Here is a 72,089-nt window from a genome sequence, read left to right on the forward strand (position 1 = left end):
TATTTTACATAAATAGCACCATGGTTTCTTTTCCTTGTTCTGATTAAAGGAGGATTTGGACCCACCACCCCCACCAGAGTGTTTTTGTGGGCCCGATGAAGACTCATTTTTAGATTTGTCCCCACCCTTGTCAGAAGACTTACCATCCTTCTTTTTGTTGCCATCTTTGTCACCCCTTGTATGAACTTTTCTGTTCACTCTTGTTCTGACCCATTTGTCTGCCTTCTTTCCCAATTCTTGGGGAGAGGTCAGATCAGAGTCCACCAAGTACTGGTGCAACAAATCAGACACACAATTATTAAGAATATGCTCTCTCAGGATTAAGTTATACAGGCTGTCATAATCAGTAACTTTACTGCCATGTAACCACCCCTCCAAGGCCTTCACTGCCTGGTCAATGAAATCAACCCAGTCTTGTGAAGACTCCTTTTTGGTCTCTCTGAACTTTATCCTGTACTGTTCAGTGGTTAAGCCATAACCATCCAGGAGTGCATTCTTAAGAACTTGGAAATTATTAGCATCATTTTCTTTTACAGTAAGGAGCCTATCCCTACCTTTTCCACTAAATGATAGCCATAGGATAGCAGCCCACTGCTTTTGAGGGACATCCTGTACAGCACAGGCCCTCTCAAGTGCAGCAAACCACTTGTTAATGTCATCCCCCTCCTTATAAGGGGGAACTATCTTGTGCAGATTCCTGGAATCATGCTCTTTTGCAGGATGACTATGGGGAATACTGCTGCTGCCACCATGGGTATCTAAACCCAACTTCTGTCTTTCCTTCTCTAATTCTAAAGACTGTCTATCCAAATCCAGCTGTTGCTTCTTGAGCTTCAGTCTGGTTTGTTCCACTCTCAATCTATTGAGCTCCCTTTCTAACAATCTGTCATCAGGGTGGGTTGGAGGGACATTTCTAGATACAGAGGTATGATGGGAATGAACAGAAGGAGACCTGTCCCTTACAGAGGGCACCCTAACAGCTTGTCTACCAGTATAATGTGAGAGCACACCATCAGTATGGTGTGATTCAACCTCTGTACCAACTATGCTAGACTGTCTAGTAATGGGCAGGCTGAGAAGTTTCTTTCCTGAACCTTTTCCTGGGGGAGTCCCTGGATCAGATTGAGAACCATTAGCTACTTTTTCACCAGATTGGGCACTTATGGCCTTATCCTGTACTCTAAGCATGTTAATTAACAGTTCTAAGGAAGGATTCTTCCCTACACTCAAGCCTCTCTCTATGCAGAGACTCCTTGCTCCTTTCCAGCTAAGGTGATCATATGCAAGTTTGGACAGTTCAACATTTTTGCCTGTGCCAGACATTTTTTAGAGAGAGTTAAAGTGATAGAAAAAGAGAAAAAAGTTTTCAGAACTTTTTGGAAAGACAGAAAAAACTTTTTAAACTTTTAAGAACTTTTTGAAAGTTTTAGAAGTACTTTTCAGCACTTAGAAAAGAGTGCAAAGAGGAAATGCAAAACTTTTTAGCTATGTGTATATACACTGACCTTGTTTTGTATATTTTTCTCTTATGAAAAGTACAATGACAAGAGTGGTAAGTAGTCTCAAGCACTTATCCCACCACTGCACAACCAATGTAGGAGGCTGGAATGGCTTGTAGTGAGTACCAAGGGGTACTTGCACCTTGCACCAGGCCCAGTTATCCCTTATTAGTGTATAGGGTGTCTAGCAGCTTAGGCTGATAGATAATGGTAGCTTAGCAGAGCAGCTTAGGCTGAACTAGGAGACGTGTGAAGCTACTACAGTACCACTTAGTGTCATATGCACAATATCATAAGAAAACACAATACACAGTTATACTAAAAATAAAGGTACTTTATTTTTATGACAATATGCCAAAGTATCTTAGAGTGTACCCTCAGTGAGAGGATAGGAAATATACACAAGATATATATACACAATAGCAAAAATATGCAGTATAGTCTTAGAAAACAGTGCAAACAATGTATAGTTACAATAGGATGCAATGGGGAGACATAGGGATAGGGGCAACACAAACCATATACTCCAGAAGTGGAATGCGAACCACGAATGGACCCCAAACCTATGTGACCTTGTAGAGGGTCGCTGGGACTATTAGAAAATAGTGAGAGTTAGAAAAATAACCCTCCCCAAGACCCTGAAAAGTGAGTGCAAAGTGCACTAAAGTTCCCCTAAAGACAAAAGAGTCGTGTTAGAGGAATAATGCAGGAAAGACACAAACCAGCAATGCAACAACTGTGGATTTCCAATCTAGGGTACCTGTGGAACAAGGGGACCAAGTCCAAAAGTCACAAGCAAGTCGGAGATGGGCAGATGCCCAGGAAATGCCAGCTGCGGGTGCAAAGAAGCTTTGACTGGACAGAAGAAGCTGAGGTTTCTGCAGGAACATAAAGGGCTAGAGACTTCCCCTTTGGTGGGCGGATTCCTCTCGCCGTGGAGAGTCGTGCAGAAGTGTTTTCCCGCCGGAAGGACGCCAACAAGCCTTGCTACACGCAAATCGTGCGTTTGGCGTTTTTGGACGCTGCTGGGGCCCAGGAGGGACCAGGAGGTCGAAAATTGGACCTGCGGAGAGAGGGGACGTCGAGTAAGACAAAGAGCCCTCACTGAAGCAGGTAGCACCCGGAGAAGTGCCAGAAACAGGCACTACGAGGATGCGTGAAACGGTGCTCGCCGAAGTTGCACAAAGGAGTCCCACGTCGCCGGAGACCAACTTAGAAAGTCGTGCAATGCAGGTTAGAGTGCCGTGGACCCAGGCTTGGCTGTGCACGAAGGATTTCCGCCGGAAGTGCACAGGGGCCGGAGTAGCTTGCAAAGTCGCGGTTCCCAGCAATGCAGCCCAGCGAGGTGAGGCAAGGACTTACCTCCACCAAACTTGGGCTGAAGAGTCACTGGACTGTGGGGGTCACTTGGACAGTGTCGCTGGATTCGAGGGACCTCGCTCGTCATGCTGAGAGGAGACCCAAGGGACCGGTAATACAGCTTTTTGGTGCCTGCGGTTGCAGGGGGAAGATTCCGTCGACCCACGGGAGATTTCTTCGGAGCTTCTGGTGCAGAGAGGAGGCAGGCTACCCCCACAGCATGCACAAGCAGGAAAACAGTCGAGAAGGCGGCAGGATCAGCGTTACAGAGTTGCAGTAGTCGTCTTTGCTACTATGTTGCAGGTTTGCAGGCTTCCAGCGCGGTCAGCGGTCGATTCCTTATCAGAAGGTGAAGAGGGAGATGCAGAGGAACTCGGCTGAGCACATGCATTCGTTATCTAAAGTTTCCCCAGAGACAGAGACCCTAAATAGCCAGAAAAGAGGGTTTGGCTACCTAGGAGAGAGGAAAGGCTACTAACACCTGAAGGAGCCTATCAGCAGGAGTCTCTGACGTCACCTGGTGGCACTGGCCACTCAGAGCAGTCCAGTGTGCCAGCAGCACCTCTGTTTCCAAGATGGCAGAGGTCTGGAGCACACTGGAGGAGCTCTGGACACCTCCCAGGGGAGGTGCAGGTCAGGGGAGTGGTCACTCCCCTTTCCTTTGTCCAGTTTCGCGCCAGAGCAGGGGCTAAGGGGTCCCTGAACCGGTGTAGACTGGCTTATGCAGAATTGGGCACATCTGTGCCCAACAAAGCATTTCCAGAGGCTGGGGGAGGCTACTCCTCCCCTGCCTTCACACCATTTTCCAAAGGGAGAGGGTGTCACACCCTCTCTCAGAGGAAGTTCTTTGTTCTGCCATCCTGGGCCAGGCCTCTTTGAGGGGCTGGCAGCAGCAGCAGCTGCAGTGAAACCCCAGGAAGGGCAGTCTGCAGTACCAGGGTCTGTGCTACAGACCACTGGGATCATGGAATTGTACCAACAATGCCAGGATGGCATAGAGGGGGCAATTCCATGATCACAGACATGTTACATGGCCATATTCGGAGTTACCATGGTGAAGCTACATATAGGTAGTGACCTATATGTAGTGCACGCGTGTAATGGTGTCCCCGCACTCACAAAGTTCAGTGAATTGGCTCTGAACAATGTGGGGGCACCTTGGCTAGTGCCAGGGTGCCCTCACACTAAGTAACTTTGCACCTAACCTTTACCAGGTAAAGGTTAGACATATAGGTGACTTATAAGTTACTTAAGTGCAGTGAAAAATGGCTGTGAAATAACGTGGACGTTATTTCACTCAGGCTGCAGTGGCAGGCCTGTGTAAGAATTGTCAGAGCTCCCTATGGGTGGCAAAAGAAATGCTGCAGCCCATAGGGATCTCCTGGAACCCCAATACCCTGGGTACCTCAGTACCATATACTAGGGAATTATAAGGGTGTTCCAGTAAGCCAATGTAAATTGGAAAAAATGGTCACTAGCCTGTCAGTGACAATTTGGAAAGAAATGAGAGAGCATAACCACGGAGGTTTTGATTAGCAGAGCCTCAGTGAGACAGTTAGTCACTACACAGGTAACACATTCAGGCACACTTATGAGCACTGGGGCCCTGGGTTACCAGGGTCCCAGTGACACATACAACTAAAACAACATATATACAGTGAAAAATGGGGGTAACATGCCAGGCAAGATGGTACTTTCCTACAGGTAATGTCATATGAAGGAGGCAGGCATCATCTCCAAAGACCTAAAGGAAATGTGGGGGCTTCTTCATGCCACACAGGTCCATCTCCAATATGGCCATGTAATATCTGACTAAAAAGTGATGGGGCACCATAAATCACACACAAACATAATGGTCTACTAGCATTTGTTTTTGCAAAGAAAGAAGTTCAATGAGAAATAATTAAAAAGCTCTATGGTGGCACTGGTATACTCAGTCCGGGAAGTAGAGTTCGTCCTCAAACTCATGTGGTTCACCCAGAAGTTGGTTGGCAAACACAGTTGATTCTGACCATCCTCTTCCTCCTCCTGTGGTGTTTTGAGAATGGTGTAATCAGGTGGTGTAAAATGCTGGTTCATTTTGATCTGGTTAATCTCTCCACATTTTGAGGTGAGAGACTGGTCTTTCTCACTGTAATAACTGCACCAGCTGCACAGACCACATGTTCAGCAGACCTGCTAGCCACAGGACAAGCTAGATACTTTATTGCCAGCCTGCTGAGCTCTGGGCATGAGCCCTTCTTTCCATACCAATACACCAATCATTTACCTCTTTTGGGTCATCCATATACTCTTGGAACATCCTCTGAAGTGCCATTGGTGCTGCCACTTGCTCGATCTCTTTTGCTTTCGCCTCTACACTGGACTTAACACCACCCACTTGAAACCAAGCCAATGCAGAGGTTAATTCCAATTTTTCAGATGCTGTTGTTGCCGGTGTTCTTGCCCTCTCTGGAAGTTGAAAGCAGCACACCAGTTTAAGTCCCAGCCATTCACCTTCCAGTTTTCCAGCTTGCTCAACAATCCACCTCTTGTATTTTGAAGCAGCCCTGTCAGAAAAAGGAATTCAAGTGTGAAGATTTTTTGTATCATGGATCAAGTAGGGTGGCACAAATGTACACTTTGGATGAGATAATGTCATTTTGCAGCCTTGCATTAGAAGCCAAGCGTAGGATTAAGCTCTCTGCTAAGGCATGCGTTTCTCAGTTTTCATTCACTCCTCCAAGTGCTTTTAGACACCTTCTTTAGGTGCTCCTGTAGCAGATGCAACGAAGGGATAGCTTGGCCCATTGTACTGTCCTTCTCACTAACGTTCCACATGAAAACCTTGAAAGGGTGCAGCATCTGTGTCAGGCATTTGACTAGGCCCAATTTGTCTGTATCCATGGACACAGCTTTCCCAATTCCATACCCTCTTAGAATGACATAGTCATTGATCTGTTTAGCCTGCTCAAACAGAAATTGCAACATATAATAGGTTGAGTTCCAATATGTTGGCACCTCCTGTATCAGGGCTTTAACTGGTACTCTGTTGGCACGCTGAATAATCTACAACTGCTTTTGGTCTTTGACCCCAATCGTCCATCCTTAAAGCCATGAGTGTTTTTTCAGATGAATACCATAGGTGCAGGAAAGGTAACCAACTGGAATACCAGGCTGAAATGAATTAATGACCGACCAAGCATGTTTACGATTAGCTAGAAGAGCTCAATCTAAGTGATAAAACCAGAGCTGAATACTCTTCTTAATACCCAGTTTAAATGAAGATTGCGGAAGATTAGCAGCCCTAAGCTAGTCAGCTTTTAATAGCTGTCTGCAATCGTTCAGAAAGCAATAATGGGACCCTATGGCATCAATCACACTGATTTCAAGCCACAATACTGACTCCAGACTGCCCAACTTTTGCCAGCACAGTTTGTGCCAAAGTTTCAGAAAAGTGCCAGCACCTTCTGCTTGCTGTTCTAAAAGTCCAAACTCTAACCGCACCTGCACAGGAAATGCATATTGTGGTAAATGAAAAACCCTCTTATAAATCATAGTAACCAACCGGTTTAGCAAACATGAACCAAAGTCCAACATAACGTCTTGACCATAAGACAGTGAGGGAATGATCTAAGCTCTCATAACTTTCAATAAAAGTCCCCTCAAAGATCTAAATAACTTTAACCTCAATCTCCTTCCTATGAGTAACAAAGCTGCCTCTAGTGTAAAAATGCACTGCCAGATATTTATAAGACGAGTCAGAAGTCAGTTTCTTAGTATTATAAAACCAGCTGGTACCCACCTGCCTTTTCCAACCAAAAGAAATCACTTTGTTTTTAAGCAAATGACCTCCAAATGGTTTGCAGCTGTATACAGGGCCAACTGGTTAAGCAACCGTTGAAGGCCGACCCTAGTATAATTGAACATTGCCAGGTCATCGGCATAAAGCAGATGACTGCGCTGAAGGCCTGCATTCTAATGGGGAATGTGGGTTTACAGCATCAAGAACAGGTAACAGATCAGCAATTTACAGATGTTGGAAAATGGGTTATTGGTAGGGCAGGTAGGTACCTACACCTAGCAACAAGCCACTAACCTCCACCTAGGTACAGTTAGGTCTCAGTAAATTAATCCCAGCTCAACCCTTGGTAGCTTGGCAACGAGCGTCAAGGCTTAACTTAGGAGACAAAGTGTAAAGCATTCAAATATCACAAAACAGTAATTAAATAAAACACAGGAAACAGTTTAAAAATCCAAAACCAATTCATAAAAATAGTTTATATTTTTATCTTTAAAATGACACAAAAACGATTAAAATCGGTTCAGGGGAACCGGAGATATGAATTTTTAAAGAATTACTATTTTTCTAGCGCTTAGAAACAAAAAGCGCCAATCGGGCCATCTGGTTGCACCAGGACCGGGGCAAAGTCAAAGTTTCAGGCCGACCGCGATGGAGCCCTGCTCGGCTACAGGTCGCGGGAGGCCTCGGTTAAAAAGTTACCTTCTGACTTAGTCTTTATTTTGAAGTTTTTCTTCACCGGGACGAACCTGCCAGTTGTATCCGACCTCCTGGAGCCCTTGTCCGGATACGCGATGTGGTTTTCCTGGGTAGAGACTTTTACCTTCGGACTTAGTCGTTTTTTCGAGATGAAAATCCTTCGACCGGGGTAAACCTGGATCTTGATCCAACGTCCATGGAGCCCTTCTCGGATACGATGGCTGGGAGGTCCCGGTCAACTTTTTACCTTCGGACTTAGTCTCTTTTTTGGATGTTTTTCTTTACCGGGACGAACCACGAAGTCAGGCCGGGTCGCGGTTGAGGCAAGCCGGCTAGAATTTCCGCGGCGGGTCGGTCCCTCTCTGGAGCTTTTTTCCAAAAATTCTCAAATCTTTTCCAAACTTCTGGGGCTTCACCCAGATGTTCTTTTAAGGTTCTTTTGGGGTCCACAGCTCACCCCAAGGGTCCAGAAGTTCTGTGATGGTCCTTGGGGGGTGCCGACTTCAACTCCCAGGATGCACCTGGCGCAAACTCCTTTTTGGCCACTGGACAGTGGTCAGCTGGTCGCTTTTTTCAGGAGTTGGTGCAGGGGACTCTGGTTAGCAATTTTTCACCTGTAGCAAACAGGGAGTCCCTCCTTGAACCAGTTGAAGCCAGGCAAAGTCCTTCTTGTGGTGAAGCCCAAGTGTGCAGCTGGTGCAGTCCTTCTGAGTGCAGGTTCCAGGTGCAGGCCAGGGGTCCAGCAGGGCAGTCCTTCTTCTCCTTAAGTTCTTTCTTCTTGAAATTTGGTGGGGATCTGAGGTGTGGGGGCAGGTCTGCCAGTTTTATCCTTGTTCCTGGGTGAAAAGCAGGGGGGCCCTGGTTCTCCAATCAGGGACAGGGTCGTCCCCCTTGAGGTACTGGGTTTTTCAGAACCGGTACTGATCCGGTAACCCAGCGGTGCCAGGGTACACCCAAAGACCTCGGGTACTTTCCTGATTCAGACTACAGAAACTCAGAGTCTTCTAGGTGAAGTCAAAGATCGAATTTATTGGCTGCAACCAATTGACAAGTGTCCTAGAAGTACAACAGCACGATTTGTATGTTCTCAGGAGACTGTGTTTCAATGCAAAGTCAGGTTTCCTTATATACAGTTTTTTAAGCTTCAGGCAAACATTCTTGACATTTTGGTTGGTCATTCACATGTTTTCACTACAAAGGAAAAAACAGTGTCATGATGAAACCTCATATTTCATGTCATCCAACCCATAATAAATTACCCGGCAAGGCCTAGTATTTTACATCAGATAAGAGTGGACCCCCAATAAAAACGGGCACCTCCCCCTCGTAAAGTAAGAAGAAGAAAAGAGCAGGTGCAGGTGTGAGCAAGATTAGGCAGGGTGTGTGAGCGATAATAAGGGTTTTATGGCATGGTGTGCCTTGATGCTATCTGATTCGGCCACTGGGAGAGGGACTGACCAAACAGGTTTGGCCTGAGGCAATGGTTCCAGCTTGCCCAGGTCAGAGAAAAGTCAATCAAGGTGTACGTGTCCTTGGAATCAAATCTGACTGTATTATAAGCCTATGTGAGGGCAACTTTTAAAATGGCTGCCGTGTATAAAATGGGAGCCACGAGTGCAGGACGAAAATGGCGATTTCGAGGTGAAAACGCTGCTGGAATTGAGCGAAAATGCTCATGCTTAGTGTACTAGTCATTATCGGTCTTTTGATACTAAAATCGTACTGCTATGGCAAAGTAAATTACATGGGTCCAGAATTTTTAGAACCACAAACCCTCCTTTTGCCCTTACATAGGTAATAAACCTATTCTCATGCTAATCTGAGTCCAGGTCTATGTTTATAAGGCCATGGAGATGTTGCTGGAGCAAAATTCTAGTACTTGGTAACTCTCTCTGGACAGGTCTCCTCGAACATGAAGTAGCACAAAAGGCAGGACAAAATAAGGAATACCTCTATCTGCAGTAGGTGGCATAAGATCACACACCCAACAATTAGTGATGTTCACTACTAACTAGTGTTGATGCAGAAGCTGTACAAAAGAATTGCTTACAAATTCTGATCTTCTAACCTGCTCATGTTCAGGAAAAGGGTGAAAAGAGTGCAAAGAAACAATAGTAGGAAAAGACATAGGTTGGGAAGTGGGTGCAGAAGTCAATTGAGTAGAGAAAAACAATCCCACCCATAAATGACAACGTCATGTTTAAAAGACACTAGAAAACACGTTATTAAGAACATATAGACAACGGGAGAAAGTAGTGACCACTATTTACAAATGAAATAATAATTTTTCACAACCCTAACCAAAAAGCAAATCCTAAAATTATCTAGTAACATTTTTAGGGCTCCTCTGCATTTCAGTAATTTTTGTATGTTCAGGTGGAACAGTGGTGACTCTCATCAATGCTCTAAGGTGAAAAGGGGGTACTCTTTCCACAGAAAATTTACTTTATTCTGCTTTTACTAAACAGAATAGTACTTTAAAACAATGCCAGCAAAACAATCAGTCTCCTAACACCTAGTCTATACAATCACACGGAAACCTCTTGTGAAACCAACTATGCCCAGAGTCCGTTCAAAAAGCCTCTCTGGCAGGCTTCTATTGTCCATCAAATTTTCTTTTGTTGTTTTCTTTCGCATGGGCCTCTCAATTCAGGCCTCTTCGTGAGAAAAGTACTGCTTAGTTGGAGTGCCCTCCTGGCAAACACCCACAGCTCACTCGAAAGTCTCAATGTCTTAAAGCAATGCACCAGTGTCTCTCCTCTGTGGCAGATACTACAAACAATGTGCTCTTCATTGATCAAGGGCACAAATCATCTCGTGCAGACCCAAGCACCATTAATTGGGAAATAGCTCAAGCTCAGCAGCACTTTCAGACTCCAACACTCATTATTTAGTGTCAGAGGACGCTCAAGCTGCTCTTTCATGGGCACCAAAATATAGTGCCTTTTTCCAAACTTGAAATCTCCGGTGCACTGCCCTTCTTCCGTTGGAGCAAAGAAAAGGGGGTGTGTGGCCAAAACTCAGGCCAAGGGGCTCAAGGGATTGCACACTGTCAGAGATTACCAGCACATGACAGGTAGAGAAATGAAACCTCAAAACAGCTCTGCAATCAACAACAGGAATCCTTCTCTTTAGCTCTTTTACACTGAAACTTTGGTTTTGTGATGTCCAACGCCGCCTGATGGAGCAAGTACGATACCATGCGCTGGCGATCGCTGTCCAGCTTTGCTACTTCCTGGGTGCTGAGACTGTAGGGCCAAGACGTCCGTCTTTCATCTGTAGCTGTCACTGATGGGAATTAGGCTTAAATCAATGTCCTGCAGGTTATTATGACTTGATACCCGCAGAATCTAGTGACGTAGGAAGTGTGCCACAGCTGTTAGTTTCCTTCAATTTAGTACAAAAACAGTTCATGGTTTTTAACAAGGGGACTGCAAGCAGGTGGTCTGCAATCTTCAAAGGAGTAGCCATACACCATGGGCATAAAATACAAAGACAAAGGCAGAAGGGCAAAACAGGGTCTGTAGCATCTTTAATTCAGTTCTCTCTATTATTCTCTGCCATCTATAGCTACATGAGAATTCTATCTGAATGGATTTCCTCACACAGTGGCATTGTCTAATGGGGTAAACACATATTTGCCTCAATGATTAAGTCTAGGTGTTCCTCCTTACCTTAGAACATCTCAATAGAGAAATCACATGATACCGATTATCAGGGACATGTAGAAACCTTCCTTTAAAAACTGTGCATCAGGTGCACTATGCAATACACAGGCTAATAGTCAAATGTGCAAACAAAAAGACAAGAACTAGAGGGTCCTGATATTTGCATGATTAGGACACATCTGATCCCACAAAAAATTAAAGTAGCAGGAACAGAAGGGAACCGAAAACCAAATTAAAATAGACATTGAAAATTCGTCATGTTCAAAAAGGTAAACATAAGATATCTCCTATTGAGATGGAAAACTTGTCTTACTATAATATTGAGTCAGTTAACCAGTCTATCGCTACCCTGACAGTCAGGCTGGAAAACATTGAAGCAGGCAAATTCTTGAAAACCAGTCTGGTCATACCAAAGGGAATTATACATAACATGGGGGTCCCTGGTACATCACTGCAGTCTGGAAATGTGAACCTGAACAATACATCAATAATAATAAAAGGGCTGACTGGTGAAAGGAATTCGAAAAAGAGAAATGGGACTAGGACATAGCTAAAATCTCAATAACTAAGCATGGTGCGACATTGGTCAGGGGAAGTAACCAAAGAAAAAATCTATAGAAAGAACAAAAAAAATTATTTGGGTGATAGTCAGGCATGTGACACAACACCAAGAGTACGGGTGATACACAAAGGCCAAAGTTACACAAATTTTTACTCTACCGTTGGCGACTACACCATATACGGTACTCCTAGCTAATGTTTCAGTTCCTTCTTCAGGAAAAAATGAAAACCTGGTTTTCTTTTAAGGAACGAAAGCCATATGCTACTTAGGAAACAGAACATCATTAACTAATGTAATATAGAAATTAGGCCACCTTGAGTCACAGATCTATAATTTCATCCTTAGGTCCAATCAAGGATACATAAATGTAGGGCTGCCTGTTCCTTTAAGGTAAGGGGCAGTAACGTGACTAACTGCAGGTGACACACTTTGATCCTGTATATCTCTTTTTATTTTCCTTCAATACCATTATAGCCAAATAGACATTCACTGGTGAAGTGTTGTCTTTTATGTTCACAGCATGAAATATCATTATCTGTGGAATTTAGTAACCAGAACAAGTTCAACCAACTGTTGCGTAGCGATGGGCATCGTCATGACCATCCCCTCACAACACAGGGGAGCTTGTAATAGTATCAAAAGCAGCAACAAACATGCAAAAAACAAATAAAAAAAATAATAAAAACGCACAAAACGTCAAGCCATCAGATATACTTGCTATGTATCAAGCACAAAAAGCATAGACAAAACAATAGCATGTGTGAATAAGCGGTGACACACAACACCATGTCATGTACTTTATGCACTGTAAACCTGCAGCCCAAAACCCAATATTTGGGCCTGTTTAATTTGTCAGGTTTAAAATCCTTACCCTCCTTTTGACAGTAGATCACCAGGCAATGGAAATCTGCTGTCAAATATAACTTTACTGTTTCTCTTCTAACATACAGGACCAGCAAGAACAATTCATGATAGGACCAAATACATGAAAATAAATTTCCATTACTCAACTGTTACCCTCTTGTCAGTTACTTCGCAACATCAAGCCACCTTAGTTTTACCTTTCTAACAGTAAAAATTGTTACACTGACACTCCATATTAATTTGGCACCTACAATTTCCACTGTGAAAAATAAGTCTTAATTGGCAAATCGTTCTCATTAAGGCATGTAGCCTCCAAAATTTTAGAAAAGGGCTGCATCTTATTTTCTGTCTAAGACTTAATGCAACACTTCGTTTTCTGTCAAATAAAAGCAACTAGCAGGCATAATTTTATTTTTTTAGAGCGGAGACGCAAATGTATCAGTTCTGCAGAGCATTTAACATGATGTTGGGACTTTCGAAGAAACCCCTTTTTTTATATTTTCCCTTTGGAATTAAGTTCTTTAATTGTATTGATGTTCTTCTGGAGAAACCAGAAATCCCACTTTTAGAGGCCCGGTAGGGTCATTCTGCATTTCACAGAGACAAGGCCCTAATTTAAAAGGTCACAAGTGTCAACATGACAGCCTCCTCCATTGTTTATGGGAAAACTAAAGATAGCATCTCAGCAGCATGACTTGAGCCAGCCTCTGTAGCTCTCCTAGCTTCTGCCACTCTGAATCTGTCAAAGACAGTAGGCCTTTCTATTTTCCTTCTAACCTGCAATAATTCACTCTATTTAAAAAAAAAAAAAAATCCTTTTTAGGCGCTAAAAAAATGTATCTCTATTTCCAGATTATTAAACTACATTTACTGTGAATAATTCACAAACCTTAATAACACACATACCAGTTGTTAGAATAAATGCTTGTTGCAATCCCATGCAATGGTACATATTTCATCAACCTCGAATGAATGAACGTCTCAGTAGGCCCAGCTGAAGTTAGAACCTTCAACCTTGATATTAAAACAAGCCTTTGTACTGGCACATTGACTCATTGAATCATAAGAAGGCACAACCTGCAAATATATATCAAACCTAAATGTATGCATTTACTGAAGCCTGAGACACTTTAAAAAGTACTCTGAATGAAAGAAAATGCAGTTTAAACAGTGCTTTTGCCAAAAATCGACTTTGATATTTTAGGCATTAAAAAAACAATATCCTACAATTTTCTTGCATAATATGCATTACCAGAATGTCTATTACACAATCCATGAGTCAGCCATTGAAAATATTAACTTATACTTTATAGAAATGAGCTTGTTTGCTCCTGCGCCAAGGGAAAATTGCACATACAAATGTCATTTTAGCGGTGCAACATAACTTAAATTAAATTTTAATGTTAGGAGGTCATAGTATAGGTATTAAGCTTTATAAATATTAAAAAACGATTTTGAAAGGCACTTATTTTTTTAATAATTTTTCCATAATTAATAAATTTTTTTTATTTTTTTATTATTATTTTTAAAACAAATATTCTTTTTTTTGTGATAATTCCACATATAAAAGCAAGCTGCATCCCTTGCCTATTATTTGGGATACATTAACTCACAAGCCTAAGTGCATAAGCCTAACTTGAAATGCGTCACATTTTTGCGCCACTTTCATTTAAAAGGAAGGTTATGCAAAATTCCACCCATGTTTAACTGGGAAAGTGCTGGCTGAATTGAAAATAGATAATTTCGTTTTTTTTTGGGGGGGCCCTATTTATATCTATTGAATGTGTTTTCTAATTTATTAAGCATTTAACGGCAGTTTTGTATATGTGCACAATTGCTCATTCTATAAATTAAAGAGCAACATATAGCTATGTTAGCACATCACATGGTTCATTTCTGGATTTTTTCTAAGTTTCTACTTAATATTAATTAACCAACATTTTACTTAACAAACTGTAAACATCAAGAAGACCCACAAACACACATTGAGCTCATTTCAGATATAAACAGAAAACACTCAGTACACACAATACAGCGCGCTTTAGCCATTTTTCATAAATAGCGCCGTCGCAATTTACTTACAGAACCGTTTGCAGATCCTAGTTGTAAGTCATATTTACAAGAAAAAGAAAAAAAAAAACTTTTCTCAATTATTTCCAAGAATAGCGGACCCATACTTTATTAAACGTGTTGGGCCCACTCCGTGCTTCACATATAGTTCATAGGTTGGAGTTCCAATCGGAGGAACCGGACATGAGTCCTCCAACCGGGAGTCCCTTTTACAACCAAGACAAAACAAATTTCCAAGTCTGCTAAGACCAGGCATCTTCGCTCACTAGTCTAGCTTCAAACTTCAAAGGATTATCGTTTACGATAGTCTCGTGAATACACGAGTCCTTCGGCTTTGGTACTTGCAAGTTCCAAATCAAAGTGATCCCAAAGGGATACCAAACCAAATGTCCAATTAAGGACCAAACCAAGTGTCCAACTAAGGACCAAACCAAGTGTCCAACTAAGGACTGGGAGACGCTCCACTTATACTTAACTGAAAATATCAATGACGTCACCAGAAGACTCGTCTTATCGTTTCGCTCTACCAAAAATCAAGGGTCCAAATCAGGGCGATAGCCAGGGCAGCAGTCCTTCATAGCCGTCGGGAAGCGGGGAACCTCGCAACAAAGACTTTCGGACCACGTCGACATGCAGGGGTCGATGAAGTGGCGGCCTTCCTCCAGAATTTTCACACGAAGCTCCCCACGGACATCAGGCTTGGACCGGTACCGCTGGTATCGCCCCACGTTTGGGCGCCAACTGAGGTACTGGGTTTTTCAGAACCGGTACTGATCCGGTAACCCAGCGGTGCCAGGGTACACCCAAAGACCTCGGGTACTTTCCTGATTCAGACTACAGAAACTCAGAGTCTTCTAGGTGAAGTCAAAGATCGAATTTATTGGCTGCAACCAATTGACAAGTGTCCTAGAAGTACAACAGCACGATTTGTATGTTCTCAGGAGACTGTGTTTCAATGCAAAGTCAGGTTTCCTTATATACAGTTTTTTAAGCTTCAGGCAAACATTCTTGACATTTTGGTTGGTCATTCACATGTTTTCACTACAAAGGAAAAAACAGTGTCATGATGAAACCTCATATTTCATGTCATCCAACCCATAATAAATTACCCGGCAAGGCCTAGTATTTTACATCAGATAAGTGTGGACCCCCAATAAAAACGGGCACCTCCCCCTCGTAAAGTAAGAAGAAGAAAAGAGCAGGTGCAGGTGTGAGCAAGATTAGGCAGGGTGTGTGAGCGATAATAAGGGTTTTATGGCATGGTGTGCCTTGATGCTATCTGATTCGGCCACTGGGAGAGGGACTGACCAAACAGGTTTGGCCAGAGGCAATGGTTCCAGCTTGCCCAGGTCAGAGAAAAGTCAATCAAGGTGTACGTGTCCTTGGAATCAAATCTGACTGTATTATAAGCCTATGTGAGGGCAACTTTTAAAATGGCTGCCGTGTATAAAATGGGAGCCACGAGTGCAGGACGAAAATGGCGATTTCGAGGTGAAAACGCTGCTGGAATTGAGCGAAAATGCTCATGCTTAGTGTACTAGTCATTATCGGTCTTTTGATACTAAAATTGTACTGCTGTGGCAAAGTAAATTACATGGGTCCAGAATTTTTAGAACCACACCCTGTGATGACCACTTCCTGGGAAGTGTGGCAAAAATCCATCCCAGAAGGCAACAGTCTCTAAAAATCCAACATGGATGAATCTGATTTTTGGAGGTTACATCTGGCTGAGCCCACCCACTGGTGTGGCTAAAAATCATAAACATACCCCTCTCCTGCCCTCTCCTAATCTAATCAAGGGGGCACCTAATTGTCTGGGGTTGCAGGATGTGGGGGTGTTGCTGGGTGCTCCAAATGTCCTTCTCTGCCTTTGAAGACCAGTTTGGCAGCCCTCCCCCTTCCTGCCTCACCATCTGCTGAGGGGAGATTCTCTCCCCCAAGCACATTCCTTTGTGTGAAGCCAGCCCACTTCACACCTCATCAAGGCAGCCTGGCAGAAGCTGCCGCAGGCTGGCCAATCAGAGTACAGCAGCAAAAACAATGCAGAGCTGAAATTGGCAACTTTTTAGGTAAAGTCTAAACTTTTTACCTGGACAAGTTATATTAAATCCAACAACTGGAAGTTGTGGGATTTATTACAACAATCAATTTGATACCAAATTCTTGGTATGTAACATTTAAGGAGACTTTAAAATTTAAAATAAAGTCTGCCCATTCTAGCCTATGAAGGCCATTTACTTCCATGAGGGAAAAACAAATTTGGCTGTTTTTACCTCACCAGGGCTTATAAATCTATTTTTATAAAGTCCCTGCTTATAGTTACATGGCACCCAGCCCTAGGGGCACATAGGGCACACCTTAGGCGTGACTTATATGTAAAAATAAGGTAGTTTAAGACTTTGGAAGTACCTTTAATTCCAAAGTCGAATTTGCATATAACTTTAATTTAAAAGCAGCCAGCAAGGCAGGCTTGCTTTTAAAATGACACTGGGCACCTCAGCGGTGCACCTAGGTGTGCACCACCTATGCTGTGGTCCCTAAACCTACACGCCCTACCATATACTAGGGACTTATAGGTAGGTTAACTTAGCCAATTATAATTAGCCTAATTTGCATATCCATTTTACACAGAGCACAGGCCCTGGGACTGGTTAGCAGTACCCAGGGCACCATCAAAGTCAGGAAAACACCAGCAAAAAGAGGAAAATGGGGGCAAAAAGTTATGGGGCCTCTGCAATCAGCCCTGTTTTCTCACAACAGATTAAAGAGCAGGGGGGTGAGTACACAACCCTGTTTTACTCCAAGAAAAGTGAGAATTTTCCTGGAGACAGAACAACTGTCTCCTAATTTAATTCGGACCCAGGTGGCAGTGTGTAGTTCAATAATGTTTCCCAGGAGCACAGTAGGGATTCCTCCAATTTCGTAATTTCACCCATAAAGAGCTCCTGGGACCCGATCAAAGGCAGCCTTTAAATCAACAAAACAACAATGCATCACTGAGCCTGATAAATAAGACTTGTCCATCAGAATGGATAAGGCTAATAAGTTCATAGACGTACCTTATGTAGCCGAAAACCCTGTTTAGAAAATGGGAATGAGGGCCTTCGAATCAACCCAGGATCTTTTAGCCTCATTATCAAGGAAGGCAATCAGCCTGATGTTGGCTGGATCGGACCTTGAGCCAAATTTATGGATTGGATGGATGATGGCGCCGCGCCACGACTCAGGGATCCTCGGGGACAGAACACAATTATCGAAGAGATTTACAAGATGATCGGCCCAAAAGTGAATATCCTGTTTAAACAACACAAAAACTGCCACAAATCTTCAATGTCCTCCATGCTCACATCTCACCTTTTGCCACTGTTTTGTTCATCTGCTTTCCCAACATGCAATACCCAGAGTAGCAGAGATGTAAGCTTGTCAATGTGTAGCTGTGCATCACATCACAGGTATCAATCCCCATTACATGCAATATGTTGGAATGTGGTCTGTAAGTGTTTCAAAATCAAAAGAACATGCCAGGACCAGTGGTATATGTGAACATGTAAATGTATGATTCAACCAAACTGCAGTGTGGCAACATATATGTGAGACTAAAAATGTGTCAAGTGTTGGGAATTAGAGAGAGTGACATGATTACAACTACCAGGAGGCCCAGTTTCTGTAACTCAAACCAACAGGCCGTTGTGCTCTTGCCCAAATACACCTGTTTGCCATCTCACAACTGATGTTCATGCACCTAGGAGGTTAACATTTGTGTAGTATTGGGAACCAGCAAGTGACATGCCTACAGCTACCAGGAGGCCATGTTCTGTATCTCAAACCAACAGGCCATTCTGCCCTTTCCCAAATACCTCTGTGTTAGAATGGGGTTTTTGGTTGGCAGTCAGGTTACCCTCTGTCCAAGCAAGAACCCTCACTCTAGTCAGGGTAAGTCACACACATTCCAAAATTAGCCTGCGCCAACCCTCTGGTAGCTTGGCACGAGCAGTCAGGCTTAATTTAGAAGACAATGTGTAAAGTATTTGTGCAATAAATCATACAATACCACCATATAGCACCACAAAAATACACCACACAGTGTTTAGAAAAATCTATTATATTTATCATGATCTTTGAAGGTCAAAACTAATAAAGTTGCAAAGTGAATTTGTAGAGATATCACTGAAAAGTGATATATAGGGGGTCATTCCGACCCTGGCGGTCAAAGACCGCCAGGGCCGCGAAAGACGGAAGCACCGCCAACAGGCTGGCGGTGCTTCCCTGCCCATTCTGACCGCGGCGGTAAAGCCGCGGTCAGAAAACCGGGTCCGGCGGTTTCCCGCCAGATTTCCCCCAGCTGGGCGAATCCGCCATGGCGGCGCTGCAAGCAGCGCTGCCATGGGGATTCTGACCCCCTTACCGCCAGCCTGTTTCTGGCGGTTTGCACCGCCAGGAAGAGGCTGGCGGTAACGGTTGTCTAGGGGCCTCTGGGGGCCGCTGCACTGCCCATGCCACTGGCATGGGCAGTGCAGGGGCCCCCTAACAGGGCCCCAGCCTGCTTTTCACTGTCTGCGTAGCAGACAGTGAAAAGCGCGACGGGTGCAACTGCACCCGTCGCACACCTGCAACACCGCCGGCTCCATTCGGAGCCGGCTTCAGTGTTGCAGGCCCCCTTCCCGCTGGGCTGGCGGGCGCTAACAATGTTAGTGCCCGCCGGCCCAGCGCGAAGGTTGGAATGGCTGCAGCGGTCTTTTGACCGCGGAGCGGGCAAATGGCGGTTCCCGCCAGGCGGGGCGGCGACCGCCACCCGCCGGGGTCAGAATGACCCCCCTAGTGTCTTAAGTCTTTAAAAAGCAAACAAAGTCTCTTTCAAGCACAAAGTACCTGGTTTGGAGTGGAAAATGTCCTCAGAGGGCCACAGAAGAAGAGATACGTGGAAAAATGGTGTGTGCGTCGATTTCTCCCCAGCACACACGGACTTGCGTCGTTATTTTTCACACGGGGAAGTCGTGCGTCGTTTTCCGGCATGCGGACAGTCTCTCTCTGTGGATCGCGGGGATTACCAGATGTCCCGGGTCTGTGCGTGGATTCTCCTGCTTGTTTTCCGGCTGCGCGTCGTTCTGCGGGGCTGTGCGTCGAAGTTTCGCTCTCACGGCAGGCGTCGCGTCGATTTCTCCTCTGGAGGTCGGGCGGCGTTGTCCGTGCGAGGCCGTGCGTCGAAGCTCCGGTCGTCCCTAAGGCATCGCGTCGATCAGCGTCGGTGTGCGGCGTTTTTCTCGCCGCGGAACAAGCTGTGCGCCGAAAATTTCGGCGCACGGAGCGTCCAAGCGAAAAAGAGAAGTCTTTTTGGTCCTGAGACTTCAGGGAACAGGAGGCAAGCTCTATCCAAGCCCTTGGAGAGCACTTTCACAGCCAGGCAAGAGTTCAGCAAGGCAGCAGGCCAACAGCAAGGCAGCAGTCCTTTGTAGAAAGCAGACAGGTGAGTCCTTTGAGCAGCCATGCAGTTCTTCTTGTCAGGATATAGTTTCTGGTTCAGGTTTCTTCTCCAGCAAGTGTCTCATGAGGTAGGGCAGAGGCCCTGTTTTATACCCAAATGTGTCTTTGAAGTGGGGGAGACTTCAAAGAGTGGCTAAGAAGTGCACCAGGTCCCCTTTCAGTTCAATCCTGTCTGCCAGGGTCCCAGTAGGGGGTGTGGCAGTCCTTTGTGTGAGAGCAGGCCCTCCACCCTCCCAGCCCAGGAAGACCCATTCAAAATGCAGATGTATGCAAGTGAGGATGAGTACCCTGTGTTTGGGGTGTCTCTGAGTGAATGCACAAGGAGCTGTCAACCAAGCCCAGCCAGACGTGGATTGTAAGGCACAGAAAGATTTAAGTGCAAAGAAATGCTCACTTTCTAAAAGTGCCATTTCTAGAATAGTAATATTAAATCCCACTTCACCAGTCAGCAGGATTTTGGATTACCATTCTGGCCATACTAAATATGACCTTCCTGCTCCATTCAGATCAGCAGCTGCCACTTCAACAATGTATGAGGGCAGCCCCAATGTTAGCCTATGAAGGGAGCAGGCCTCACAGTAGTGTAAAAACGAATTTAGGAGTTTTACACTACCAGGACATATAACTACACAGGTACATGTCCTGCCTTTTACCTACACAGCACCCTGCTCTAGGGGTTACCTAGGGCACACATTAGGGGTGACTTATGTGTAGAAAAAGGGGAGTTCTAGGCTTGGCAAGTACTTTTAAATGCCAAGTCGGAGTGGCAGTGAAACTGCACACACAGGCCTTTCAATGGCAAGCCTGAGAAAAGGTTAAGGGGGCTACTTAAGTGGGTGGCACAACCAGTGCTGCAGGTCCACTAGTAGCATTTAATATACAGGCCCTAGGCACATATAGTGCACATTACTAGGGACTTATAAGTAAATTAAATAGCCCAATCAGGTATGATCCAAAGTTACCATGTTTAAAAAGGGAGAGAGCATATGCACTTTAGCACTGGTTAGCAGTGGTAAAGTGCGCAGAGTCTAAAAGCCAGCAAAACAGGGTCCAAAAAGTGGAGGGAGGCAGGCAAAAAGTTAGGGGTGATCACCCTAAGGCATGTCAGGTCTAACACTCTGTATGCCATCTCCCAAACAATGTACCCTCCTGGTGGATTTAGCATTTGTGTAGTGTGGGGAGTCAGCAAGTGACATGACTACAACTACCAGAAGGCCCTGTTTCTGTAACTCAAACCAACAGGCCTTTGTATTCTTGCCCAAATATACCTGTTTGCCATCTCACAACTGATATTCACTCACATAGGAGTGAGCAATCGACATTTCATGCTCAATTCAGAGACATGTCAGTCTACCTAGCTTGCTCTTATCCTGGTATCCCAAAATGAATTTATTGAGGACAGGAATGATACCTCCCCAAGTGTGTACACCCCATATTCTTAAGGCATTAAGCTGCTTCATCAGATTGGTAGTGACAGCTAACACATTGGCTCAGCACTGCTCATATGTTGGTTACATATACCACAAAGTTGGGTGTTCACCTGTATTTCACACACCTAGGCCTTGGAATGGTCAAATAGACATGTTTCCTTGCCACTGTGTTGGCTTACCTGTTTGTAAAATGTCATGCTCATTCCCTCATCTAAATGCAACTGATCACCACATCTAATGAGCTTCTTTAGTTTAATTGTTTCTGAAAACTTAGCACATGTCATCTCAACAACTTCAATACCATGGTAATATAACACAATCAGCAAACCTGCCACTTAAGATTCTCCAAAGTCTCTACATAACCTTTGGATGTAGATTCCATACTTCAACCAATAACAATGTACTCTATTTCTCAATAGGTCGAACTGGAACAGCACCTGGCAAGACATTGTCCACTGATGAGACTTCCAACCCACCTCTGGATGAAGCCCTCAGTGATGACGACACTTCTGGACATGTGGATGTGGATGAAGGTCCTGACCCATCTGGGTAGCCTGAACAGATGGCAACAGGAGTCTCACTGTGCCCACAACAAGACCTTCCATCCCAGTTACTTCTACATCACAGACAACAGTTTGCCACCCAACCTGTGTACCTAGCACATTTGCTATCATCTTCTACCCCTCAGTCCTGTATTCTGAGGTGCAAATTGACAATACTGACACTGAGAGTCCAGGACGTAGGGGGCACCCTGTGCCAATGGCACAGGCTCATGGGGGTAGGGTCCATGGGAGAAATGCTGTGGGCCAGCAGAGTGAGACCACTGGGACAACTCACGACCAAGATACCATCGGCCAAGTCTCGGAGGTCTATCACAAGTCCTAAGACATGACAGGCAATGTGCTAATCGAACACTGGGAAATAAAGCAGCTGCTGAGGGACACGAACCAACAAATGGAGGACCATAATTCTCACATGGGCACCCTAACACGGGTGCTGAGGGACATCATACAACCCTGAGCAGGGCTTTTCCTCCACCATCTACCCCTTCATGTGGGTCAACTACACCAAGACCAAGTACATCTTCAGCAGACATAGGAAATGAGACCCTACCAGAGGACCAACCACTCTCAGATATCCCTGCCGCTGCAGCAGCTGAACCCACCCTCACCCTTGCAAGCAGGGATGTCCAGGTTAAAATCCAGGAGGTGCAGAAGGCAAGACATCTACCACTGCCAGCAAGAAACATCATCCTTAATGTCCTCCTTTATGTGTCACACATTCACTCTGTGGAATGATCCTGAACTCTATTCCATTTCTGATGGGAGAAGTACTCTGGACCTTGGGCTTCTGATGGTGTGTCATCTACTCCTATGATTTCATTCATCATGACTGACTCACTCACTTTTCATTATATTACTTTTTGCCAGAAGTTTGTTTCCACCCTTGTGTTGTAATACATTACAAAATTGTCTGCTGTCTTAAGTTTCACATTCAATAATGTAGATATGCAAGAACATGTGAACCATACAATGTAAAAAAGCTACTTTTGGAAGCAGGGATATATTGCATGTACACAGTGTCCAGCTGAGTATTACAACCATTTAACACCATCACATACATACAAGTGTCTTGTCAAAGAAAGAATTGTATTACATTGCTCAGCTCATAGGCTGTCAGTAGGTCTGAAACACAACTAATCACACATGATTTAATCATACTGTGTAGGTGATCAAATTTACAGGTACAGAGCCCTTGAACACTAAAGGAATTGAAACATCAGATTTTGTCTTGTAGAATAGGTAAAAATGTTTATGGTTGATGTAATCAGCTGGAGCCACACCACCCACCTCTCAAAAACAATTGCACACCATATAATGCAAGATCCAGCCATGTCAGAAGTACAAAAGTTCCTCATCACAGGGGTCATTACAATCCAGTGCTTCTGCATCTGGTGGTATGACACAAAAACATGTCAGTGATATGTCACAGTCACTTTGGCCCACAAGGATGAAACACATCAAAATCTGCATACAGTTCATAAAAAAAGAGTGTTTAGCCAACGTGAAGGGAAACTAACATGAATTCGGCCTGACTACGTATTTTCTGACCACATGATGCATCAGGGCCACCACACAGCAAGGAACAAGTCCAATGGAATCTTCTAAACTTCCATCCTATCACTGTGCAAGCTGTCTTGTCATAGGTCTTGTACACCCAAAGTCTGTGACATGCATTTCCAGGAATAACCCATGTCCACCTCGTATGTCCCAACAGCATCATATACCTGCGGATATCACAACTCAGAAATGTCCCAATGAAGATGTCATGGTGAAGGTACGTGAACAAATGCAAAAACAAGGAGTATAATTATGAAACCATACATATGATACAATTCACATAGCAAACATCTAGAGAATGCAGTTCATGTTATAAATCTTACACAAACAAGGCAACAACTACAAAATGTGATTGTCTCAAAAGCTTCCTCATCATACATACTTTGCCAGTACTTGCCAGAGCTTCAGCTTCCTAACATTTCCAAAAAATATACCACTCATATCATCACAACAAGAGTTCATTGTGCAGTCAAAGTCATGACATCTCATGACATACTTACACTCATGAGAAGAACCTTGATGAGATCTTGTCACAAGTCAGTTCCTTCCTCGTCACCACTATCATCTTAATTTGGCATTTCAGGATTCTCACCCGGTGGCACCTCAGGCTCCCGCCCCTCATCAGATGCAAGGGATGTTCCTTTACAGGACGATGTTACGGAGCATGCTGCAGGCCACGGTGATTTGACACACCTTCGCGGGTGAGTAGAGGTGGGATCTACCAGTCTTGTCCAGACAGCAAAATCTGGCCTTCAAGAGCCCAAAAGACCGCTCAACTGGCTGCTGTTTTCCTCCGTGGGCCTCATTGAAGTGGGCTTCCCCTGGCATAGTTGGATTCCTCAGCAGTGTTAACAATCGAAGACGGTTGCATTGTTGAGTCTCCAGTTTTTTAATGAGACATACCTGCTACAATGAGTCACACACTTCCTGACTGTAGCACTTCACATTGCACACACAAGATCAGGTTGCAGTTCTGATATCAGCTAGGGTATGGTGCTGTTCCGCAATACGAAGGAATCATGGGCTGAACCTGGGATCCCAGTGCAGATGTTTAAAGTGTACAGATCTGATAAGCAGACTACTTGCACATTCGTAGAATGCAAGTGTTTCCTATTTCGATATCCTTGTTCACAGGCATGCGTGCCACCAATGCAATATCGGTGCCATCAAAGGCTGCCACAACATGTGGGATATGACCAAATCCATAGAAGACAACCTTTACATTGGCTAAATTCTCTCGTCTGGGGAACCAAATATAGCTGTCAATGTGTTTCTTCATTGCTGACAGCACATCTTTTAAAACACCACTGAAAATAGGTTGCGACATACCTCCAGATATAGCCACTGTGTATTGAAATAAACCTGTGACCAGGAAGTTTAATACTGCCATGAGTCTCACAATGGGTGGTTTAAATGTCAGATTATTGTTTTGAGGCATGAGATCTGGCGCCAACTGACAACATAAATCTTGGATTGTTTGCCTTTTCAGATGTAACTGCTTTATTGTGTCACTTTCTTCCATGGTTTGGAGGCCTGGAAATGGACGGTAGACTGGAGGTTGTTGCCTCCTCCCTCTCCCAAGGTACCTATTTGTGGAAGTAAATGAGTTGGAGCATTATTCACTGTGTCGAGACCAAGATATCTGATGAGTAAGACCAAAATCATGTGACAAAACATTACTGACTGGAAATACATTATAGGCATTACACATCAAAACTGTTTAATACTGAAGGTCCTGCTATGATCTCCATGGTTGTCTAGACATGGGTATACAACATATATGCACATATAACACACCTAACTGCTCCTCTTGTGTCCCTTGATATTGTAAAGTATGTTTCGACTGCCAAAAATACCGTCACCGGCGGGTTACAGTGCATCGCGGGTATATGGTATCTGCAACAAGTAATGCACTACACTGATGATTGTATAGGTGAATCTACATATCAAGGGAGCTTTACATATGTTGATATGTTATTGCACATTTCTAGATGTTGTGACGCATTTAACAGTCACCAAAACTGTTGTTTCTACTGCCAAAATGGCAGATGCGTGACCTCGTTCATTGGACTTTAGGAACCTCCTGCCGCCGGCATAAGTCAACTGTGCACAGGGTGGTTTAAACTACAGCAGCAGCTATAGGCTAACGTTATTGACTGTTATTGTCATGGTCCAATGGTTGTGCCCGTTGACTGTGATGACTGCATACGTTGCATACATGTATGCTGTGGTTTAGAAAATAACTCACTTGCCTCCTGACACTTCTTCCATCAGCACCTCCACCACTTAAGCTGTTGTGTGCCATCTTTGGAAGCAATCATACCAGGCAATTCAGTTGAAAGGGCCCCTCCCTTCTCTGCAGAGGAGCTGGAGAGGCTCAGGGGAGCAGTCCTTCCCCTGTATAAGCAGCTCCATGGCTCACCAGAGGGGCAGGTAACTACCTCATTGGCATATGTGACTCTGTTCAACACCATCCTTTCCTTCCTCACAGGCTACAATGTGCCTCTGAGTCCCTGTGAGTTATTTGGATGCCTGTTGTCAAAATCTGTGGTCCTTACATAGGATTTACAGGTTTCAGATTGTGAAGCCTTGTACTCTGTGTATTTCAAATGGCCATTGTTTTGTGTGATGTGTGATAAGCCCTATATTCTCCTTCTGTTGCATTCATCTATCTATGTAAGTGAAGTTTACAACCAAACAATGATATTTCTGATGATGGTAAATGACACAGTAAATGTATTTGCATTACAGCGTGAGCTGTGTATGTATACTTTTTGAGTCAATTGAGGATGTTGTTAGCAATGTATAAAGTCCCCCAGATTAAGATCAGGCCTTGGCAAACTGTTGTATGAGAACAATGTGAAACTCACTGAGCCCTTCAGAGTGTCACACAACCTTGAGCTCACATATAGGATGACCACAGGATGTGCTGTCATGCATGGAACTGATGGAATTGCGATGTTCATCTAGGTCCTGTATGTTCAGCCTACAGAAAGCAACGCCTTTGAAAGCCTTTTGACAGTAGAAGACATAGCCCAGGCTGGTGCACATTAACTGCGGTTATGCAACTAAGGCACTGGGCCCACTCCCTGTAGACCTGCATATCTTTGGATGTGACCAAAATGAGTCATCAGTGGCAAGAGTTGGCCTGAATGCTTTTACATTGACTACATTAGAAATGAAAACTGAGGTAACCACCCGACTTAGTACTTATTTCCATTGACCCTCATTGTCCATATGTGTTGTTGACTTATGACAGGCCCCTTACTCCCACAGGTCTGTTGTCACCTTTCCATAAGTCTTTTTTGTTTGTACAGTACAGGCCTATTGCACAAGTGGCAAACCCACAGTTCAGATAGTTGGTTAATTCAGGAGAGATCATGACGTGAATTACTAGCTGTGTCACATGCAACAAATCAGACCAAAGATACCTCATATACCTTGGTATGTTGAATATAATCTCTGTAAGAGTGCCACATATGGTAGAAGGTGTCTCCTATGATACCAATAGATACCACACAAACCCACTCAGAAGTGGTATGAGAATTCATTAGGTAGACCACATGTCCACACATCCACAGAGAAGAGGCTCTCAGCGACACACATCCACAGAGAAGAGGCTTTCAGTGACACACATTCCAGTCCTTTTTATTGTCATCTAAGTCTTAGGATGTAGTCTGCACCATGGTAGTTGCCTGTATGGACCTCATGCATCGAGGCAATGTGCCTGGATGTAAAGGTGGCTGTACAGTCATGCACAAGTAGTTTATCCTTCAGGCCACAGTGATGTGCTGTGTTTCATAGTGGCTCACATCACAGTACATTTTGCTTTGCCCTGGGCTACATGATGTCAGTGGGCTTGCTTATTGAGTGAAGGCCATGACCAGAGTTGTTGATAGTCAGCAGATGACTCCAAAAGTGTGTATTTATCTCCCTGGATTTATCGTCATATGTGCTTACACAAGTAATGTGTTGACAATGATAAAATGTGTGTGCTAGGTATTTGCACATGTTAGTTGGTGAAAGCTCATTACCTGACTATTGACATGCATCAGGAAGTGGCATGCAGAAATGTGTGAGTGTGTACATTCAGTAATCCAATGGAATCTGTGTTTGCATGACAAAAAGGTACAGTGATGACCGTCCCATTGAGAAACATATCAAAGATCCTTTTCAGATAATGGAGATTCTCTGAGCTACAACAACATTCATTGGACTTTTGCCTTATGCAATGTGAGAAGAGTGTTCTCAGTAGTACCAGTTGAGACAGGCGATTTCCCTAGGCCTAGCTGATTAATTGTGCTGTGGTTATTTGTAGAAAAATCTCCCAGACATTTTGACTGGATTGTCTCCAGTGTACGTTTCTCTGCAAGACGTATTACTTAGCAAAGCAACATTAGTACAACTTCCATGCGACAATTTAGACAATTAAAATATTGTCAAGTTTCCATTGCTGAGTTTTTACAGTGTATCCTTCTTCCAGTTACTGTACTTCTTACTGTAACATGGCTGGATAATTTTCCCCAACATTTCATAATAATGTGGTAATTTGTATATGAACATTTGCTGATTGCAGGACCTTGTGTGTAATCTGTGAGACTGAACTTGGCATTGCCATAAGATTTGCTGGTAACAGACTACTGAGGGGTGCTACAAGAGCGAACCCATTCAAGGTGACAAGGTCTCCTACTTGATCCACGGGTATTGTGATTGGACAACTTCGCTCATGCAATTGAAGTAGTCTGTGATTCTGATTTTCCTGTTGGCAATTGTTTACAGTTCCGGTATCATGCATGCATGTGGTGTTGCAAATATTGATGCCACTTTGCAGGATTTGTGGCTGGGGCCAACTGTACATTATGGTAATGTTTTGTATTCAAAGCTGTTGTTCAAGTGTGTTCAGGCACATGGAATGACCCTATTTGTATTTGTCATTTCAGCATCATCACAGACAAGCAGAGGAGACAGGGCCGACATCAGTGGGGAAGCAGCTGGCCACAATTCCTCTGATAAAAAAAGCATCAGACACAGAGAGAACCAGTGGCCCAGAGGGGGAGGGGAGTACCATGAAGGACAATGGCTCAACATCCTCTTCTTCCAAGTAGACCTCTAGTGGACACTCCCTAGTTGTGACAGAACACTTAGGACCTACACCTGTTCCATCCTTGTCTATCACCCCAAGTTCCAACTTTACCCTTCCTGTTCTTCCCCACCCAGTTGGCAGGACCCATTCCCCCAGAAGATAGCCATCTCCTTCGCATCAGGCACCTAACCCCCTGCCCCTGTTACCCCTGCTGCCCTGAGTGAGGAGGTTATTGACCTCTTGAGGAGCATCTCTGTGGGTCAGACTGCCATTCTGAATGCCATCCAGGTGCAGGGCAGCCAGCTCCAACAGATGGTTGCGTACCTGGAAGGCATTCACAGTGCTATGTCTGGCCTACAGAGATCTTTTCAGGCTCTGGCCTCCTCCCTCACAATAGCCTTCGACCCCCCCATAATCCTCCCCCACCACCTTCCTCTTCCCCATCCAGTGTCCCTATTCCCATACCTGTCCCAAGCACACTCACACATACGCATGCACGTACCTCAACAGCCACAAACAGCATACATAAATACAAACACCACAAGACACGCACGCATACAAGCACTCAACAGACACTCAACTCACTCACATCTACCACCATACACACCATACCCCCAGACACCACACCACAGACACCCACACCATAACCTCAGACACCACCCCAACACCCTTAGCCACCACTCACCACATATCCCAATACCCCACCCCAGTACCCACAGACACCAATCACACCATACCACCAGACACGACCCCAACACCTATAGCTAGCCACTACTCACAACATATCCCCAGGCACCACTCCAACAGCCACAGACACAGCCATCACTCACCCCATAACCCCAGACACCACCCTCACCCACACAGACATATCCACCACTTCCAGCTTACCTATCACATCCACATCAGACCCAACCAAGAGACGTAAAGACCCACACTCACACATGCAACAGAGACCAACAAAACACAAACATACTTCACACACACACACCAACAGCCACACCCACACCTGACACAAGCCCTCCCTCAATCTCTCATCTCCTAATCCCTCCTAAACACCCTATCTATTTTCCCCAAGAAAGTTTCATGTTTGCCCTTGCCCTTACCCCAATGGACCTCCCCTCCCAAAACAAAAAGGACCTCGCCCACACTCCAACCCATCCCTTCCACTTCTGACTCCTCTCCTGTGACAACTACCCCCCTGAAACCAGCCATACCCCTACCAAACCCAAAGTGAAGCCCACTCCTCCCAAGACCAAATCCTCCCATCCAGAATCCAACCCCAACCCATCCAAGTGCCTGGATGGGTTCCAGGTGCCTGGAATGCCCACTAGATGCCCCTTCCTGTAGAGGTTACTGTGGCAGTGATCTGTGAGGCAAGATGTGGGGCACAGCGGTGTGCTCAGCATATTTAGTGCAAGGAGTGGCCATTGGCCTTTTCTCCATTTTTGGAGTGTTGAAAATAAACATCAGTTGGTTGGTTTGCTATGCATTTGTCCTTCCATTACCTTTCTACCTTTTTAATGCTCATGGGTAATTTGTGATGCATGACTGCAGTTGTGCTTTTTTCACCCTGATTGATAGTCCATTTGATGTGGTTGTTAAGAAATGACTTTGAAACCAGTGCAGGAGTCACCCAGGACAAGGGGAAATGTTTGATGGATGGATGTGTGGGATGTAACCCAATTACGGTGGCACTGGATTGGGTGGTGTTTAATATTGTAAGTAATTCATCTTGGCTTGGCCAATGTCAACATCTATTGGGTTACATTGCTCCCCGATGTAGATTGAGCACTTGTATCATTTTTAAGCTTGAGGTTTTTTGGTCCACACATAGAGGTTGTTTAATTGTGGTACCTTCCTATTCATTTGAATGAGCATGTGTCCATTTTAATGTGTGCACCTTACACCTACTTTATCTAAATGTGTGACCCATAATGTTACAGGTGTATTTGCTTTCTAGACATGCACTTACACATTTGTCACTTACGCCCTCATTATGAACACTGCGGTCAAAACCGCTGTGTTCATGCTGGCGGTCTTCTCAGTGACCGCCAGCTCCCCCTGAACCCCGCCGGCCGTATAATGTACATTCCTCTGGGCCGGCGGGCGGAAACATTGTTTCCACCCGCCGGCCCAGAGGAATGCCTGGCCGGGACATTGACGTCGCCAATGCCTCTGTGCGGTGGGTACAGCTGCACCCGTCGCGAAGATCACTGCCTGTAAATCGGGCAGTGATCTGCTCGATGGGGCACTGCACAGGGGCCCCTGCACTGCCCATCCCAAGTGCATGGGCAGTGCAAGGGCCCCAAGGGGTACCTCGGTGCACCCCTTCTGCCAGCCTTTCCCTGGCGGGGAAACCCACCAGGGAAAGGCTGGAGGCTAAGGGATCATTATCCGAGGGGCAGCACCGCTGCCCTGTCGGATAATGATGCCGTCCACCTCCAGACTGCCTGACGGAGGCAGCCTGGTGGTGAGTGAGGGCCACCTATGGTGGCCCTCTCTGGCTTCATTATGTGGCGGTGTGGGCCTCCATGCCGGCTGGCGGGATTTCCCACCACCACCGGCATGGAGGCCCACACCGCCAACATCATAATGAGTGCCTTAGACATGAAACTTGGTTATACTATTGGTTGTCCCCATATTCATCAAGTCACAGTTCCAGTACAAATAGTGGTTTTGAGGCATGTGCAAAGTGAAATGTGTCTCACGGAAGCAGCCCTCCTGGGGTCCCTCTGATGCCGCCATGCCTATTCTGCAGGGGTTGTTTAAATTTGGATGTTTGTCTCACAAATTATTCTGCATCTCATTTACCTTACTTTCTCTTTCAATGTCGGTGATATGTGTGAGTCCATGACAATGATTTTGCAGGGATTGTGTGTTTGGGTTCAATGACACATCCATACAGATATATATGTTGTGACACGACAGGCCATTGTATGTGAGCAATGTGAGGGTGTCATTTTAATTTTTAGGTGCCATATTGATGAGGATTTGCTGTTGTGTGACACAATGTTATGAACACATCACTATCCCTCAAACTAAGATGTGCACACATAAGTTTTGTACAGTGTGGGGGTGCAGTGTCAGTTACCTGTCCACAGCAGGTATTAGGGGGCTGTGATTGGGACATACGTTGTGTACAACTCCAAACTTGGGGCACACAAAATATATTTGGACCACAGATCACAGCCCACATACCAGGTCAATAGCAGCCCATTGATTTGCTTTGAAGTTGGAGGAAAAAGGTGCTTGGCTTACTATCAGTTGTGTGCACGACGGTGTCAATTTTGTGCACCATCTTGCAGCACAAGCAGAGGCAGGACGTGAAGGATCGGCATAGTAGCACAGGATGGGAGCAGGTGAGTTTTTGCCTTATATCATTTCTGCTAGGTCAGATGTGGTAGTTGGATTGCCACAGACACGTCGGCAGAAAGCAACATCATAATTGGGCAGGCAGGAACTCTACTGATTCACCCTCTGACAGGCATATTGGTCTATTTCGTCGCTGCTGCGGTCTAGTGTTGCTGGTGGTGTCGGCCAGACCATGGCAGTCTTTCATCTATGCTACTCCATGTATTGTAATATGCCAGTCAGCCTCCCAACATGGCAGCGGTCGAACCACCACCGCTGCGGTGGTAGTCCCCAGACTGTCAAACTTGTACGCAGGCCCTATGTCTTCTTTTTTGAGAAAGTCTTTTACAACCCAGTTGATACAGTGCGCCAAACACAGGACCCTGAAATAGTAACCATCTGCCATGGCCTTGACTATGTCACTGCCCTTGTCTGTGGCACAAATCCAATTTAAAGACTTTTGGGACATAGCCATTCAGACACCTTGCTATTAAATTTGTCCAGCTGTATGAGATTTCTCCATGGCGATCATGGCTACTGATGCATGCCTCTTAACGCTCTTCCAACATTTCTTCAGTGACAAGACCTGTAGATAGCTTTTGCTTAACCCCCACAAAAGAGAATAAGGCCCTCATTATGACATTGGCGGTCTTTTCCGAAGACCGCCGTAGTGACAGCCGCCAACAGATGCCGCAGAGGCGGAAATCAGCCCGCCAGATTATGACACACAAACACAAAACAGACAGAAACCAGCAACAAGGACAATGCTGCCAAACCCAACAGAGGCAAAAAAATATCGGACCTCTACCCTCTCCACCACACCAACATCACACCGCGCTCCAAATTATGGACCACGAATCACCACAGCGGACACTCATCAGTAGTCACCCATTGGCGGTGCAGACCACCGCGGTATAATTGGGCACCCAACACCAACAGAAGCCAACATTGGCCAGATAGAAAAACCCACACCCGACACATATACTCACACCTTACACACTCACCAACAGCATTATAAAACACCCCCACACAACCCACAATCCTTTGCAAACACAAAAAACTAACTACACCTTGCCAGCAAAAGGTAATACAAGAACTGCACACACAAACCACAGCCACCTATTCACCTTTCACGCATCACACACCAAACACCATACCCCAACACCCATCACACTCTGCACAACACACACACTACCCCCACCACACACAGAAGAATCCCCATTTCACAGATGTGGAGTTGCAGGTGATGGTGGAGGAAATCATCAGGGTGAAGCCACAGCTGTTCGGTGCACAGGTCCAGCAGATATCTATTGCCAGGAAGATGGAGCTATGGCAGAGGATTGTGGACAGGGTGAACTCAGTGGGAACCTATCCATGCACAGGGGACGACATTCGCAAGAGGTGGAATGACCTATGGGGGAAGGTGCGTGCAGCGGCCTCCAGACACTAAGGCCCTCATTCTGACCTTGGCGGGCGGCGGAGGTTACCGTTCCGCGGTCGAAAGACCGCGGCGGTAATTCTGACTTTCCCGCTGGGCTGGCGGGCGGTCGCCTTCAGACCGCCCGCCAGCCCAGCGGGAAAGAGGCTTCCACGATGAAGCCGGCTCGGAATCGAGCCGGCGGAGTGGAAGCTGTGCGACGGGTGCAGTTGCACCCGTCGCGTATTTCACTGTCTGCGCAGTGAAATACATGTAGGGGCCCTCTTACGGGGGCCCCTGCAATGCCCATGCCAGTGGCATGGGCACTGCAGGGGCCCCCAGGGGCCCCGCGACCCCCCCTACCGCCATCCGGATCCCAGCGGTCGGACCGCCGGGATCTGGATGGCGGTAGGGGGGGTCGGAATCCCCGCGGCGGTGCAGCAAGCTGCGCCGCCGTGGAGGATTCAATGGGGCGGCGGTACACTGGCGGGAGCCCGCCAGTGGTGCCGGTCCGACCGCGGCTTTACCGCCACGGTCGGAATCCCCATTGGAGCACCGCCGGCCTGTCGGCGGTGCTCCCGCGGTCCTCCGCCCTGGCGGTCTTTGACCGCCAGGGTCAGAATGAGGGCCTAAGTTGCCATCATGAAGACTTGCGGTGGACCCCCGCCTTCTCTCCCACAGATGACAGCATGGAGGAGCAAATCTTGGCAATCTTGCATCCTGAGGGCCTCACTGGAGTCACAGGAGGGCTTGGCACTGGTAAGTCACCATTACTACCATACCACCACCGATACCTGCATGGCATGTCACCCCCTCACCCTGACTCCCTTCACCCCTCTCCATCCCATACATTGAACCACCCCCATAACCACCCTCAATTGTGTACCCCTGCATGCCCTACCCACTGCAAGCACACCCCTCCCAGCTCTGCATGCACACACAACAGTAATGCACAGGCAGCATGCAGCACTACCAATTTCACATTCCACCACCATACACAAACCAAAGGTGTGAGGACAACACCAAACACTTAGGGAAAGCCAGAAATGCTGACTATGTGACAATGACTGTAACAAATCTCTTATATGTCCACAGGTGCCCCAGCCAATGTCAGCAGTGAGCATGTACCTCGGCAACCCAGTCCTCCACCAGAAGACACGCTCAGTGATGACAGCAACTCTGGATGTCCCAATCTGGATGATGTCCCTGGCCCATCTGGGACCACTGGTCAGGTGGATTCCACATTCCACACCCAGTCCATCACAGGGACCCTGTATCCAACTCCAACACCACAGCAGCCACCCAATGTCCCCAAACCTCTGTCCCATGGATATGTTGATCAATTGTGTGTTCACCTGTACAGGGACCCGATTCGCCACAACACAGGTGAGACAATGAAGGTCCTGGTGTTAGTGGGAGTGGGCACACCGTTCAGAGGACAGAGGCACAAGATGCCAGGGCGAGAGGGAGGTTAGCTGTGTGCCAGGGTGTAGGAAAGTACCATCTTTCTTGGCATGTTACTCCCAGTTTGTCAATATGTTTTGCCTGTCTCACTGGGATCCTGCTGACCAGGACCCCAGTGCTCATAGTTTGTGGCCTAATGTGTGTGTTGTCAGTAATGCTTAACTGTGTCACTGAAGTTTTGCTAACCAGAACTCCAATGCTTATGCCCTCTCTGCTTCCAAATTAGTCACTATAGTTTAGTGACTTCATATTCCAATTTCAATTGGCACACTGAGTCTCTTTCAAGCTCAAAGTACCTGGTTTGGAGTGAAAAATCTCTGCAGAGGGCCGCAGAGGAGAAGATGCGTGAAAATGGTGTGTGTGTTAGTTTCGCCCCTTCACACACGGACTTGCATCGTTATTTTTCATGCATGGAAGACGTTGCGTCGATTTCGGGTGCGCGGACAGTCTCCTCTGTGGGTCGCGGGGTTTTCAGACACCCGTGGTCTGTGCGTGGAATCCTGGGCTTGTTGTCCGGCTGCATGTCATTCCAGTGGGCTGTGCGTGGAATTTTCTCCCTCACGGCAGGCGCTGTGTCGATTTCCTCTGTGGAAGCCGGGCGACGTTGTCCAGGTGGGCCGTACTTCGAAGTTCCGGTTGCACCGCAAGCACTGCGTTGATCTTTTCCTTGCGAAGTCGAGCGGCGGCGTCCCGGGTCGGTGTGCGGTGATTTTTTCACTGCGGAGCAAGCTGTGCATCAAATTTTTCACCGCACAAGGAGTCCAGTTGAAAGAAATAAGTCTTTTTGATCTTGAGACTTCAGGGAACAGGAGGCAAGCTCTATCCAAGCCCTTGGAGAGCACTTCTGCAGCAAGGCAGGAGTTCAGCAAGGCAGCAGGGCTACAGCAAGGCAGCAGTCCTCTGTAGAAAGTAGTCAGGTGAGTTCTTTGGGCAGCCAGGCAGTTCTTCTTGGCAGGATGCAGGTTCTGGTTCAGGTTTCTTCTCCAGCAAGTGTCTGAGGTGGTAGGGCAGAGGCCCTATTTTATACCCAAATGTGCCTTTGAAGTGGGGGAGACTTCAAAGAGTGGCTTAGAAGTGCACCAGGTCCCCTTTCAGTTCAATCCTGCCTGCCAGGGTCCTAGGAGGGGGTGTGGCAGTCCTTTGTGTTAGAGCAGGCCCTCCACCCTCCAAGCCCAGGAAGACCCATTCAAAATGCAGATGTATGCAAGTGAGTCTGAGTACCCTGTGTATGGGGTGTGTCTGAGTGAATGCACAAGGAGCTGTCAACTAAACCCAGCCAGACGTGGATTGTAAGGCACAGAAAGATTTAAGTGCAGAGAAATGCTCACTTTCTAAAAGTGGCATTTCTAAAATAGTAATATTAAATCCAACTTCACCAGTCAGCAGGATTTTGCATTACCATTCTGGCCATACTAAATATGACTTTCCTACTCCTTTCAGATCAGCAGCTACCACTTCAACAATGTATGAAGGCAGCCCCAATGTTAGCCTATGAATGGAGCAGGCCTCACAGTAGTGTAAAAACGAATTTAGGAGTTTTACACTACCAGGACATGTAAACTACACAGGTATATGTCCTGCCTTTTACCTACACAGCACCCTGCTCTAGGGGTTACCTAGGGCACACATTAGGGGTGACTTATATGTAGAAAAAGAGGAGTTTTAGGCTTGGCAAGTACTTTTAAATGCCAAGTCGAAGTGACAGTGAAACTGCACACACAAGCCTTGCAATGGCAGGCCTGAGACAAGGTAAAGGGGCTACTAAAGTGGGTGGCACAACCAGTGCTGCAGGCCCACTAGTAGCATTCAATTTACAGGCCCTGGGCACACATAGTGCACTCTACTAGGGACTTATAAGTAAATCAAATAGTCCAATTGGGTATGATCCAATGTTACCTTGTTTAAAGGGAGAGAGCATATGCACTTTAGCACTGGTTAGCAGTGATAAAGTGCGCAGAGTCTAAAAACCAGCAAAAACAGTGTCCAAAGAGTAGAGGGAGGCAGGCAAAAAGTTAGGGGTGACCACCCTAAGGCTGTCAGGTCTAACAGTACCTAGGTCCCCAGGGCAATAGGGTTCCAGGAGATCCTTATGGGCTGCAGCATTTCTTTTGCCACCCATAAGGAGGTCAGACAACCCCTTCTTCAGGACTGCCACTGTAGCCTGCATGAAATAGTGCACACACTATTTCACAGCCATTTCACTGCACTTAAGTAACTTATAAGTCACCTATATGTCTAACCTTCATTTACTGAAGGCTAGGTGCAAAGTTAGTAAGTGTGAGAGCGCCCTTGCACTAGCAAAGGTGCCACCATGCTGTCCAGAGCCAATTCCCCAGACTTCGTGAGTGCGGGGATACCATGACACGTGTGCAGTACATATACGTCAATACCGATATGTAGCTTCACAATGGTAACCCCGGATATGGCCATGTAAGGTGTCTAAGATCATGGAATTGTCCCCCCATTCTAAATCTGGTATTGGAGGGCCAATCCCATGCATCCTGGGGGCTCCACCATGGACCCCCAGCACTGCCAAACCAGCTCTCGGAGACTTGCACTGCAGCTACAGCTGCTGCCACTTCACAGACAGGGTTCTGCCATCCTGGGGTCTGAGCATCTCTGTCCCAGGAAGGCAGAACAATGCATTTCCTTTGGAAGGAGGGTGTTACACCCTCTCCCTTTGGAAATAGGTGTTATATGCTTGGGAGGGGTAGCCTCCCAGAGCTTCTGGAAATGCTTTGAAGGGCAACGATGGTGCCCTCCTTGCATAAGCCAGTCTATATGGTTCAGGGACCCCCAGTCCCTGCTCTGGCACAAAACTGGATAAAGGAAAGGGGAGTGACTACTCCCATGTCCATTACCACCCCAGGGGGGGTACCCAGAGCTCCTCCAGTATGTCCCTGGCATCAGCCATCTTGTTTTCCAAGGAGTGGGGACACTCTGGAGATCTCTGAGTGGCCAGTGCCAGCAGGTGATGTCAGAGACCCCTCCTAATCGGTGCATACCTGGGTAGGTAGCCAATCCCCCTCTCAGGGCTAGTTTGGGTTTCTCCTGTGGGTTCCTCTTGAGATTCAGCTTGCACGACTCCTCCAGGAATCCGCTACATCCTCTGCTTCTGACTGTCGGATCAACCGCAGCCTGCTCCAGGAACTGCTGTAACTGCAACAAAATATCCAGGTCGACTCCTGTGACCTGCAACTTCAGCTCCAGCCAGCATTTACAACAGTTTCCAAGGTGCTGAGGACTCCCTGTCTTCACCCTGCACCAAAGGAACCGAAGGAATCTCCTGTGGAGTGATGGAGTCACTTCCCTGCTCCTGCAGGCACCGTCCATAATGATGACCGGTTCTCTGGGACTCCTCTCCTGATGACGAGCGTGCTCCCTGGAACACATGTGGTGGACCAACACGACCTAAACTGTCCTATGGTCCAGCTGTCCAAGTTTGGTGGAGGAGCTTGTCTTCCCGGTTTGCAACAGTACCCCTGTGCACTGCGTCATTTCCAGATCATTGTTCTCCTGTGCACTTCTTCCAAGTATCCTTCATGCACAGTGTAGCACTGGTCCCTAGCACTCCATCCTGTGACACACATCTTGCTGAGTTGTTTTCTCGCGGCGTGGGACCTTCTTTTGTTGTGCTGCACCAACCGAATTTGCACCTTCTTTGTCCCCATGTCCTGGGACTCCCGTGAGTGCTGCCTGGTCATCTGTGGGCTCTCTCTAGTTTTGGGAGCCCCCACTGCTTCCTCAGTCCGGTTTGAGGCCCCTAGGTCCCTCCTGGGTTCAGGCAGCGCCATTTTGAAGCAAACCGTAACCTTGCTTGAACCAAGGCTTGTTGGACGAATCTAGTGACGCAAACAGCCTGCATCCAACTTCTTGACTTTGGACATCTCCTGCACCATGCAGGAACCTGCAGCAATCTTCTTTAGTGCTCTTCTGCAGACTTCTTCTAACAGGAGAATCCTCTTTTGTCCCATCTTCTAGGTTGGCAGGGGATCCTGTCCTTCCTGGAATCTTCTGCAACTTCCGGACTTGGTCTCCTCTCTTCACAGGTCTTCAGGTCCAGGAATCCACCAATTATTGCTTGAAGTCTTGCTTGGTTCTTACAATAACTCTTATCACGACTTGTAGTGTGTCCTGGGGAAACTTGCAGTACTTTACTTCTACTTTCCTGGGCACTGGGGTGGGGTATTTTACTTACCTTTGCTGTTCTCTTACACTCCCAGCACCCCTCTACACATTACACTTGCCTAGGGGGGAATTTGTGATTCGTATTCCACTTTCTATGGTATGTGTTGCCCCTAGGCCCATTGCATTCTATTGTATTTTCTACTGTTTGCACTATTCTATGACTATTTACTTACCTGATTTTGGTCTCCAGTGTATATATTGTGTATAATACTTACCTCCAGAAGGAGTATTGTCTCTAAGATATTGTTGGCCTTGTGTCACTAAAATAAAGTACCTTTATTTTTGGTAACACTTAGTATTGTCTTTTATTGTGTATAAGTACTGTGTAACTATAGTGGTATTGCGGGAACTTTGCATGTCTCCTAGTTCAGCCTAAGCTGCTCTGCTACAGCTACCTCTAGAAAGCCTAAGCTGCTAGAACACTGCCTACATTTCACTAAAAAGGGATAACTGGACCTGGTATTAGGTGTAAGTACCTTAGTTACCCACTACAAACCAGGTCAGCCTCCTACACAGGGGGCGGCCCAACCCAGGGAACCGACTGCCCAGGAGGCACTCACACATGTCCTGGGGGCCTACCAACAATCCCAGGACAGGATGGGTCAGTTGATTACCATCTTGCAGGAGAACAAGCAGCTGCCAGGGGTACACCACAAGGAGGTCGTACAGCAATTGCAGTGCTTAACTGCCAACATGGCCTCGATTGCAGTGGTGCTGGGTGACATGGCCAACACGATGCGTGAGTACACAGCATACCAGCGGGCCCCTTCCACTAAGTAGTGTATTCACCAGCCAACAACATCTCCTGCAGCCAGTGGACAGGAGGAACTACCACATCACTCACAGGCTAGCAGCTCCCCTCCCCTGCAGAAGGTGAACTACCCTGCAAAGGTTCCCTTGAACCCAGGCAGACACCAGAGACTGATGCCAAGACCAAAACTATTGCCAGCAAATGAGCCCCTCTTGAATATCTCCCTTGTGTTCTACTGAGACACCTTGTTCACTTTGGAATGACATTGAACCTTTTCCTATGGCCCCCATGGATACTGGACCTGTGCTACAAACCAAATGGGCCACTACACTGAAGATTTCATCCACCTTCAATAAACACCCTTGAACACAACTGAAGTGTTTGTGCTATATCATACAATATGCAATGCCTGACCTGCATTATTCTGTGTAAATGTCCTGTAATGTGTGAATCTATGCAACAAATGTGTGTAAGCAGTCTGTAGTCATCACATCAGTACACAGTTGGGACGACACCAACATCCACAAAAAGGGAAAGCATAAGTGACAGTCAATTGATAAGTAAAGGTAGTAGAGCTACATGAGCCCTTGTAACATAACAGCCTACATTCAGCTGGTCACTTCTACTCAGTAATTTGCAAAGCAATTGCCTCCAAACACCATAAATGAGGAGATACAGCTCATTCAAGCCCTCACACAAGATGCCACAGTAATAGTCATGCCATGTTGTCAGCATGTCTGGGCCACACCGGCAGGGATATTGGAGTCACAGAGCGGTTGTGGAAGCACAATGTAAGCCACATGACATTCCTAGTAACATATGCTAAGTACTGCATCGGACGAGGACACAGTTTTCAGTGTACATGTATCTGAGAAAGCTAAACTACTGACACATTGCTTAGACAGAATAAGCCTGTTCACTATCACCATAACACTGGCACGAATGACCAGAGATGGAACCATGTCAGGTCACGTAATGCACATATTTGTGCTTGGCACAACACAGCAGCCACACAGCACTTAACTGTAATGGAGGTATGAACAGAAGTAAAGTCTTACCTGAGTGTCAGTGGAAGTAATGCTGTATCTGATGTGTCCTGTTGTCCACATTCTCCACCTCCTCATCCTCATCACTGTCTTCAGTGTCCTCTGCAGCCACAGGTACATTGTCTACCCCCTCATCCTGCAGGAAGGGCACATGGCATCTGAGGGCCAAATTGTGCAGCACGCAGTAAGCCACCACTATCTAGCAGACCTTCTTAGGGGTGTAGAGTAAGGGATTCACCAGTTACATGGAGGCACCAGAACCTGGCTTTCAGTAGTCTGAATGTACGTTCAATAACCCTCCTGGTACGCCCATGTGCTTCATTGTACCGATTTTTTGCCCCTGTCCTCGGAATCCTCATTGGTGGCAACAGCCAGGACAGGTTTGGGTAGCCGGAGTCACCTGGAAGTAGTGAGGGATACACATTGCTCATGTACAATGGCACAGAGTACAACTTCAGGTGGCATATAGTGACATACATTGGGTGAAGAATCAAGCTCACCTATGAGCCACACTCTCTGCCTCTGTAGTCTTGCCATCACGTGTTGCTATTCCTCAACACATAGGCATCATGCACAGATCCACAAAACTTGGCAGTGACGTCGGCGATGTGTTGATCTGCAAGGCACACCATCTGGACATTTATAGAGTGGTAACTCTTCCGATTTTTGTAGACCTGCTCATTTGTCCTGGGAGGGACCAAGGCAATATGGGTCCCGTCAATGGCCCCAATCACATGTGGCATATGTTCCATGGCATAGAATCCAGCCTTCACAGTGAGCAATGAGATGTAGTGGCAAATGTATTTTAGCAAGGCAGCCAAAACTCTTTCAAGCGCATTTGAAAACATTGGTTGTAACATTCCTGCAGCCAAGCCCACAGTCACCTGGAAGGAACCACTTGCCAAGAAGTGGAGCACTGACAGAACCTGTACTGCAGGGGGTATTGCTGTAGTGCTATGGATAGCAGGAATCAGATCTGGCTCCAATTGTTGACACAGCTCAGTAACTGTGGCCGTGTCCAGACAATAGATCATAATGATGTGTTGTTCCTCCAGTGTAGCCAAGTCCACTAGGGGACTGTACACAGGTGCTTGCCTCCTCCTCTGCAGTGATAGGTATCTAAGTAAACCAAACATGAGATGTGTGTGACTACAGGAAGGATGGACACACAATATCACAGTACACAAAGCAGTCACACCCGATTACACCAACAAGATTGTAAAGTGCACTGGTGTCCTCTACATGCAAACGGACTTCCTCAAATATACCAATACTTTTCATTGGCCATTGTGTCTCACAAATGTAGTCGGAGTTGTGTGTCATGATTAGTATCATCCCATTATAAATGTTCTGTCAACTACTCTTCTGCCAGCAGTGCATTGGCATGAGATCTAATTTGAGTGCCAGAGTCCAGAAGCAAGTCAAAGTATGTAGCATACTGGAATTGTCTTGGTGTGTACCATTGGTACCTATGACGCACATTAAATTTTCAGAGTACCAGAATTAGGAATTAACAACCGCCTGTCCTGTATGCAGAGAGAGGTGGAAGTGACCTCACTCCGCCAGCATTTGGTGTAATGGCGGAAGGCGGTCTGCACTGCCGTGCAACTCCTCATTGGTTAACATGGAGGTCTATGGAGCACAGGAACCAATGATGATCACCGCTGGCAGTGACGATATTCACTGCTATGGACGTGACCACCATTTTCTCTGTCCCGCTTCACTTGATTCCTGACTCTCAACAGATCAACACCTCCACTGCATGTGCTGCTGTGTCCCGTGTCTGGAACCCACAATGGCCCGCACTGCAGGGGAAAGGGCCCCAGCCTTCACATCGGAGGAGTTGGAAAAGCTTGTGGATGGGGTCCTACCCTTGGCAAGTAGCTGGCATACCATGGCAGACATGGTTTAGTGAGTCCCAGGAGGTGTGCAGATGGTAGTGTTTGGGTTCATTTCTACTGTTGTTCCCAGGCAATGGTTTGGCATTGTGGTTCATACTGCACAGTGTTATTCCCAGTGAGTGATTGTGATGTGAATGCCATGTGTGCTGTTGTTGCTATAATTGACGCTGTGCTCCCTTTCTTTCTTCCCCACCCTCTCTCTTTTTCTCATCCTGTCCTTGTGTGCATTAGCATCATCTGGCCAAGGATCAGGGGTACCGGTGAGTGGGGGAGCTGCAGCCTATAGGACCCAGGAGGCAGAGGCCATTGACGCCAAGGGGACAAGTGGGTTGGAGAGTGAGGGAGCACCACGGGGGAGACCAGAGCTACAACATCTTACTCTGATTCCTCCTCTGATTGAAGCTCCCTGGTGGTGGCTGATCCCTCTGGGACCACCCCAGCTGCATCATCTTCTGCCACCCCCATACCAGCACCGCCCTCCCAGTAGCCCCCTGCCCAGTAGCCCGTGCCCTCTCACCCAGGAGGGTAAATGCCTCTTTCAGCCCATGCACATCAGGCCCTGCCCCAGTCAGCCCTGCTGCCCTCACTGAGGAGGTTTTTGACCTCCTGAGATCCATCTCTGTAGGGCAGTCAACCAAAGTGAATTTCATCCTGGGGCTGGCATCCCAGATGCAGCAATACAGTACCTACGTGGAGGGCATTCACAGTGGCTTAGCTGGCCTACAGAGATCGTTTCAGGCTCTGACCTCCTCTTTGACGGCAGCCAGTATCATTGGTTCTTCTGTCCCCCCTCCAATTACCTGTTCCCAGTCCCAATACCCTCTCCCCACACCCATCCCATGCACACAATCAGACCAGCATGCACCCAAGAGAAGAGAGAGGACTTGCACAGACAAGCACAGGCACCACACTTCACACCACAATCATACACACAGCCAACACACAGAAGCATGTACAACAGCCACTACCTCCACTGTCTCCCCCTCCTCCTCCCTCACAGTCACATCAACACTCAAGCCTGCAAGCACTGCATCATCAGTCCCAGATCCTGCCACCTGTACAGCCTTGCCTACAGTCACCACAACAGCAGACACTCAGACTGGCATCCCCATTCACCACATGCGCAGTCACCACCACCATCATCACAACCATATGTATCACACCCACCTCACTTGTAGACACCACCAAAACATACATACACACTTCCTGTTTGTTCTCCCCCACCCTGTCTGCCCACCCCCTCCAAAGACACATAATTGTTCCCACTCAGACACTCAACAGCCATCCACTGCAGACACGCACACTGTACATGCACCTGAGACCCAGTCCAGCACACCTACTCCTCCTACAATCATTCCCTCCACCTCCAGTCCCAAACCTCCGCCCACAACCTACAACATTGGACCTAAAAAAAAATTCCTTGACCTCTTCCCTCCTCCTCCCCCCATCCTGCCCAAAAAAAGAACATCCCTCTCCCCAGACCAGTACCTCCAGCTCCCAGTCCACTCATGTCCCTCCATCTGCAGCTAAACCTGCCACTAAAGGGCACAAGACTGGCACTCCAGCCCCCCGCTCCAAGCCAACATCTCCGCCTCTAAACAATGGAGCAAGGACCCCCCACTCTCAAGCCCAAGTCCAGGTACCCCCTCGCAAAAACCCCCCACCACTCCCCACCCCTCCTCCTGAGGTACCAGCCTACCATCAGCATGATGCCCCTGCCCAGTGGAGTGACTGTCAGGAGTCAAGTTGGGCCTTGGACGTTGTCTTGTGGGTTTTATTATAACACAAAAGGAGAGTATCGGGAGTAATCCATCCCCACACTGACTCCTGTTTTAGCAAGAGACTGCAGACACACAAAGTGTGTGGGGAGGTGGGGGAAACAGGTCTCTTATGGCCTGTTCAATGTACACTAGTTAGGTGATTGCCTTAGTGGATGTGGAGGGATGGGTGCGACAGGTGGATAAACCTATGAGGAAGTTTTAGGGACTAGGTGGTCTCACACACATTATAGTGTCATGCTTCATCATATGACCACCTAGCCCCACCCAGGTAAGATGATACTACCTGGGCGGACTCAACCTCGTTGTTAAAATAACTTCAGAGGGAGTGCTGAAATTTTATCTTGCTGGATAATACAAGGGATCCAGTTAAGAGTAGTGATAGATAAAATTACCTTGCAAATCACCTGTTTGGTTTGAAAATTTGATATCCGTGTTTGTAGGTAAGGTTAAAATCGGGGATGGAGACGCCTTTGAGTGTGATGGCTCAAGGTGTCTAAAAGGTGGGGACCAACATGTTTCTGCCCACGCTAAGAGCCTAGACGGTCTGAGGCATTCATCAGAGTCGAGGATCCCTAAAAGTGTGGAGCATAATTGAAATGCTCATTGAGAAAAGTGAGTGCTCAAAAGAAAAATGGGCATACCTGATTATGCTTAATGGGTATGGCCTAAGAAAGAAGAAATGAGATAGGATTCAAAGGTCATGAAATATCTGTGCCACTTCACTCCAAGCCACATCACACTAAGGGTGTCAACATCATGCTGTGGAAAATACACACATACCTGCAGAAGTTGTAAGGACTTTGGCAAGGGCAGCCTATTCTTGTTTGTCTTACTGTGTACGAACAAGGCGGATAGCCTCTGGTATGGAAACTGACAGAGGCGGGTTGCCTCTTGTAGTCAAACTCTAGGAGGGAGAAATGGGTTGCAACAAGGCTAAGGTAGGTAAAGCTAGAAAATGCAGGAAGGTGACTGCAAAGACTCAAGTCGAAGAATGGGGTGGAATTACTGTGTACCCAACCAGTACTGATGGCTATGGCATCATCATCAATACGGGAAAATGATGCTATGTGGTAGAACTCATCAATCTGCTGCAAGGCAGGCAGTGAGTATTTATCTTAGAGAGAGGCCTACCCCTGGTAGGGGGGTGTTGGTAACTAAATAACACAAACATAATAGGCAAACATGCAGAGGTACTTATCTTGAGATAGGATCAAAGGGGGCCCGCTTGGGGAGTCACAGACTTACTACTCCAAAGGCAGCAACTCGATTATGCACCTATGTAGTCCATGTCCCAGCCGCTTGCTCAATGAGGCCTGGGTGCGGAGAGGTTTAAGTAATAGATCCCGGAGGGATCGTTAGTACCGATTAAGATCATGTATGCCCCTCAGCTGTGGAGCCATTGTTGCCTGACTTCAGGGTATCCCGGCTGCTGGAAAGGCGAGTCCCTGCGGCAGGGCGGGCCGGAATCAGGCACTGTTCACAGACTTACTACTCCAAAGGCAGCAACTCGATTATGCACCTATGTAGTCTGTGTCCCTGCCGCTTGCTCAATGAGGCCTGGGTGCGGTGCAGGGCGCCTACCCGGCAGGGCGTCTACCCAGGCCTCCGACCACTTGGGAAATAAAGTCCCAGTAATCAGAGAACCGCTCGCAGGAAAGGTTGCTATAGCAACCATGAGCCTGTGCAAAGGCTCCAAGCAGCGCCTGCTCCTGTCTGTTCAGCTGAATGTACTGTGCCCTTCACTGGTTAAGGGGCCAGGGTAAATATTAATCCTGTATCCTGGGGGTGAGGGGGGAGGAAGGGAGGAGAGGAAGGGGGGAAGGAGGAGAAGAGGGGGAAGAGAGAGAGAGATAGGGAAGGTGAGAGAAGGAAGAGATGAGAGGGGAGAAGGGGAAAAAAGAAAAGAGGAAGGGGAGGAAAAGGAAGAAAGGGGAAGAAGAAAGAAAGAAGAAAAAAGGGGGAAAAAAGGAGAGAGAAGGGGGAGTGGAAGAGAGGAAAGGAAGCAATGAGAAAAAACAATGGGGGGACAAAATGAAAGGAAGGCGGTGTAGGGTGGTCTGGGGGGAAAAATTGCGTAGGGAAAGAGGTGGGGGTGGGTTTGAAGTGAGAGGGTCTTTGGTGAAGGGATAATGGGAGAGGACAGCAGTGAGGAGGGAGTCGGTGTCAAGTACCTCTGATACAGCCCCTGTGGAAGCGGTGAGGAAGAAAGAAATGGGCAACAGAGAAAGTGCTACTGAAGGTCGAACCTACAGGGCTGATTATGTGAGACAACAACTAGGTCCTAAACAACTATAGCCTAAACCACTACTGCTAAACAACTAAAAAGTCTCTAAACAACAGACACTGCTTTTGAAACGGTCACAGATCACCTCCAGGGTGGCTTCCTGAGGTATGTTGGAGTACAAGGACTCAACATCCAGGGTTATCAAGTACTCTTTTTCTTGATTAAATTCCAGGCCAGCAAGCAGGTTGAGTACATCTTTTGTGTCCTTTAAGTATGTTGGTATCTTTTTAACAAACAGTTGTAGGAACCAGTCGCAAAATTGCGAGAGGGGCTGTAGATAGACCCGATTCCGGATACTATTGATCTCCCAGGAGGTGGGTGTTTGTTTTTGTGCATTTTGGGTAATACATAGAAGTAAGGTGTTTTGGGATTCTCTTGTTTTAAAAAGCCTGCCTCGTGTTTAGTGAGCCATCCATTGTCTAATCCTTTCGAAATTAGGAAGGCTATTTCTTCTTGGATCTCATAGGTGGGGTCTCTGGAGAGTTTTTTATAATGATGGGTGTTCCCTAACAGGCGTGAACACTCCTCATTGTACATTGTAGTCGGCATTATCACCTTGGCACCCCCTTTTTCAGCTGGTTTAACAGTTATCGAGGTGTCCGCAGTGAGGTCCCGCAGAGCTGTTAATTCCTGGGTGCTACTGTTCTGGAACTTATCTGAGGGGGTCTCTCGTAGGTTGTCAATTTTCCGACTGACTGATTTTTCAAAAGTTACCACCTCTGGTAGCATTTGATTACTGGGGGGAGTGAACTTGGATTTGGGTCATAGCCCAGTGTTTTTATCTAGTCCAGTGTTGGAGATAGGGTGCTCTAAAAAGAAAGTCTTAGGTCTGATATTCCTGAAAAACTCTGCCACCTCGATTCTCAATTTGAAGATGTCTAGTTTAGGTGTGGGGACAAAGCCAAGGCCCTTCTCCAGGGTTCTTAGTTCATTGTCCTTTAGTGTCCTTTGGCTTAGGTTAATTACTGTGGTTAACTTGTTTGTCAGATCTTGCTCGTGCTGGGGGTTTCGGTCTCTGCTTATTCTTCCCTTGGTCTCTAGCTGACTCCCTTTTTCTTCCCTCTCCCTGTTCCCTGGCCTGTTTCTAAAAAAGGAGCATTGGAATAGGCCCATGGTGCAGGTGGTTGAGGGTATATTGGGGGTTGGAAATGGGTGGGAGGCCCGTAATGGGGGGTCCATCCCCATGGTTGACTACTCATTGGAGGGAACTGGGGCACCATATGTGGGTGGTTCCATCTATTCCTTTGGGAGCCCCGCCGACCGCGTCCGAAGCATGATGTTTGTCAGTATCTGAGTTGGAGCTCATGTATCCTCCTGAAGATGTGTCGGAGGGGTTGGAAGATGTTGGGACATGATCGTCCCTAATATACGGATGTATTCTTTCAAGTGAAAACTTTTGCAGGTCTTTTTGAAATTTTGAAATTTTACGTTGAGTCAAATAATCTTTAAATTCGTTAATGACCTTATATGATTCTTCTAACTTTTTTTTGAAAGATACTGTTGTCAATCCTGTTTTAAGGTTATTTTCAGCTGTCTTTATCTGGATTACTAGGGCCTCAAATACTATGGTCCCTGTCTTAATAATCAAGATCAGCCAGTCTTGTGTACATTTCCAGGCTATCATAGACCAGTCTTTTCTGAACTCCCGGTCTTCCAAGAAGACATAGGACATAGAAAGAACACAGGCAAGGCTATAGCAAAGGAGCACTGGCTACATGCACAAAATGTTTGCCAGACACATGGTAAAATAACAACAACTAGGAGCAAGGAGAACAAAGAACACACGCAAGCCTCTGGTTGGATGCAAAAAATGGCTGCCAGCCACATGGTCAAACAACAACTGTGAACCAGGAGGCATGGAGAACAAAGTACACATGCAGGCCTATGGATATAGACTATACAAAATGGCCCATGGCCACACGACATGGAAAACAAACACAAATGATGGACGATGGCAAACGCACACACACACACACACATTGGCCTTAAGGAAGCATGGTGGTAACACTGAAGAAAACACTGACATTAATTCAGCAATGCAAAACATGAAAATTATCTGAGCTATAAAAATTTCACAGCAGTGAATGCCATCAAATATTACCACATAACATATACACTTTTTGCCCAAAAAATGAATTGCAGAAATAGCCAGCATTTTCAATTTAATCCAATGCTATCCCTGTCATAAATGAAGATTTAAAAACATATACTACTGAAATATTTATTTCAAGCACTGATGACTACTAATACTGAGCTTACTTGTTAGATGGCCCTTTGGAAATCTAGGCCACATAGTAAAATAATATTGCAAATGTTACAAACATGTAGAAAATTACAGATACAAAAAATATTGGTGCATTCCGAAGCAAACAAACAACACCCTTATTCAATAGTTTTGGATGGTTGGACTGCTACAACTACAATATGACAGTTGGGAAGCGGCCATCAAGGCGGCGGCCTCACCATTGTTTTGTTACAATGTGTCCACCAGGCTGACTAGCGGAAACGTCGTATTACACGTTTCAGCCTGTCAGCCCAGAGGAAACAGTACAACGGCACTGGCCCTCGGCTCCCTCAGGGACCGAAGGCCAATGCTGTCACACACAGCTCCCTCGGAATGCACACTGTCTGCCATAGTAGATAGTGTGCATTCCGAGGTCACTGACAAGGGGGCCCCTGCACTGCCCACGACATGGTTGTGGGCAGTGTAGTTGCCCCCAACTCTGCCTTTCTGCCAGCCTTTTCATGGTGGAGAACCTGTCATGGAAAGGCTGACGGAATGGAAAGCCATGATCAGCACAGCTCAGCCTGGCTGACCACAACTTTGACTGCCACCAACCCATCATGATCCCTGATCCTGGAAGAGGCTGTGGTTTCCTGGTGGTCTGACTGCCAGAATCATAATATGGTGGTTAGACCACCAGGATTCAGGTGGTCCAACTGCGAGTTTGGTGGTCTGAGGACCACCAAACTCATAATCAGACCCAAATCCAAATGTTTATCAAGGAGACAAAGAGAGTGATCCTTCCAGCTCAAAATCCAGGTGAAAAGTGTCCAGGAGATGGACAAAGCATTGGGAGGAGCTTGCTGGACAGGAACAGGAAATTAGAGTCTCTGGGGCATTTACTTCCTGTTTGAAAGAAAAGGCTTCTCAATTTTAAAGAAATCTTGAAGGGTCCATTGGAGAAGAAAACCCATTCAAAAAACACTTTTTGATTAGAAAATCTACTCCAGGAACATTCCCACTTGTGAGCTGCACTTTGGGTGCTGTCGCAGCCAGAAGCAGCACGAGTACATACAAAGGCCCTCATTACAACCCTGGCGGTAAATCCCGCTTACAGCCGTGCTGAAGACCGCCAACATACTGTGGCCGTGGTGGAAATCTGCTACAGGTATTACGACCCACATCACGTAATCCACCACAATACAGACACCCACAAAAGTCCGCCACACCAAAGGTCAGTGATAAACTGGCAATAACAAAACCTACACTGCCACGCTAACAGAACTACGCCCACACTATCATGACCCACGAATCAACGCAGTGGTCTTTCAACTGCGGTAATCCATTGGTGGTACACACCGCTGCGCTCAAAATACACACACATTTACAAAACACAACCACATTGGACAATTCAAAATACACACACCTGATACACATATACACACCACACCCACACACCCACAACACTATAAAACACACACCCACATTACCCACAACCCCTTACAATGAAATGTTTTTGAAGACGCAGAGAGAGAGAGAGAGAATAGCAAACACATCACCAGCATCCACAGGCATACAACACCATCACTCGCACCTCAAAGAACACACACCAACACAACACATCACACAGCACAACAAACAGCACCTCACACATCACCCACACCACATTATGGCACCCCAAAGACACCCCAGGTTTTCTGTGTAGGAGCTCAGTGTCATGGTGGAGGAAATCATCCGGGTAGAGCCACAGCTTTTCGGATCACAGGTGCAGCAGACCTCAATTGCAAGGAAGATGGAGCTATGGCGGAGAATCATCGACAGGGTCAACACAGTGGGACAGCACCCCATAACACGGGATGACATCAGGAAGAGGTGGAACAACCTACGGGGGAAGGTGCGTTCTGTGGTATCCAGACACCAGGTAGCAGTACAGAGGACTGGTGGTGGACCCCCACCTCCTCCCCCACAACTAACAACATGGGAGGAGCAAGTCTTGGAAAAAATGCATCCTGAGGGCCTGGCAGGGGTAGTAGGAGGACTGGACTCTGGTAAGGCAAATCTTTACTACCTTATCCCCCCACCCTACCTGCATGCCATCACATACCCCCACCCTCACCCACACCCCCATTACTCCAACACCTCACATATGCCCCACCATCACAGCCCACCCATCCCAATAACAAGCCCTGCATGCAACACCTATGCTTGGACCCCCATCACCAAAGCATGTCCAGTACAGATACTCACCCAGACCCCAAAATCACCAATCACACAAGGGCAAACACAATAATGAAAGCACAGGAGTAGAGGGTAACTCACCCATTGCACAAGATGGCACACACAGATACAATAACTATACATTTACACCCCAACAGGACACATACCCAACGTCACCGGACAGGAGGTGCCAGACATATCCAGTCCCCCCAAAGAAGAGGCCCACAGTGACAACAGCAGCTCTGCACGCCTTGATCAAGATGACCAGCACGGCCCATCAGGGACCTCTGGACAGTTGGTTCCCCTGCCACAGTCACAAACTACCACTGAACCTCCCCCCACAGGAAACACCACCACAGCACCCATCCAGCGGGCCCATCCTTCTGTCCCCAGGACACGTCAATCAGCAGTGTGTCCACCACTACAGTGACCCCAGGCAAACCCACCAACCCAAGACAATCAGGGACCTGGGGTCAGTGGCAGTGGGCACAGGACAACAGGGAAACTGGGAGGACTGCTGTGCGACAGGAGGAGGCCAGGCCCGGGGAACCCACTCTCCACGAGGCACTCTCCAACATCACAGGAGCATACCATAATTCCCAGGAGACCATGGGCACAGTACTGGCCAAGTTTCAGGAGACCCAGCGGCTGCATGAGGACCACTACCTGGGGATCAAGGAGGACTTGAAGTCCATCAACACCACCCTGGTCACCATTGCAGGGGTGCTGGCATACATGGCCAACGCCATGAGGGACACAGTGGCACACAACCGGGCCCCTGACACTAGCCTGAACAATGAACAGCCCTCCACCTCCGCCAGCGCTAGTGGACAGGTGGTCCCACCACAGGACCAACAGGCCACCAGCACCCCACCCCCTGCAGAAGGAGAAACACCCCGCAAACAGTCCCTGAGATCCAGGAACAAGACAGAGAACATTGCCAAGACCCCACCAGGAAATAAGACTCTCCTGATTGTCACCATTTGTCCCACTTTGTCACCCTGGCAACTTTGAACTGCCATTCCTCCACTTCCCATGCCCCCTTGGACAATGCACCTGTGATACCAAGAGACTGGACTCCACCATGGACATTCCTCCACCATCACCCCAGCCCAATGCACAGACCCCTCCACTGATTAGCACAGAAATAAACACAATTGAATCACAAAACAATCTGGAGTCAGTCTGTACTTTCACAAATGTGTAATTGCAACCTCTCAGAAATATAGCAATGTCAATGTTCATGTTCACATACCAATGTTCGACAGTTGTTGAGCATCAGTAAACATAGCAGAAGGCAGAAAGTGGTACCCAGATCTGTGAAATGGAAAGGCAAAGTGACATGTCAGGGTCCATACACAGAGGTAAAATGGCAGATTCAGACAATGTCCAACAGTAGTATGATATGAGAGGAGCAGTGCCAGTCTCTTACCTGTGTCTCACTGGAAGTATTGCATGATGATGTTGTTTCAGTTGTCTATATCTTATTCTTCTACCTCCTCTTCTTCACTGTCCACAGGCTCCTCAGCTGCCACAAGACCAACATCAGGCCAATCCTCCTGCATAAAAGGCACCTGGCGTCGCAAAACCAGGTTGTGCAACATACAGCATGCCACGATGATCTGGCACACCTTCTTGGGTGAGTAGTATAGGGATCTACCTGTCAGATGGAGGCACCGGAATCTGGCCTTCAGGAGGCTGAAGGTGCACTCTATTATCCTCCTAGTTCGCCTATGTGCCTCATTGCAGTGTTCCTCTGCCCTTGTCCTGGGATTCCTCCCTGGGGTCAGTAGCCATGACAGGTTGGGGTAACCAGAGTCACCTGCAAATATCGAGGGACAAATGTTAGTCATACTCCAACCCTTAGGGACTCTCCCATTCCCAGACACCTATGTCAACTGTGTTGGGACCTTGGGATCACCTATTAGCCACACACGGTGCCATAAGGGATGCTGCTATTCCTCAAAATGTAAGCGTCATGCACAGAGCCAGGATACTTAGCATTCACATGGGAGATGTAGTGGTCTGCCAAACACACCATCTGCACATTCATAGAATGGTAGCTTTTACGGTTTCTGTACACCTGTTCATTCCTGCGGGGGGGGGAACAAATGCCACATGAATGGCAACAATGATGTTGGGGATATGTCCCAGGGCGTAGAAGTCACCTTTCACTGTGGGAAAATCATCCTCCTGAGGGAAAACGATGTAGCTGCGCATGTGTTTCAGCAGGGCAGACAACACTCTGGACCACACGTTAGAGAACATTGGCTGTGACATCCCTGATGCCATGGCCACTGTTGTTTGAAAGGACCCACTGGCCAGGAAAGGGAGTACTGACAGGACCTGCACTAGAGGGGGGGATTCCTGTGGGATGGAAGATAGATACATAAGTCTGGCTCCAACTGGGCACACAGTTCATGGATTGTGGCACGATCAAGTCTGTAGGTGATAATGATGTGTCTGTCTTCCATTGTCGACAGGTCCACCTGGGGTCTGTATACCAGAGGATAAGGCCATCTCATCACTTGCCCCAGTGGAAGTGCCCTATGGAGGAGAAGGGTGAGCAGAGGGTCATACACCACATAGGTTTCACAAGGGTTTTTAGAACAATCGTGATGTCATAGTTGCGTTGCGCTGTCTGTCCGTATTCCTGCCCAAAAGTGCTGTGACGCAGTTAGGTGCCCTGCCATGTGCCCCTAAAATGGCGGCTGCCTGACCTGTTAGGAGGGACAAGGGGAAATGACATAACTGCGCTGGCGTTGTGCAGCATCGTGGTAGGCGGTCGAAGACTGCGGCGCAAATCAGCATTGGTTATCATTGGGCCCTATGGGTTCCAGGAGCCAATGACGATGTACGCCGGAGGTGACGGCACGCACCGCCGCGGATGTGACCGCCATTTTCTATCTGTTCACTCACTTGATACCTGACCTTCAACAGGAGAGGACCTACACTGCAAGTGCTGCTGTGACCTGAGTCTGGAAGTGACAATGGCTACAGTGTCTGGGGAAAGGGCCCCTGCCTTCACCGTGGAGGAGTTGGACAAGCTGGTGGATGGGATCCTCCCCCAGTACATGCTACTCTGCGGTCCTCCAGACAAATAGGTGAGTACACTGTGAGCATGATGCATGGCACATGAATGTATGGAGTGGCATGGATGGAAGATACGGGGACAGAGGCCAGCATGTGAGGATGGTGAGTTTATTTTATTCAGGGCCAGGGTGGGAGGTTTGTGCCCAATGAGTAAGACGAACCGGACGGGGGAGTAACATCCATTCTTACTTCACTTTTCCACTAGGTCAGCACCCACCAGAAGAAGGGTATTTTGGCGTACCATCGCCAAAGAAGTGCGGACCCTGGGGGTCTACCATAGACAGAGCACCCACTGCCGCAAAAGATGGGAGGACCTGCGCCACTGGACCAAGAAGATGGCGGAGGCCTAGCTGGGGATGGCCTCCCAACGTGGAAGGTGTGCCCGTCGCACCATGACACCCTGATGTACCGGATCCTGGCGGTTGCATATCCTGAGTTGGATGGGTGCTTCAGGGCATCACAGCAGCCACAAGGGGGTGAGTACAGTCACATTCAGCTGACTCTGCATGCATTATGAGGTTTCTGGGTGGGGGAAGTGGGCTGTGGGTTCCCCTAAGCCAGGGCAAATGCGCCAAGGTAGATCCATTGTTTGGCAGGCTCAGTGGCACTCCAAACCCAGAAGTGGTAATTGCCCTCTACACCTAGTCAGGCCCCTGTGGGTTCCAGCTGTGCATCAAATGGGTGTAGGCAGAGTCCCCCATGGGCATGCGCTTTTGCCCTGAACTATTTGTGCATGGGCTAGTGCACAGGGCTGCTGCCTGTGTGTTGTGTTGTCCGCGAACAGTAGTGGTGTTGTAGGCATTGACCATGTGTCTCGTATGTCTTTCCTCCCCTTTTTGTTTTGTCACCCTGTCCTTGTGTGCATTAGCATCATCTGGAAGACGAACATCGGCACTGGAACAGGAGGGAGCTGCAACCCACATGGCCAAGGAGGGTGAATTTATGGAGTCTGAAGGAACCAGTGGGACCAGTGGGCGAGGCGAGCTCCACAACGGGGACAGGAGGAGACAGCAGAGACAGTGACTCCTCCTCTGATGGGAGCTGCCTTGCGGGGGTGGGCACCTCTGTGTCCACCACATCAACAGGTACTGCTGCCACCCCCCCACCAGCACTGCCCTCCCATCAGCCCCTCAGTGTGTTTCCCGTGCCCGCTCACCCAGGAGGGTGGGCATCTCCTTCGCCCCAGGCACCTCAGGCCCTGCCCCAGTCAGCCCTGCTGCCCTCAGTGAGGAGGCTATTGACATCCTGAGATCCTTCACTGTTGGGCAATCAACCATTTTGAATTCCATCCAGGGTGTCGAGAGGCATTTGCAACAAACAAATGCATACCTGGAGGGCATTCATTCTGGCGTGGCAGCCCAACAGAGAGCATTTCAGGCTCTGGCCTCAGCACCGATGGCAGCCATTGTCCCTGTGTCCAGCCTCCCCCTCCAACTTCCACTACTCAGACCCAATCCCCTCTACCTCAGCCTATCCCAAGCACACCATCAGACCAGCATGCACACTCATCAACACACAAGAGTGGACATGGCAAACATAAGCACCACACATCCCACAGGCACTCACACAAGCACCATACCCATGCAGACACACCGACATCCACTGCCTCCACTGTGTCCACTATCTCCATCACCAGCACGCCCATCACCACACACCGCTCACGTGCAATCACCACCCCCCACTATCATGCACACGTCCCCTGTGTCCTCTCCCAGTGTGTCTGTGAGCCCTCCTCCGAAAGTACACAAATGCAGGCACACACCCACTCAATAGCCATCCACCTCACAACAGCCTCCAGCCCATGCACCTTCACCCAAACTCAGCAGACGTACACCTCCTACAACCACTACCTCTTCTTCCACTCCCAAACCCCCTCCATCTTCCCGTCCCAGTGTGTCTAAAAAACTTGCCTGGCTAACACTGACCTCTTCACTACACCTCCCCCGTCCTTCCCCTAGGGTCAGGATGTCCAGATCCCTGCCCAGCACCTCAGCCACCAAATCCTCCAGCACTGTGGTCCCTGCAAGTCCAGTAACATCGCGGGCGACACCCATCAGGGCGGCCAGTGTGCCACCTAGCGAGGCCAAGGATCCCCCTATTCCGCCACCTGCCAAGGTGAAGAAGGGGCCCATATGCCGTAGGGAAAAGCCACACCAACCACCCAGCAAGGCCTCCTCCAAGACAAAAGGGGACAGTGCCAAGGTCCCTGCAGCAACTTCCAAGGTGGGGAAGGGACACAAGGCTAAAGTGAAGTTAGCTCAGGGAACGGAGCCTCTGGCTGAGGGACTTGTGCCACCCCTTCTGCCAAACAGAATAGCAACTTGTATGGCGGTGGACACCGCCGGAAACAACACCACATGCACCGCCACCTGCACATCTGCTGCCTTAGCAACAGTCCCTAGCATCATCCCCAGTGGGCAGCCGTCCGAGGCTGCAGGAGACGTCCTGCTGTCTCCCTCCACAGGTGCTGACAAATGCACCACCAGCAGCATCTCCGCCACAGACACCGCTGCAACCACTGCCACCCGCCCCGCGACGTGGACAGACAGTGCGACCACAGCTGACATGGACAACATACCTAGTGGGCAGCCGTCCGAGGCTGCAGGAGATGTCCTGGACCCTGCACAGAATACATGGGACACCCCAAGCAGCACTGTTAGTACCAGCAGTTGGCAGGCAAAGTCGCTGCAGGGTGGAGTGTGTCTCTGACTCCATGGAGTATCATGCTACCTGTTCCCAGGAAATCTTGTGACTCTGACACCCATGTGTGGGAATGGGAACTGCCACACACCATGTGAAGCACTCTGGGCACTAAGCCCCTTCCAGAACCAGTGGAGAACAGCATCCACTACCCCAGTCCTTGGCAGGATGAAGCACTCTGAGCACTAAGCCCCCTCCAGAACCAATGGAGAGATACATCCACTACCCTGTCCTTGGCAGGATGAAGCACTCTGTGCACTAAGCCCCCTCCAGAACCAGTGGAGAGATACATCCACTACCTCAGTCCTTGGCAGGATGAAGCACTCTGGGCACCAAGCCCCCTCCGGAACCAGTGAAGAACAGCATCCACTACACCAGTCCTTGGAAGGATGAAGCACTCTGGGCACTAAGCCCCCTCCAGAACCAGTGGAGAACAGCATCCACTTGAAAGACTGTGGCCTTGCACTCCCCAGGATAATTCATGGGACAAACCACCCACTTGAGAGACTTGAGAGACTGTGGCTTTGCACTCCCCAGGATAAATCAGTGGGCAAACCACCCACTTGCAAACCACCCACTTGAGAGACTTGAGAGACTGTGACCTTGCACTCCCCAGGATAATTCAGTGGGCAAACCACCCACTTGAGAGACATGAGAGACTGTGGCTTTGCACTCCCCAGGATAATTCAGTGGGCAAACCACCCACTGGAAAGACTTGAGAGACTGTGGCTTTGCACTCCCCAGGAGCAATCTGTGGGCATGGAGCCCCCTCGTGGAGCAGTGGCGTCGTCCCTTCATCCGGCTGAGGTGCCCCCCTTCCTCGTCCCCCTTAAGTGCCTGTTTATTTTCGAACTGATGCCCCAGCTGTGTTCTCTCCGTTTAGAGGAAGGTAACCTGTGTGGGCTTCGCCCATGCATTTTGGGACCACTGGTCCACGGACAATGATTGGAACACTATCCGGACTTGTGTAGTTGCTGTACATATTTGCATATAATGATCTGTTACGGACCTGTTTCCATATCTGAGTTTTCGATGATTACACTTGTTACAATCATTTCCTTTTGTCCTTGCGTTCTTCCAGAGGGTTACGGGGTGTAAATGTTATGTTGCTGTATGTATTTGTGTGTATGGTGTTGTGGGTGAGGGTGGGGGTGGGGGTGTTACGTGTTGCATGTTTGTGTCACTTTTTTTTTCCTCCCCCCCTCCCCTGTGTGCTAGGTGCAGTACTCACCATGGTCGTCGCCACCATCTTTGCTGCTCCTACTAGAAGAGGAGGTAAACCAACATTGGTGGCACCTGTAACTCGGGCTCCATGGCGTCCTGGTTCCTTGTAGGGTGTCGAGAGGTGAGTGGTTTCCCTTCTGTGTACTGTTTCCGCTGTGCTTTTGATGGTGTTAGTACCGCCCCGGAAAAGGTGGTGGATTGGTGCCTTGTAACACAGTGGGCGGTGCAATGTCCTCCACCTGTCTGTTGGCGGTTACCACTGTGGTGTTTGTTTCTACTACCGTGGCGGTCGGAGTGTTAAAGTGGCTGTCTGTGTTGGCGGTTTCCACCAGGATTAATTGCAACAGCCACCCAATTTGTATAATATTCACCCTTTACTGATAAATCATCAATTTGTCCATACACTTGCCTTCCATTCAGTGACTTTGGGCCTTATTACGAGGCTGGCAGTCCAAAGACAGACAGCCTTGCACTGGTGGTCGGACCGTCACTGCTGTGGCAGTCCAACCACCACATTGCAAAGTTGCCAGGCAGACCTGCCAACCCACTGCCGCCCGTCTCGGATCAGTGATCCCGATGGGCTGATGGCTGTCCTGGTTGTAATCAGCCAGGGGGGTGCTGAACTCAGCGATGCGTTCTCCACCACCACGAAAAGGCTATCAGAGAACAAGTGCAGGGGGCCACATGGGGACCCCTGAACTGCCCATGCACATGAGCACACAGTGCGCATTTCAAGGGTGCTGGTGCACCCTGCGTGCAGCAGCATTCGTGCTGGCTCCATTATGAGCCAAGGACAATGCAGCTGCACCTTTCCCACTGGGCTGACGGGCAAGAGATTTGGTTTATGTCCGTCAGCCCAGAGAGAAAGTTATAATGAGGCTAGTTGGGAGACTGTCACCTCAACAGTTGTCTCCTCACCACAGGGCTGGCAGTTGGATTTTCCGATCGTCAAACTTATAATCAGGCCCTTTGTTATTATAATCCTTGCTGCCCCCACCTGAAAATGTAATTATAAACCTTCAACTTAACTTTTTCTTTTGCTGTGCCACCCTCAATCCATCACGGGGACCTTTCTGATTAGTTTCTATCTCCCTTTGACTATCAAATGTAAATAATGTGGAAAGAAATTGTTCATATAAGTCCTACCGGTCTTATCACAGATCATCAATCTTATTAAAAATGTCCTCAACCACTACCCTGGGGTGAAAATTAATAGTTGCATATGACCAAGATGCTGCAATACCAGTTGCCTTTGGGGAAGGAAACCAAAGCGATGTCCTAATAAACCAACTTGGTTATTGTGTTAAAAAGGGTAATATCCTAGAGCTATTGACAGTTTCTTTTGGATCACGATCTGCAAAAGTGTCTACCTTCCGAAAAAACAAATTTGCAGTGTTATAAGAATTAGCTGAAATGATCCCATTCCACAAGAAGGTTGTAGCTTGCCATAAGACCAAAGGACCTGCCCCCTCCTTTAAACACACATTACTTTTTGTCACAAATGCTGTTTCGGGTACCCTATCAGGATTACCTTGATCTGTAGAACAAGTCTGTGAGCTATTTTTAGCAAAAACCGGGCCTGCTGAATCTCTACAAATATTACCAGCACTTGGTCTTGAAAACACTGTAAGCACTCTAGTATTATTAAAATTAGCCACCCTTTTGCAACATAATCTCTCAAGATACAAATATCCCTTGCTGCTCATCCATCCCTCTTCCTCTATTCCTCTTGCTGGAACTATCTCCAGCCAAAACAACCTTTTCCTTTTTGTGTGGTCCTACATTTCCACAATTTGTTATCTTTTTTATTACAGCAGACCTTGCTTGCCCTGATTTTATCTGAAATAGTGGGAACATTTTATATATCTTCTTTGGACCACCCACATTTTCAAGCCCTACCCTTTCACCCTCTGTGACCTCTACAGCACTAATGGATTTGTATTTTGAGGGAGTAATTTTCAAACCATCTGCTTCAAAAATATTTTAAGGCTCTCCACCTTCCCTTAAGAATACACTAACATGTGACACCTCTGCTGCTTCAGTCTAGGTCAACCTATAACAGGGTATTATGAAAAGGACCCTGGACTCCTTGCACGTATGATAAAAATGGGACACCTCTACAGCTTCCATCTGGATTGACTTATGATAAGTTGGTCATGGTTTCTTTACACTTATGATTCTGGTCCTTTGTTATAATTTGGGTTTCTGGTTGGCAGAGGTACGCACCCTGTCCAAGCAGAAACCACAGTCCGAGTCAGGGTAAGTCAGATACACACCATAAATAAACCTGTACTGACACTCTGGTAGGTTTGCACAGCGCATGCGGGCTTAACTTAGGAGGCAATGTGTTAAAAATGTGTGGAACACTTAAAACAGTAAAGCTGTGACAATACAACACAAAAAGAAGCCACACCTGATTAGAAAAATAGAGCTTAATTTAAAGAACAAAACAACACACCAAAATGACAAAATTCCAATAAGATGAAGTTGAGATATTAATTTTTAAAGCATATCTGAAAGTATAGTGCTTAAAAGCATAAAGTGCCAAACAGGGCATTCTGGTAACGCTAGACTGGGTGAAATCTGAAAAGTTAGGCAGACCAGAATGTGCATCGGCTTCAGGGACCAACCTTGTCTTATTGAAATCAGTAACTTGGTTTGGGGTTGTATTGAGGAGCGATGCGAGGAGCGATGCGAGGAGCAGCGGTGTTGATGCATCCTCATCAAACCTGGTTGTGGTGTACGCGATGCAACAGTGTTAACCTCCTTAGATGCGGGTGATGCATTGTCATTGAGCCATGGAGCTGGTGATGTGATGACTCCTGTGGAGGCGATGCAGCGGTGTGGAAAGGGATTCGTCGGTTCCAATGGGTGCAACAATGAAACTTTTGCCAGACCCAAACCTTTCTTCTTAATACAAATAGGTTAATCCTAAATTAAGCCCTAAAGGCTCATGTGGAAGTTAGCATGGCATTTAAAAAGTAGAACAAATGTCTAAAATTTTACATGTCCTGGCAGTGAAAAATCCCTAAAATCGTTTTTCACTGTAGCAAGTCTTCCTCTCCATGAGATTAACACTTAAGTAATAAATTCAGTTTGGAGCAGATAGAGAAATAATTGTTCCACTAATTTGAATTGTACTTCAAAACAGGTGTTTAGACAAAGTAATGAATATAAAATATCGTGATACACAAATATTGTGTTAAGAATATCAGGACTACATATATAGTGTGCTAACTAATTACAAAGCTACAAATATAATGTTATTGTACTATAAAATACTGATGTCAAAAATATCGATGTCAGAAATATTTTTGTATATAATATTGATTTTTTAGCTTAATATAGTCTATAATGGATACATTTTTAGTTAAATGTTTGTGATTTTAATTATTTTTTGTGAATTTGTTTTGTTTATCTTATGTTTACAATATTAATGTTTGATTGTTTTAATGAATTGAAATTTATAGAAAAGTATTTTTATTAGTGGGATGTTGGATTATTAGGAGATAAGGGTGGGGAGATTTAAAAAAAATATATTGAATTTTTATGTTTGAGGTGATAATTTTATGAATGTGCACATTTCTAAATGAATTTTATTTTAGTAAATGTTTAATTAAATTTGTCATTTTTGAGAAATAAAATGTATTACAATTTAAAAAGTAAAACACTGAAAATTATCATGTTATGATTTTTATAGTTATAATAGTTCAATATAGTAATGAAATTATTCAAAATTAATTTAAAAATTGAAAATATTTACATATATTTTCAAAATATAATTTAAAAATGAATAATATATTCATTCAAGAATAAAGTTTAGGCAGTTTATTTACTACATTTGGTAAAATGTTCATGTATGTAATTGTAATTTATTAAAGTGGTTTTGAATAGTAAATAATGATATTTTTATAATTGTATTATTTATAATTTGAACAATTATAAATATCAATATTTTAAATTAAATTTCCATTGAAATGTTACCAGTTGAAAATAGTGGTTTATTATATAAATGTTTCTACAATTTATGCATTTACTACAGTTTGATATTTTATACTAATAATAGTGCTTTTTTTCTGAAATAAAATATTTAATAAAACATTAGAGTTATCATTATTTATAAAATGTATGTTCTATTTTTAATTTTTTGTAATTTTAATTTAGATTTGAGTGGGAATAGTAAATCTCACCCCCTTAGTGTCCAACACTAACCCCAAATTTGTTTAGATTGGAGTTGGAATAGTAAAGTGCCAAAAGCTTTCCCCAAGTTTGTTTAGATTGGAGTGGAAATAGTAAATCTCACTTTTTTAGTGTCCAATACCTTCCTGAGGTTGATTTAGATCGGAGTCGGAATAGTAAATTTCACCCCTTTGGTGCCCTTCACTTTCACCATGTTTGTTTAGATTAGAGTGAGAATACTAAATCTCAACCTTTGAGTGTCCAACACCTTCCCCACGATAGGTTAGATTGGAGTTGGAATAGTAAATATTATTCCTTTAGGGTCCAACACTTTCTCCAAGTTTGTTTAGGTTCGAGTGTAAATAGTGAATGTCACCCCTTTAGTGTTTAAAACTTTCACAAAGATTTGTTACATTGAAGTGAGAATAGTACATTTCACCTCTTTAGTGCCCGACACCTTACCCAAGTTAGTTGAAATTGGATTGAGAACAGTAAATCTCTTCCCTTTAGTGTCCTACACTTTCTCCAAGTTGGGTTATATTGGAGTGGAAACTTTAGCATCCAACACTTTCCCAAAGCTTTGTTAGATTGAATTGGGAGTAGTAAATCTCACTTTTTCCTAAGCTTGTGCACATTGGTGGGAATAGTAAATGTCACCCCTTTAGTGTCCAACATTTTCCCAAAGTTTTGTTAGATTTGAGTGGGAATAGTAAATCTCACCCCCTTAGTGTCCAACACTAACCCCAAATTTGTTTAGATTGGAGTTGGAATAGTAAAGTGCCAAAAGCTTTCCCCAAGTTTGTTTAGATTGGAGTGGAAATAGTAAATCTCACTTTTTTAGTGTCCAATACCTTCCCGAAGTTGATTTAGATCGGAGTCGGAATATTAAATTTCACCCCTTTGGTGCCCTTCACTTTCACCATGTTTGTTTAGATTAGAGTGAGAATACTAAATCTCACCCTTTGAGTGTCCAACACCTTCCCCACAATAGTTTAGATTGGAGTTGGAATAGTAAATATTATTCCTTTAGGGTCCAAAACTTTCTCCAAGTTTGTTTAGGTTGGAGTGTAAATAGTGAATGTCACCCCTTTAGTGTTTAAAACTTTCACAAAGATTTGTTACATTGAAGTGAGAATAGTACATTTCACCTCTTTAGTGCCCGACACCTTACCCAAGTTAGTTGAAATTGGATTGAGAACAGTAAATCTCTCCCCTTTAGTGTCCTACACTTTCTCCAAGTTGGGTTATATTGGAGTGGAAACTTTAGCATCCAACACTTTCCCAAAGCTTTGTTAGATTGAATTAGGAGTAGTAAATCTCACTTTTTCCTAAGCTTGTGCACATTGGTGGGAATAGTAAATGTCACCCCTTTAGTGTCCAACATTTTCCCAAAGTTTTGTTAGATTTGAGTGGGAATAGTAAATGTCACCCTTTTTGTGTCTAACGCCTTCCCGAATTGGTTTACATTGTGGTGGGAATAGTAAATGTTATCCTTGTAGTGTCTAACACTTTCCCCAAGTTTGTTTACAATGGAGTGGGAATAGTAAATGTCACCCCTTTAGTGTCCAATAATTTCCCAAAGTTTTGTTAGATTGCAGTGGGAATAGTAAATGCCACCCCTCTAGTGTCCAACACTTTCCCAAAATGTTGTTAGATTTGAGTGGAATAGTAAATGTCATCCCTTTAGTGGCCAATATTTTCTGAACGTTTGTTTAGATTGCAGTGGGAATAGTAAATGTTACCCCTGTAGTGTCCAACACCTTCTCGAAGTTTGTTTACATTGGACTGGGGATAGTATTTGTCACCCCTTAAGTGTTCAACACTTTCCCCAATGTCATTTAGATTGGAGTGGGAATATTGAAATGTCACCCCTTTAGTGTGTAACACTTTCCCAACATTTTGTTAGATTGGAGTGGAAATATTAAATGTTAAACTTTTGGCATCTAACACTTTCCTAAACTTTTGTTAGATTGGAGTGGGATTAGTAGATGTCACCCATTTAGTGTTCAATACTTTCCAAGAGTTCTGTTATAATGGAGTGGGAGTAGTAATTGTCACCATTTTAGTGTCCAACATTCTCCCAAAGTTTTGTTAGATTGGAGTGGGAATAGTAAATGTCACCCTTTTAGTGTTCAACACTATTCCAAAGTTTTGTTAAATTGGAGTGGAAATAGTACATGGCACCCCCTTAGTGTCCAATACCTTCCCCAAGTTTGTTTACATTAGAGTGGGAATAATAATTGTCACGCCTTTAGTGTCCAACAGCTTCCTCAATGTCATTTAGATTGGAGTGGGAATAGTAAGTGTCACCCTTTTAGTGTCCAACACCTTCCCCAAGTTTGTTTACATTGGACTGGAGGTGCTGGGGATGCCATTGTGGGTGGGTGGCTCACTATTGGGGTATGGTGGATGTAGTGGATTTATGTGTGTCTGTAATGGTGTCTGTAGGTATGGTGTTTGTGGTGGATGTCTGGGGGTCTGCTTGGGTGGTATCTGCGGGTAGGATGGGTGTGGTGGCTGTGTCAGTGACTATTGTGGTGGTGACTATAGGTAAGCTTGATGTGTGTGTGATGCTGGGGTGGTGGGGTTGGCAGGGGACGTTGTGAATGTTACTGTGTCTGTGGGTGGATTCTGTATGTGTACATGCCAGTGTGTCCTGTGGTGCTTGTGATTGTGTGAGCTCCAATTGTCTGTTGAGGTGGATGTCTGTGGATCCGTTTAGGTGCTTTGAATAGGTAGGGGAACGGGGAACGGGGAATGTGGACTGGGGAGAGGAGTTGGAGGGGGGACAGAAGGTGGGGGGGGGTGACTGGCTGCCCTTAGATTCCAAATCTAATTTGTTGTCACATAAACAGTTCATATGATGCAAGAAACTAGTGTTCTCATGTTCACTAACAACAAAATCCTGGACTTAAAACATTCTTGAAGGTTACAGTACCTGCGGTCCCTGTCGATCCAGAACATGCTGGATTGACAGGGACCAGGATTTTGTTGTTAGTGAACATGTTGCTACTGACCTATATGGAGTGATATACATTTGCCTATAGATGCTTATAAAGCCTTGAGAAAGCCCTAGCCCTGCAGGCCAGAATAGGGCCAACCATGTGCTGGCCTTGCTATGATATGATGGAATACGACTTGCCTGCATCGGATTAATTAACTATTGAAAGATTATGTGGAGACACTTTTTGCTTGCATCAGATGAACTGCTTATGTAACAACACATTTGATTTGGAATACAAATGATTTGTCTGGACCTATTATATGGAATCAAAACAAAATATATGTCTACTAGAATCAGTATGAAAACATAGGAGGTCACACTCAAAAGTGTTTAGTGCATGAATGGTCACTGTACACAGCCAATTGTGGTCCCTGCAGAGGTTCGAGGATTCCTCCCAGTTTTGTACTAGTTCCCAGATTCAAAAGGCAAGGCACACCAGTTTGATACACATAACATGTGAACACAATCTCCCATCTACTTTGTGACATATTTCTCCTCCCTAATTATCCGGGGGAGAAGTCAGTACCTCACTCAATCACCTGGCAATGGTACAGGAAAGAATTTGCTATGTACTCGCCCCCTTGTAGATGGTGTGCTGACATCAAATGCTGATCAAGCTCTGGGTAGGCTAACGCCATTGGGAGGACAGCCCTAGCTGGGCCTCCGTGATCTTCTGGGCCCTGCATCTCATGTCCTTCCAAGTCTTGCAACATTGGGTGCTCTGCTGGCTGTGACCCCCAGGGTCCACACCTTCTTGATGATGGCTCCCCCTATCCATTTCTTCTGATGGATGTTGACCTGCATGAATACAAAAGACAACACAAGAAATGATGTTCACAAGTTCCATCCAAAATGGCTGAATCACATACATGTAGTACACAAAGCTAGGAACATTCTGTTTTGTCCAAACTGCCCACGTGTGGCACATACTAGCCATTGAATACAAGAACATGACTACAAACACTTCCCAATTTGCAGACCAACCCACCACCCTGCTCAGGCCCTCCACTGACTAGGTAGGTCAGCTGACATCTTGTGAGACATGATATAGCAATATGACTGAGATTTAAGGAACTATGCAATACATCACACCTCTGTGGCTTCTGAAAGGTACAAGCTCAAACATTACACATGGGTAAAAGTGAGGGGACTGGCATGGTGGGCATAGAAAGTGTCTACCCTGTCCATGTGTGAAAATGTGCACTAACAAATGCAAACTTATGCCACCTCAGGTGGTGGGGTTCTGTGCCATGTACTCGTGCCACAGAACAATTTTTGGATATATGTGTTCATCCTACAGAGATGGCATCCATCAAACATAGGCATGCATTGTCCATTTTCTGCCATGTGACCAAGCTACTGAGTCACATAACATGGGCCCCCAGGAATCAACACATTGACTGCACTGTGGGATTATCATTTATGCAATAGGCCTCGACAGGACAAATTTGACCTGTGTGAAGGTGACAGTAGGGCTGTGTAAGTAAGTGACCTGTCCAGGGACTGTGTCACATTGGAAATGATGTCAAGTGTGGAATGGTCACAGATCTTTAACCTTCCCCTAACATCATTTACATACTCACCAGGCAAAGAGCCTCAGTAAGCTGCATATTAGCACAGAGCCTACATTTGGCCACATAACAGAATCTACTGGTATACAGGAGTGGGCACAGTGCCACAGCTGCATAGAAAAAGTGCCTTAACACCAGCCTAGGTTAGAACCCATACTGGGAGATACATTTAACAGGCCCTGATCTCTGTAGTCTGAGCAGACGGAACCTACATGAAACTCCATTCCCATCACTTCCATGCATGACAGTTCATCATGTAGACAACAGCAATTTGGTATGTGGTGTGTATGTGGCAGTCTGAAGGGCAGAGTGATTCAGGATATCCCTTCAAAACAACAGGTTAGCACGGCCAGATATGGTTTGAAATATCAGTGGCAACATACACATAGCTCACTTTACATACACCTCACACAACATGGACATGCACACAGCTCATGCTGTCATGCAAATACATGTTCTCTCACATTGACAACATCCATGTGTTAAGAGATGTATGGGGATGGCTGTGATGTCACCTCACCTAGGTCCAGATTTAAGAGGGCCTATTGCCATTCCAATGCCACATTAGCACCATCTATTGACGCTAATGTGGTGTTGGAAGGCTGAAAATGCACCACCATATTTACAAAGTGGCTAAATGCTTGCATTTTGCCACTTTGTGACCCCTTGCACCACATTATGCCTGCACCAGGCATAATGTATGAAAGGGGGCGTTGCAGCGCTAGGGGGGAGGTGAAAAAATGGTACAAAAAAATCTAAGAGATTTCTTTGCGTCATTTTTATCTGCATTTTTAAAGCCTGCTACAAGCAAGCATTAAAGGGAAGTTCCCATTGTTTTCAATCGGCCTCTGGGTGTCTTCGCAGGATTAGCGTCAACATTTGTGATGCTAATCCTGCAAAGCGCCATCAAAAATTATGATTCTAGTACCCTTGAATACCACCATGGTGCGGCATATTTTAAATACTCACACACAAGGTGGCGTTAGGAGGGCACTAAGGGGCATAAAAAAAGTGCAACTGCACTAGTTGCAGAGCCACTTTTCATAAATCTGACCCCTACTTTTGTGCATCCAACATAAGGTAGATCAGGGTACACTCAAAACATACACACAACAATGTATTAGGACTCAACATCTGGCACTGAACACAGATACATGCACATTGACACCACACCAACTGCACCTCCATGGCTTTGACTTCAAATTCTGGGACAAATGGGCACACTCTAGCCTGTGAGTAGTGAATATATGGTGAAGTACAGAGAAGAAAATGTGAACTTAAGGCACTTACTTGCTCCTCTGATGCACCATAGAGCTGTTCAAACAGTGGTAGGACCTCTATGACTACCCTCTCAATCTCCCCCGGGGAGAATGCAGGGGCTCTTTCACCTGCTGGACATGGTATGATTGCTCCCACAGCAGTTCAGGTAGTGGAGGTCTTGCTGGCAGCAGTGTCAGGAGTCAAGTGAGGGATTTTGCAAAACATGGCCAGTGGCCTGCGACCGCCACTAGCAACATGGTTAGCCTATGGCTGTGTCCGTTGTAGTTGCCAGTGGTCGCAAGTGGTTCCTAATGTCCAGTGTAGTAGGTCAGGCGCCCGCCATTTTAGAGGCGTGAAATGCATTATATGGCTCCGAAAAATGCGTCACAACTCCAAAAAGGTTGTTTTTTCCAAAGTTAAGTGCTTGTCTTGTCCTGTCATCTAGGTCCTACTACTCTGCAACCATTTTTTTACATTGTAAGGCACATATGGCAATTTGCTTTGGGGCACAGTCCCCCTCGACAAAGGTCATTTTAAAGCTTCAGGAATCAAGTCACAGCCGAGTGGCAAATTTCATGCACAAATTGTTGACGACCGAATAGATGATGTGTACACATATGTTGCAAGGCAATCAATCAATCAATCATTCGCATTTATAAAGCGCGCTACTCACCCTTAAAGGGTCTCAAGGCGCTGGGGGGGGGGTCAGTGCTCATAGAGCCAGGTCTTGAGCTGCCTTCTGAAGGAGATGTGATCGGGTATGCTGCGAAGGTGGCTGGGTAGAGAGTTCCAGGTCTTCGCTGCCAGGAAAGAGAAGGATCTCCCTCCGGCGGTGGCTTTGCGGATGCGGGGTACGGCTGCCAGGGCTTGTCCGGTTGAGCGTAGAGTGCGCGGAGGAGTGTAGAAGGAGACGCGGTTGTTGATGAGTTTAGGTCCGAGGTTGTGCAGGGCTTTGTGTGCGTGGGAGAGGAGTCTAAAGGTGATTCTTTTGTTGACTGGGAGCCAATGAAGTTTCCTCAGGTGTCCGGAGATGTGGTGGTGGCGGGGTATATCCAGGATGAGTCGTGCGGCAGCGTTTTGGATCCGTTGCAGTTTCCTCTGCAGCTTGGTGGTGATGCCGGCGTACAGAGTGTTCCCGTAGTCCAAGCGACTGGTGACGAGGGCGTGAGTGACGGTCTTCCTGGTGTTGGTGGGGATCCAGCGGAAGATCTTGCGGAGCATGCAGAGGGTGTTGAAGCATGCTGAGGTCACCGAGTTCACCTGTCTGGCCATGGAGAGGGATGAGTCCAGGATGAAGCCGAGGTTGCGTGCGTGGTCGGTGGGTTGGGGAGTGCTGCCTAGGGCGGGAGGCCACCAGGAGTCATCCCATGCGTTGGGAGTAGGGCCGAGGATGAGGACCTCCGTTTTATCTGTGTTCAGTTTCAGCCGGCTGTCTGTCATCCAGTTCGCTACTTCCTTCATGCCTTCGTGTAGTCTGGTCCTTGCTGAGGTGGGGTTGTTGGTGAGGGATAAGATGAGCTGGGTGTCGTCGGCGTAGGATATGAGGTCGAGTCCGTGTTTGCGTGCGATGTTCGCCAGGGGGGTCATGTAGACGTTGAAGAGAGTGGGGCTGAGGGAGGATCCTTGGGGTACGCCGCAGATGATCTCCGTGGCTGTAGATCTGAAGGGGGGCAGGCGGACTCTCTGAGTTCTTCCGGAGAGGAACGAGACGATCCATTCCAGGGCCTTGCCTCTGATGCCGGTGTTGCTGAGGCGGTGTATCAGGGTACGGTGGCAGACCGTGTCGAAGGCTGCAGAGAGGTCCAGGAGTATGAGCTCCACGGTTTCTCCCTTGTCGGTCAGGGATCTGATGTCGTCCGTGGCTGCGATGAGGGCGGTTTCGGTGCTGTGGTTAGCCCTGAAGCCGAACTGTGTGGGGTCGAGGGAGTCGTTGGATTCCAGGGCGGTGGTGAGTTGAGCGTTGATGATTTTCTCAATCACTTTGGCGGGGAAGGCAAGGGGTTAACATGTTACTACTGTGTGATTAACAGTTGTGATGTTTACTGTGTATCATGTCTTCAACTTACAACATGCCTTGTCACAGTTAGATATTGACGGGCATCATGTATGTTGCAGGGGACACAGTGAATGATGGCAAAAAACATTTCTTGTCATTAATAGGTACCCAGGGAGGAGGAAGATCGACAACTTCTTGTTTATCGTCCACTGCCAGATCTTCAGATCATAGAAGAAATCCACATCACCCAGATCTACTCTCTGAATCGGCAAACAATCGTGGATTCATGTCAACAGTTGGAGCCAGATCTGATGCGTGCCATTTATTGTCCAAATAGCATACCACCCATTGCACAAGTTATGGCAGTGTTGCACTTCCTGGCCACAGGGTCCTTCCAAAATACAGTGGCTCTGTCTACTGGGATGTCCCAGTCTGTGTTCAGTCTTGTTTTGAAGGATGTCCTCTCAGCAGTGTTGAAATACCTGGACAGATACATCCGGTATCCTGAACATGAGGATTTTGCCCAAGTGAAGGCTGAGTTTTATGGTTTGGCACACATCCCACAAATGGTGAGAGCCATTGATGGTACACATATTGCCTTGGTCCCACCGAATGAAGAAGTGTAAAGCAACAGAAAGAACTTCCATTCCATCAATGTCCAGTTGTTTGTTTGGCGGATCTCTACATTTCACAGGTCTGTGCCTGTTATACGGGTTCAGTCCATCATGCCTTAGTTATGCGGAACAGCGCAATTCCCCAGTTGATGTCACAAATGTACCCAGAGAGGGCCTGGCTGGTTGGTAAGACACATATGTCATGTTTATTTGTGTGCAATGTCTGCTGCAACAATTCCAATGAGAGGGACTCATAGTTGCACATATGACCCATTACATAACAGGGTACTCTGCATACCCAAACCACCCATGATTGTTGACTCCGGTGTGGAACCCAACTATGTCACGGGAAGTCCCCTTCAATGATGACTATAGAAGAACATGGAGTGTTATGGAGCAGGCTTTTGGGCTCCTGATATCAGATGTAGGTGTCTGGACAAGACAGGTGGAGCCCTCCTCTACTCACCCAAAAAAGATTGTAAGATCTTTGTGGCCTGCTACATGCTCCACAACACTGCCCTGTGGATGGCTATCTAATCCATTGCAGATGAGGGGGATCTAGCAGTGCCACCAGGTGAGAATTCTGAAATTCCAAGGGAGGATGGCAGAGATGAAGAGATAGGTGAAGACTTGCTAGCAAATCTTATCAATCATTACTTTACTTGAGTGTATGTATGTAATATTATGTGATTACTGTGACTCTATGAGAAACTGTAGTTGTCAGGATGTATTAAGTAGGGTTTTTTTTTCTCCAATAGACAGGGGATCTTATGCCTTGCAGTACACAGCTAAGGTTTGCCTGCTAAGTCAGACTTGAACATTTCACTACCTTGATTATCTGCTTTGCTTGTGTCAGTATTTATTACAATGTAAGTGGATCTACTGATGTTTGATATGAGGTTTTGGTCTAGGTATATATTTTCCAGGCTAAACTACTTGCATTGTTTTAACCAGGTCCCTTCACCATGCCATCCTCATTTGAGCATTTCAGAGTTGTGACTTTGACAGGTACCTAATGCTATTCTGACACATGAAGTGGATATTGATTGATCCTGGTAATGTTGGTCACAGGTTTAGGGTTTATGAGTCCTGTGCCAATGCAGCTTGGACAGTGGGTGCGTGGAATTCTGAAGTGCACAATGTACTGGTTTGATGTGGTGAGTTGGTCCAATTGTCTTATGTGTGTGATCATATGGACCTGTTCTCAT

Source organism: Pleurodeles waltl, chromosome 1_1, assembly GCF_031143425.1.
Source record: "Pleurodeles waltl isolate 20211129_DDA chromosome 1_1, aPleWal1.hap1.20221129, whole genome shotgun sequence".
Classification (NCBI taxonomy): Eukaryota; Metazoa; Chordata; class Amphibia; order Caudata; family Salamandridae; genus Pleurodeles; species Pleurodeles waltl.